Source organism: Vigna radiata, chromosome 2 (genome assembly GCF_000741045.1).
Source record: "Vigna radiata var. radiata cultivar VC1973A chromosome 2, Vradiata_ver6, whole genome shotgun sequence".
NCBI classification, from domain to species: domain Eukaryota; kingdom Viridiplantae; phylum Streptophyta; class Magnoliopsida; order Fabales; family Fabaceae; genus Vigna; species Vigna radiata.
In genome coordinates this window covers 1,664,437-1,717,322 of record NC_028352.1, presented here as the reverse complement: position 1 = coordinate 1,717,322, position 52,886 = coordinate 1,664,437, and the positions used below count along the sequence as shown (strand labels likewise).

Here is a 52,886-nt window from a genome sequence, read left to right as displayed (position 1 = left end):
TAAAATAACTTTCTAACCGAGAAATGGGGTTATTTAAAATAGTTGACTGCTGAAGCGAAAAATAAAAAATTGATCAAAATATTTTTTTAATTTTTTTAATTAATCTATTGTTAGATCTCTGTTTGAAAATCAGTAACTGAAATAGTTTGAATAAACATTATGATCCAACCAGTTGTGATCTCTAACTTAAACTAACTAATTAAACTAACTAATGTTGTATTACAATTTTTAAACTAATTAATAATTAATGGTTATATATATAAGTCTAATTATTTATGAATTATTCATGGACGACTATATTATGCTTTGTGATATATTTATATACAACTCAACATGAGAATGAAAATATGAATAGATAAAATTTATAAAAAAATTGATAAGAGGTTTATCTATTTGGCACATTTTTATTATAATTTATTTAATAAATTTATGGTAACAAAAATTGATTGAAACCTATAACAAAAACATGATATTGTATGATTTAGAGTTTATGATAAATTAAAACTGAGTTGGATCAAACCATATATTTATGTGTCTTTTTTTCATAATATTATGAATTATATTTTCTAAGAAAATTATAGTCTAAATATTATTTTTGGACATATCTAAAAAAGTTTTTGGCTAACTTTTGATATTTTTCAATTTAAAGAAATTAACATAAAAAGTAAAAAAACAATTGTAATGAAATTAAAAAAGAATTATGTCCCAACATTTCAACTCCCATAAAGGAATAAAATTTATTTATATAATTTTTTCAATTAAAAATAATTAACATAGAAGTAATTTTTCTTTAATGAAATTAAAAAAGAAAATCTGTCATGTCAACTCCCGTAAAAGAATAAAAATTATTTATATAATTGTTGTCTTCCTTGGATTATTCAATGGAAATATGTTAAGCGTGATTATTGTCTCAGTGTATATATTTTTTTTCTTTTTAAATTTCTCATTTATAAAATGGTAATCATATGGATTTCATAAATAAAAATGTAAAAGAAATGAGGTTCTCGGCATAGTCCATTTTCTGAGTTACAATTACAGTTGAGGTTGAATAGACTTACCGTCACTGTTTCATAAACCCTGATTCGAGCTGAGTGTGTAGTTGCCGCCGCCGCTGCGTGTTCATCGTCTGCGAAGGGAAGCATGGACGACGTTTGCGAGGGGAAAGACTTCACATTCTCGAAGCAGGAGGAGAAGATTCTAGAACTCTGGTCTCAAATCGACGCATTCCACACTCAGTTAGCTCTCACCAAGGACAAGCCCGAGTACATCTTCTACGATGGCCCTCCCTTCGCCACCGGCCTCCCTCACTACGGCCACATCCTAGCTGGCACAATCAAGGACATTGTCACGCGCTACCACTCCATGACCGGCCATCACGTCACGCGCCGCTTCGGCTGGGACTGCCACGGCCTCCCCGTCGAGAACGAGATCGACAAGAAGCTCGGCATCAAGAAGCGTGAGGACGTCCTCAAACTTGGAATCGACAAGTACAACGAGGAGTGCCGCAGCATCGTCACGCGCTACGTCTCCGAGTGGGAGGCCGTAATCACGCGCACCGGCCGCTGGATCGACTTCAAGAATGATTACAAGACAATGGACCTCAAGTTCATGGAGTCAGTGTGGTGGGTTTTCGCTCAGTTGTTTGCCAAAAACCTTGTTTATAAAGGTTTCAAGGTATTCGTTACACATCGTTTCTGTTTCGATTTGTCTGGTATCGTTTCTGTCTCAACGCATTAGCTGCATTATGTTGTTGTTCTAGGTTATGCCGTATAGCACCGGCTGTAAAACTCCGCTCTCTAATTTCGAGGCTGGGCAGAACTATAAGGTCAGTGGTGATTACATGCAACCAATCTACCTAGCTTGTTTGTTGCTGTTTCTGGTTTCTGTTTTGATAAGAAGATAAAGTGCGTCATCGAGTGTCTCCTATAAGCTGAAATCAGCTTTTAAAACTTAGCTTTGTGAGAAATTAGACGAGCTTAATCTGTTTGGATAATGTTTCGATAAGAAGGTAAGATGCATTATTAAAGTTTATAAGCTGATTTTAGCTTATGAGAGATGCTTAATTTGTTTGCTTTTTTTCTTCCACAATAGCTTTTGGAGAGATTTATCCAAACAGGTATCTGTTCTATATTGTTGCAATTGTATCTGCATCTGATATTCTTTGTTGTTGGCACAGGATGTATCTGATCCTGAAGTATTCATGACGTTTCCTGTTGTGGGTGATCAGCATGGTGCATCTTTTGTAGCATGGACTACAACTCCATGGACTCTTCCTAGCAATCTTGCTCTGTGTATCAATGCCAATTTTACATATGTGAAGGTTGGTTAACTTTGTTGTCAAAATAGCATATATGGAACTTAACATGCTGCTAACTTAACCTTTCAAGCTTGTTTTATTTGAATTGTGGTTAAGTTGGATCATGACTTTACCCATATGCATAGATAAGATAGATATGAAGTAGAGTGAAATTGCTAGCTTGGCAAGTTATGCTGGAACTGGAATATTGATAATAGAGCTGTGATTTATGCTTACAATTATTTACAATTCGTCTTTTTTATCACAAGGAAGATTTTGGTTGCAATTTGACTTTGCCTCTAATGATTACCTGTTGAATCCCTGTAATAAAACTTATGTTCGTATAACAAAAGTATCTTGAAGTTTGAAGAACGTATATGAAAAATAATGGTAGGGAAAATGAAAAATCATTTGAATAGACCAATTGAAACTCTTACATCCTTTGTTAATTTTTAAACACACATATTGTTTAGATTATTGTTTCTTCACTAATTTTTGGAGTTGATGCAATCAGGTTCGCAATAAGTACTCTGGTAAAGTTTATATTGTTGCTGAATCTCGTCTGTCTGCAATCCATAACCCTAAGGAGAAACCCAAAGAAGCTGTTGCTAATAGTTCAAATGACTTTTCTAAGAATAAAAATGCCAAGACCAAGGGAGCTTCAGGCGGAAAAACAGACAATGTTTTAGATTCTTTTGAATTACTTGAGAAATTTTCAGGGGCATCATTAGTAGGGACAAAGTGAGCAGTTCTGCCTTATACTGCATTAATCTTTTATGTTAGTTAACTTCAGTGTATTTTTATATTTTCTATTTTGAGACTTTCTTATAACATTTTGCATATTCATTGAGTGTTGAAACTCATAAGATCACATGTTCTGCAGGTACGAACCATTATTTGATTACTTCAAGGAGTTATCTGATACAGCTTTTAGAGTTGTTGCCGACAATTATGTTACTGATGATAGTGGTACTGGTGTTGTCCATTGTGCCCCTGCTTTTGGAGAAGACGATTTTCGTGTTTGCATTGATAATAAAATCCTCAGCAAGGTTTGTACTTTTAAGAACATAAAGTTATATACCGATTTTTTTTTTTAATTTTCCCTCATGAAATGCCAGAGGAACAATTCTTTGATGTGTAAATGGAATGAATATTCTTAATCATCTATTTGCATGCCTCCACAAGTTTATATTTCCACTTTCTGTGGGGAAGATTTTTCATGTGGATACATTTCTTATTTATCTCCGTCTTTTCCATTTCAATGCTGCATCTTTTATGGCGACTTTCTCTGCTACTTAATTGTACTGGCAAACTAGGTGATAGTACACAACTTTTGAGATTTTCCCTTGTTTTTATATTTATATTTGGATTCTTATCTTCCCTTTATGTTACTGAAGTACTATGTTGGTCTGTAGGATAATCTAACTGTAGCTGTTGATGATGATGGCTGCTTTACTGAAAAAATTACAGACTTTAGTGGGTGCTACATCAAACAAGCTGACAAAGATATCATTGAAGCTGTGAAGGTATTCTCCACATATCTATAATTATGAGAAGCTGCTAGCCCATTATTAATTTTGAATCATTTATGGTGCTTTGGATGATTAACTAAGTTTCTAATATGACTGAGTGGAAGTCACTCTTTTATTTTTCCTAATTTTCTGTCTCTAAAATTTTGAATAAGCCCTAGTTGGGACAAAAATGCCCCTTTTTTAAAAATTCAACTAGAAACTTGTTTGGAGGAGTGCACATAGATAAAACAACAGAAAATTCGTGGTGGTTTTGACTGGGAGTATGTGTGGGAAGTAAAGATAAACCTGATACTGTGTAGAGGACAAGGTATATGCAAAAGTTTTCTTGAACTCCTTCTGCTTGTCTTCTGAAGGAACCCTTTTACCAGATTGTCTAACTTACTATCTAAAGTAGACCTTAAGATGCGAACATTTCATATTGAAGTTAATTTTATTATGTCTTGGAGTGACGCATGTTCATCTTAAAACATTTTTTTAGTTGTATTTGTTTAATTTTTTTTCCATTTCATCTTTCCTTAGGCAAAGGGTAGATTGCTTAAGTCTGGAGCTTTTACACATTCTTATCCGTACTGCTGGAGATCTGATACCCCTCTCATTTACAGAGCTGTACCGAGCTGGTAAACATGTTTGATCAATATTCTGACTTTTGACTGCTTTGTTTAGCTGTAATAGTTAATTTCCTCCCTTCATTTACTCTCACCTGTCCTCATAAAGAGTGGCATATTAGCTATGATTTACTTTTAGTTTTCTGATTCTACCAGTATTCACAATTTTTGATCGTGTTGACTTTCTTTGGTTTTGAGTAGAATGTGATATTGAATATAGATAATTCTTAGTGTATCCAATTGCAAGGTATTAGATTTGAGTTCGCATTGGTAGTTTGGGATTACAGTGTCTTGGGTTTGGGTTCTCCACAAAAACAGCTAGCTTTTATGCCGGGATTTTTCAAGGTTATGTGATATTACTTAGGAGATTGGTAAATGATGCTTTTAATGGACAGAGAATACAGGTCTTTTTGTGACTTTCAGTGGTTTTAGAAACTCTTGTAGAGCTGTAGCATGGGGACTTCCCTTGATGTCTTCATAACTTCCTGTAGTAGTTCAGCATACAGTCTCTGGATTCTGAGAGACAACCAAATTGTAGAGTTTAGCTTATGGAAATAAAGCTTTCCCGAATATACCATCTTTATTATTTGTGTGTGGAATGAGTATAAAGTGTATAGAGAGAAAAATGAGCAACTTTTGATGTCTAGCTTTTAATTTCTGTTTTCAGAACAAATATTGAGGTTGTTATATTCTACACATCCATGTTTCCATGGTTTTAAGTACGAATTTTTTTTTTCTTGGATAAATAATATTAGTCATTTTGTTAATAACAATAGTATGCATTTCTACAGTGGAGAGCCTGGCTTTTCTTTTGATGGATTATTAAAATGTTAAGCTACTCTATCATAGGTTTGTTAGAGTGGAGTTATTGAAAGAGCAATTGCTGGAAAACAATAAGCAGACCTACTGGGTCCCTGATTTTGTCAAGGTACATAGTGTCTTCCTTAACACACTATGAATTTATTTTTAAATTGTTTGTTTCCCTTTTGCTTTTACAGGATTGGCCAATGTGAGCTTATTAGAGAAATAAATTATTTCTGCAAGTACCTTTGTTATTTATTTTCTGTGAGGAATATCTGAATATATTAATTGGGAGTCTTTGTGTTAATGATTGAGAATGGATAAACATGTGCTGTGATTAACATGTTTAAGTAGAAATATTTGTTACTTCGCAAAGGTAAGAATACAATACAAGGGACATCATTGTAATTAGAGAAACTATGAGAAAGTAATGACAATATGATGAGCAAAAACGTAGAAAGGAAACTAAGACATCCCAATTCTGGAAACTTCCTTAAAATATGCAGACACGTGACTAAGAATGACCATGAACACCGATCCTACCTTATTTCATATCTTAGGGTAAAAAATTGCATTGGAAATGGACTTTAAATTGTATGCAGTCTATATTTTTGTAAATCTTTATGTCATTCATATGTCAAACACAACCATATGTTTATGTACCATAACACATCGTAGGGCAAATGGCATTGGAAACAAATTTGAAGTTGATTGCAATCTATGTTCATCTAAATCTTTGTATTGGTCATGTGTTTTTCAGGACAAGCGATTTCACAATTGGCTGGAAAATGCAAGAGATTGGGCAATTAGTCGTAGTAGATTTTGGGGAACCCCTCTCCCTCTATGGATTAGTGAGGACGAGAAGGAAATAGTTGTCATAGATTCTGTTGCAAAACTTGAAAAGCTTTCAGGTGTAAAGGTGAGACATTTCTTTGAAAATACATAGATTTGTATTTTTTGCTGTAATTTGATTTTTTTTTGTGCATGAATTCACGTATATTCTGTGTGGTCATTTTTTTATAGCTTTCTGATATGCACAGACGGGTGTTTTTATCTTTATCCAAATACTTTTATTGCAATGCTACTCAATTAATTACTCATCATATGGGAAAGGGATTGTTGTTAAGAGAAATAGTACTATGTATATTCTGAACTGAATGAATAATGAACACAGAAACAATTTACTGATATCTCAATTTATAATAGAGTTAGTAGGACGGTAGTTGTCACTGAATGTCGGTTACACTAACACACAACAGTGAGGAACCAAACTGAAACTACTCACAGTTTAGGAATTCTTTGAAAGTGGTTTAGGTCTAATTCAATCTTACGAAATTAGTTTGTGAAGTGCAAGCACTTTCTTGTATATGTGTGTGTGTGTGTGTGTGTGTGTGTGTGTGTGTGTGTGTGTGTGTATATATATAGTGGTTATGTATTTACCCATTTTGGCTTAATTCTCAACTGTGTGGTGTGGAAAATATAAATACTAATTTGTTTTCTACTTATACAATAAATATTTTTCTGGTGTGAACCTCTTGGTGGATTTTATATTTGGTTTATAATTTAATGATGCCGAAATTACTTAACCCAAAGCAACCTGACAAAAATAATGGGTTGAACCCATTTTGAGATTGAGTTGAAATATTGAAGGTTAGTCCTCCAGGATATAATGGGTCCTGGATTGGGTTAGGTTCGTCCACCAAAATTTAAGAAAAAAGGTTACAAAAAATAAATGTCTTATAACTGAAATTACCAAATTAATAGAAAAATATAAATGATTCAAATATCATCATTATGTCACAACCACTAAAATTCTATCCAAGTAATTTTCCTCTCACAAATGCCATAAAAGTAGAACATTATCTTGATATTTTAGTGACTGCCAGCGTCTGTATGGTTCAGATTTCTGCCATTTCAGCCCTATAGTCGCTGTATACATTAGTTTTAATTTTGTTTATTGTGATTAGGATGCAGGTTTGTTAATTTTCCTCATTTATATTGTCATATTTCCCCTGGGAAATTAATACAAATAACGGTAGTACAAGATATAATCTTGCATCATGTTTTGGCCTATGGACAACTTACGTGTATGGTCGTTGTAGCTCGGAAGTTTCACTTAAATGCTTGATCTTTTACGTTAATTCTTTGACCATGCATTATAAAAGTGAACATACTATACCTACTATTATGGCTTCTGTTTCCAAAATGAATGTTCTATGTGTTTTCTTAGTCTTTATGGATTTTCTTTTGCTAAATTATAAATGTTTTTTTACAGGTGTTTGATCTTCATCGACACAACATAGATCATATTACAATTAAATCTGACAGCGGTCGTGTACTTCGCCGTGTTGATGATGTAAAAAATGCTTAACTTTTGCTTTTTAGCAATTCTGTTATTCAATTGCATCATAGTCTCACAATCAGGGTTTTGTAGGGTTCATTTATTCTTTTAGTTTGTGAAAATTGAAATGCTGGTCAAATGATAATTGCCAACTTTAACAGAATATAATATTAATAATTTTAGTAAATATAAGTTATTATCACAATCATGTCAACACCATCATTAGCTTGAAACCAAAAGTCCTAAATGAGAAAATGGAGATCTTCATTTTCAGTATTATTAGAATTAAAAACATAACAATAAACAGAGACATTGTACTTTGTTATGGATCCATGGTTATCTTTCAGGTGTTTGACTGCTGGTTTGAGAGTGGATCCATGCCGTATGCGTATATTCATTATCCTTTTGAAAATGTTGAGCTGTTTGAGAAGAATTTTCCTGGCCATTTTGTTGCTGAAGGGTTGGATCAAACACGTGGTTGGTCAGTTTCTTTATTTTAACATCTGGTCTTGTCTTAGGGGCCTTGTTCACCACTTTGGTTGTAGATTCACTTTTAGCTTTTTAAATGTTATATTGAACATCTTCTACGTTTTGTGAGAAGCTTTTTTGGGGTGGTTCTATTTTTGATTTAAACTAGAGCCAGGGAGATGAGAAACCTAACTTATTAAGAAGGCTGTGGTCACTATGCTTCTAATTATGTGTTTGTTTCTTCATGTTGTTACTACTTTTATTAGTTATATCTTTTATCTTGCCAAATAATTTTGTAGTTCCTAGTTATCTTGTGAATTAATATTATCTGTTTCAAATTTTTTTGCTAGATTTTGTCCCTCACTTGTGTTTTTGCTTCAAATATGGTTGTGTATTTTAGTTTTCTGCTTTTCTGTTTTCCAGGTTTTATACCCTTATGGTGCTGGCTACTGCTTTATTTGGCAAGCCTGCCTTTAGGAATCTAATATGCAATGGACTTGTCCTAGCTGAAGATGGGAAAAAGATGAGTAAAAGCTTAAAAAATTATCCTTCACCAATGGATGTTATTAATGATTATGGAGCGGTAAGAACTTTTGAAGTTCATCTTTTGGTTTGAAATTATTTTTACTTGCAACATCAGAATGAATGTTTCGCGTGCCTTTTCAAATTGAGTCTATGGCTTTGATATCAATTAATGTGATTTGTGTTATTAAAATTTGTCTGCTGGATAGGATGCCTTGCGATTGTACCTTATCAACTCTCCTGTGGTGCGTGCTGAGCCACTTCGCTTCAAGAAGGAAGGAGTTTATGGTGTTGTCAGTATCATTTTTCTGGGTTTTATTTTCAATATCTTTCTTAAAATTAATTAATTTCATTTTTCAAAAAGACTATTTATTAATCTTTAACTGAACAACAACTCGTATTTCCATTTTATTGTGGTGTTCTGATTCAGGTCAGGGACGTTTTCCTTCCTTGGTATAATGCATATCGGTTCCTTGTTCAAAATGCTAAGAGGCTGGAAGTTGAAGGTCTAGCACCTTTTGTCCCCTTTGATCAGGCCTCACTTTTGAAGTCATCGAATGTTCTTGATCAATGGATTAACTCAGCCACCCAAAGCCTTATTCATTTTGTCCGGCAGGAAATGGATGGATACCGCCTTTACACGGTCTGTAGTGCTTTTGCTGGTATTTTTTTTTTGTTGGATAGAGATTGGTTTTATTTGTGGAAAGTACAACCCAAAGGAGAATATTTATGCAAAAAAATGTTTATATAGAACTAGGAATGTGTAATATCAAGAGTACAGCAAGGCTGCCAATCATGATCGGGAGATGAGAAGCTGTGTTAGATGTGGCAATTCTATTTATAATAAAAGTGAACGGAAATGCCATAGACAAATCATAAACATAATATTGTAAAAGGACTCGTTGAAAGGCAAGTGACTGCTATGTTGATGAAATTATTCTGCTCCAACCAAATATAATATACCAAAGAATGGCATTAATTGCATGCTTCTAAATTTCAATGTCACTAAAAGCTTGATATCACTAAACTTCTCTTTAAGTAAAAGGACGTCCATTTCTAGCCCAAAACACTCAGATTATAAGAGGAAAGTAGCTTCATACATGGCAAAACGAAGTCTATTGGTGAATTAATTTTGTGCATACACATGGAGAGAAAAAATCCATGAATCTGGCATAATATCTCGAGTCCTTTTATAACATACTCAATTGTTAGATGTAGTTGATTAGCTGTTTAACTTTTTCAAGATATTTTAAGCTAATTTGCATCCAATTTCAAATATATGTTTTCTGTATGTTACCGGATTTAATTAGTGTCCCAAAGTAGTTATATTTTGAACTAGTTGCCTCACCCAATTTAATCTCTTTTGTCATTTATTTAAGTTGTTACTTTTACCTTAGCTTTATTTACTTCTTAAAATCAGTTTTTTCGACTTTGCCTGATCACAATTGTTGCTTATGTTTGTAAGATTTATAACCACTGTTTATGATGTTCAGCTTATTGGTGGTATAATATTGCGTAATACTTACAGTATTTACTAATCTGTTACCACTTACCATTATTAAAATTGTATTATAGGTGGTTCCTTATCTTCTGAAGTTTCTTGATAACCTTACCAATATATATGTAAGGTTCAACCGCAAGAGACTTAAAGGTCGTTCAGGGGAAGAAGACTGTAGGATAGCTCTATCAACTCTTTACAATGTATGCGTGATATCTTTCATGTATACCTTGGTTGGTTGCAATATGACTGGAAAATGATAGTTCCTTGCCTAAAACAGTTGGAGACTTAATCATTTGAATACTTTCAGGTCCTTTTGTTGTCCTGTAAAGTGATGGCGCCTTTTACACCTTTCTTCACTGAGGTCCTTTATCAAAATATGCGAAAAGTTTGTGAGGGTTCAGATGAAAGCATACACTATTGCAGTTTTCCCAAAGAAGAAGGAAAGGTAGACACTTCTTGGTTATTTAATATATTCTCTCAATCCTGTAATTGATACAATTAATTAATTGATTAAAAAGCTAAAACAGTGGTATTAGTAGCCACTTGTGCTTATTGATCAACAATTTATTATTGACTACTACATTGTTAGTATACCTGTGTATTTGTGAAGTTTGTTAAGTTATATTTTCTTTTAATATGCTAATAGAAATACATAATTCAGTTTGTTCCCTTTATTTGTTTGATTATTCTTGAATATGATAAACAAAGTGGAATTTTTTATTATATTTTCTTTTAATGTGCTAATAGAAATACATAATTCACTTTGTTTACTTTATTTTTTATTAGATTTTTTTTATAATGCTTGACTACAGAACAAATGCTAAAGATAGAGAAAATAAAGTCAAAAACTTACTCAGTTACATATCCTTTCTGCATAATAAGGTTGAACACTGGATCTGTGGTTCACATTAATGATCCTGGTCCATGGACAATCCGTGTGCTTGTTACCTTGCTCTAGAATTATTTTCCCCCATTTTATTTGTATTTTATCATTTGCAATCGGAATTCTTCTAAGAAGTATGCTGACAACCCTTTGGACTGGGTATAGTTAGTTGAATTTGTATTCCATATTTTTTATTCTCCCTCTCCAGAAAGCATAATTGGATTTTGTGGTGGAATGTAATTTCATTTCAGTTTAACTTAACAGGTCTTGCTTTGTTTTAATCAATATATATATATATATATATATATATATATATATATATATATATATATATATATATATATATAGTATTCTCCTAATATGCAATATCTTTGTATTTATCTGCATGATTAAAACAGAGGGGAGAACGAATTGAGCAGAGTGTTTCAAGGATGATGACAATAATTGATCTGGCCAGAAACATTCGTGAACGGCACAACAAGCCACTTAAGACTCCACTAAGGTATATTAGCATAAAAAAATGCATAAAAATATGTTTCTCGTGTTCGCAAGATTATTAATTTTTTATTTAATATACGAATTTAATCACTTCTTGCCACTACAGGGAGATGGTTATAGTTCATCCTGATGCAGACTTCCTCGATGACATAAATGGAAAATTGAAGGAGGTATCTGCTTGATGTGACAAGATGTGCAGTTTAGCCTTTGTGCTTTTTAGTTTTTGTTAAGAATATTCTCTAATGTAAATCAATTGATATGATAACTTTTTCCTTGGTGCTTCTGAGCTCGATATACAGCTTCTCAGAGGTCCGATAGACTACCTGTATTTTTTTTATGTTACTAACAATAATATTGTTTGTCCATTTTTTCTCTTAAAGAATGTCTTTCTTGCATGCAATTCCTTTTTATTTTCTTGTCATTGATCTTTCAAATTAAAACTTCGTTTGCTGCACACCCAATAGGGGTGGGAAAAAGAAAAAGTACATGGCACATTATCAGCTTCGTTATATCTTTTTTCAGTTGAAGTTATTTGATCTTTTTTTATTTTTATTTTTTTTTACAAACTCTTTTGCATCTTCTTTATGCTGACTAGGACAATTAGAGTTGATTTTGCTTTTGTCCTTCTTTCCCTTTTTGTTTTTTTCTTTACTTTGGCAATGTGCTTTCCTCATGTTTGTCTATAATCCGATGTGTCACCTTTTCAGTGATTTACTTTGAAAGTATTGTTTGTAGTATTTATTTTGGCTTCTACTCTATGCAATTATATCTGTATTGCATTTGCATTGCAGTATGTCCTGGAAGAACTCAATGTACGATCTCTTGTTCCATGTAATGATACCTTAAAATATGCATCTTTGCGAGCCGAGCCTGAATTTAGGTACGCATTTCATGATTTTTTGAGGTTTGTTCTTCATGCTAGTCACTGTTGTAATATTATTATTTTTTTTATTTGCAGTGTTTTGGGTAAAAGACTAGGAAAATCTATGGGCACTGTTGCGAAAGAAGTTAAAGCAATGTCACAGGAAAATATTTTGGCTTTTGAGAATGCTGGAGAAGTTATCATTGCAAATCACTGTTTGAAGCTGACTGACATTAAGGTGCTGATCTTGCGGAGATGATGACTAAGACCGTTTTTATTGGGCAGAGCCCCTTCCTTTTCTAATTAGTTAGCATTCATCATTACTTATACATAATTATATAGCATGTGTTCTTTATGTTAGTATGGAAATAAGAATTCCTACTAAAGTTTTAGTATTCACGGTGCCAGGAATGTGTGATGTTGGTGTAGTTCCTGTTTAGAGAAGATAGATGAGATAACTTCTTTAAAAAGTGCAAGTGCACAATATTTTAACTTACAAGAGAAGTCTAATTCATTTTAGCTTATTTTCTTCTACTATAAGTACTTATTATTATAGGAAAGCTTATTCAAGTTAATGCTTTCTTGGGTACCTTTAGTTCCAAGTTTTATTTTCTTTAAAACACTGCCAATCTGTTTATCAAATACCCTTGTAAAAGTTGTTCCTTTTGATTTTGGCTGTTCATGGTGACCACAAATAATTTTCTTCAACATTTATCTACATATATGAAGTGACAAGCAAACATAGTTTTGAATTTATTGGCACCTGAATTGGAGATTTGTAGGGGCATTTTACTGTCCTGGCATTTTTACTTGAAGTGTAGATTATGGACTGGTAAACTTGGAATCTTATTCTCTGTTATTATTTTCAGGTTCTCCGTGATTTTAAACGACCTGATGGTTTGACTGAGAATGAGGTTGATGCTGCTGGAGACGGTGAGAATCATTAGTAGCTAATAATAACTCCTTTTTCTGCAATTATAAAAACAACTAATGTTCAAATGAGCTGATTTCTATGTTGTAGCAATTTTCAGTTATGAATTTATCACATTTTTCTCCCTGACTTGTGTTTTCTTTTTTCTTTTAGGTGATGTTCTAGTGATATTGGACTTGCGCCCTGATGAGTCATTGTTTGAGGCTGGCGCTGCCCGGGAGGTAACATAATTACCATTAAAGAAACATCCTAGCTAGTTCTGTAATGTTTGTAAAGTATATGGATACAATGAAAGAAACATCCAATTAACATTACTCTTTCTTCCTACCACTCCTCAATCTTTCTTTGGGAGAACTGGTTCTTTCATATGCAAGTCTTCTGATGTAGAGTCTTCACTCTTCTGTAAATTTGGTGTATTATATATATATTCACTAAAGGTTTTTGCACTTACAGTTAGAGAAGAACTGAGTTTTCAAACGAAAATTTTTGCTATGTCCTCCCGTATGTGATAGGATAGAATTGATTAGGTGGATAGCATTTGAGGAATTTTATTCTGAGTGTGCATGAGTCTTTTTCCTAAGCAGTAGAGTGCATTTATTTCAAAGCAGAAGAATGACAAAGATAATTAATACCAAAAACAATTTACATTAGAACAATTAATGTTTCACTACTACCTAAGAGGCATTTAAACTAGCAGGACCAAGTATCTAGGCTACATAGAAGCAGTTATCACCTAATGTATTTCTATTTCAGTTTTGTATGGCCGCTAGGTTTGTGGTATTAGCAGATGATTTTTACGGGTGTTTCAATAAGTTAGTCCTGAAAATGATGGGATCCTTTATCTTCATTTTTTCTCAATATCTCCTCCCTCTTTGCCTAAAACCTGATAGCATGCTATTTCTTCCAATGATCTCTCTGCATGTTACATTTTACCCTGCTTTGTTTCAATTTAAATTTTCCACTTGCAACTTTTAAGGCCCGGAATAGTGTTTTTCTTTTAAAATGTTATATATCTATGTTATATTCTGTTTTTAAATGCTTTGCTTCAACAAATTTATGTTACATATATTTTCTAAATTTTTCTGTACAGATTGTTAATAGGATTCAGAAGTTACGGAAGAAAGTTGCTCTTGAACCAACTGATACAGTGGAGGTTTACTTTGAATCATTAGACGATGACAAATCAATTTCTCAAAGAGTTTTGCATTCACAGGTAAGAATTGGGAGATCCAATAAATGACTTTGAAATACCACGCTTATACATTTTGCTTAAAGCATTGCTGGACATATACTCTGTTTTGTTCTACCAACATGCAAATTGAGCAAGTGAAAAAACTGAACCACTGAGCTAACATCATTTTTTTTTTAATATAGTCAGCAAATTTAAAAATAAAATAAAATTTGAAGTGCTTCCAAAAATGACATGAAATTTTTTATATTGATTTTGGTTATTTAAAAACCCAATGACTACAATTTTCAAAATACTATTTGATATGGAACAACTAAATGTCAAATGTATAATAGTTGTTGGTAATCTTTTTATAATTTTCTACACAAAAGAAAAGTGATCTGACAAAAAATTCACAATTTTGAAGCATCAAGGTGTATTCAAATATGAAGTTAAGCACCTAAATTTTAAACCCATGATAACCAGACAAAACAAATTCAAATGACTTGCCAAATAACACAATGAAAAATCTGTAGATGTCTTGAAGATTGAAAAGGGCAGATAAGTAGTGATCATGTAGGACCTGATGTCACGACCCATCCTATAGCAAGTCACAATTAGAAAATAGCAAAGGGAGCTACAAAAAATCAACTGTCTGCCTTGTAAACAGGATAATTCATGTATTATTTCACTTGTGAAACCTTGCAAATATATAAATATATTACCATAAGTCCAAATCCAACGATCAAGTTCTTGAACCACACATCACCCTTTGATATATGACATGAGGATACATAAATATAGTCCAGCTGTGAATTATATGGTTCATACATAAATAATTATTGTAATTTCTCAAAACGTCAATTGTGAGACCACCTAAAAAAAAAAAAACCTCTTCATCTCAATCCCTGTCAATATCCCTATAGCTGCAATATACTGAAGTTACCAAAACCGAATACTTTCCGTCATACAATGGAAGCCTACCAACAAGATGAACAGACTCCTGGTTAGACCAACAAATTGGGAATTTTATGTTTAAACTCTTTTATTTCATATTCTTGGTGTATAGATTCATTGCAGGACATTGCAATTACTCCTCCCGACAACAGTGAAAAGGATTGACTTGGTTCTCCATATTAGTGTCTACCTAGTGCCATGTTTAAAAAACATGGAATTTTAAAAATAAGAACTCTTATGGTTTCTATGAGCACTTGAGTATGAAGACGGATTGGGTTTTGCTTATCCATTTTGTAGCTTTGACTAATCTTCATTATTGGTCACCTAAGAATTTACTTTTTCTTATGTGGGAGGAGGTTTACTGCCATAAATACATTATTTACGTGAATAACTTTTATTCTAGTGATTAATACTGTACACATTTATAGATACAAACATGCAAGGAGCCAGTTCACTCAACATTTTGTACTTGACAAACATGCATGTAGTCTTATATGCATGAGTTGCATCATATGTTTTGCGCTGGCTATATTTGAACTATGTTTCTTGTTTGGGACAACTTTGTTCCCTGATTTTCTTTTATCTTGTATGCTTTGCAGGAATCCTACATTAGGGATTCTATTGGTACTCAATTGCTTCGAAATTCTCTGATGCCTGCACATGCAGTAAGTTGTTTAATTTTGACCTTATTGAAAATACTTGCTATAATTGTAGAAATAAGCATTCCCGTATCTTTATTTATATATCATATCTTTATCGTGGAGGATATCATATCTCCTTTTATTTATTTTATTGATTCCATTTGCTCAATATAAATAAAATGTTTTTGTTGCCTTGGTTTGAGCTTAATGTCACTCTCTTTTCTACTGTTTAGCAATACATGTGCAAAAATAATATATGTGCCTTAACTTTATGTAGCTCTGTCGCATACCACCAAACTTTTCCCTTTGTACATTGATCTTGGCAATTAACCCCACTTCGATCGTTGGGAAACCTCTCAATTAGTTTTTAGTCCATGCATTAGCTTTATTTGCTGTCGATGGTTATTAATGTAATTTTTGACAGAACTGTTTATTGGAATATTTCTTAAACTGGGAACAAATTCATTGTGTACTGTATTTTGTTAACCCTTAGTTTAGCTGGCCTATATCATGTTGGTAAGGGCATTGTGATTCTTTACAAATCGGTCATGTGTCTTGGTTTCAAGCCACACCATCTTAATATTCTTTGAACAACTGCAGGTTGTCCTTGGCGAAGAGAGGTTCCATGGGATAGCCAGCATGTCATTTGGTATCACATTGACGAGACCTGCATTGATGTTTAACGAAAAAGCCATTCTTTCACTGTTTGCAGGTTTGTTTCTCAGTCAAGTTAATAAATCCCTTCCAAAACAAACTGTACTTTGATTCCATTTCATCATTTGTGATCCTTGGTTGGTTCGACTTACTGTTCAGGTGATGCAAAAAGTGCACATAATTTGCAAACTTACCTGCTATCAAGAGATCATTCGAAGTTGAAGTCTGAGTTTCAAGATGGAAATAGAAAGGTTTGATCGAATTATAGTCCTTCTTTGATTTAGTTAATGGTGGAAATGCGCACATTCATTATTTTCTCCTGTTGCAGAAAATTATTGATTCAATTGATCAGCTACCTGCTGTGGAAGTGGTTCTTGGTGAACATGTTTTTCTCACTGTGGGGGACTATAACCTTGCTGGAAAATCTTGACTAATTTCGTTCCAAGAGTTCCTTTTTGATCTTTTATGGAGTTAGCATGCTATCTGTTTGCAAGATTAGGAGCACAGAATATGCACAGGCATGCCTAATTGTAATGGGCGAGCAATTGACAATCATTATTCTTTTTCTGTATAGAGGATCTCACGTCTTATTTATAAGATAAAAAACAGGTGTCTTGATGTAATCCTTGATAATTCTATCAAAATGATTTTTGCACACTTAATTTCTTAGATTGGCTTATTTTCACCTGCACAAGAGTAGTTTCGGCAGTTTTCTCAGTTGGATAGGAAGGTGCTCCTTGGTTGTCTTTTGAATATGGTAGCATTAATTTAGCTCATGATGAACTCGTGTTTGTATTAATTTAGCATTATTGTTGAACTTATTTCAATGTCATAAATACAAGATTAGTTCCCATTATTATAAGGTTGGAAGGGGTGGTTGGTTGGTTCAATATTGGATATTGGGGTGGACAAAAACTAGATTGATCTGAATTTGTTGTAAATCAAAAAGTAGTTTTTTTTTTTAATTGAATTTAATTATTTTTGTTTTATCAAATTACATTGCGGTTAAATTATTTTTTAACATCCAATAGTCAAATTCGATTGATTAGACTGAATTTGGCCGAATTCTCAATAGGACTGATTCGTCAAATTTGAACTAATTTTGTGTGGATTAACTCAGCTGAATTTAATTTGGGACGACTTGGCCGATTAGATGACCCAAAAGTATTTCATTTCTCTTTATCAGAAGCAACGATTAGATGAAAAACTTATTTTGCATTGTTGGTCTAACTGAACTTCCTATTTGGTTGAATATTTAATATTGATTGGTAGCCGTCAAATAATTTATTGGTGAGGCAGTCAAATACGATCATAATTAAGGAGCGAGGACACAATAAGAGTATGGGACGAAACCGGTACAGAATGAATTCATGACGTAATTATTAAAAAAAATAGAAATCTTGTTACATACACACCTTTAAAAAAGAAAAAAAAAATTCATTAAATAAAATTAAAAAAGTAAAATTATATTTCAAAATTCCGTCGATTTTCACAAGACTAACCCCTTGAATAGTTTTCAAAATTCACTAATTTTTAACAACTTAAAAATTCCTATTTGAATAAAACTCGGCGTTTCTTGGAATAGTGCTTCTTATGCAAAATTTTTAGATCAAAATCCATACTAAAAATAATGTGACACCTTTATAATAAAAAATAAAACAGATAAAAACAGAAAATGAAAACGAAGGTAAACATCCCTAAAGTTTTTTCAAATTTGAACTACAAATGTTTATCTCAGAGAACAAGATGATAACCCATTTTAGAGGATCTTTTTGTCAAATCTCCAACAACCTACCAACCCAAAAAAGGCAATAATCACAAGAAAAGAGTCACTTTTTAAACTGAGGTTGCCGAAAACTATGTCAACTTTTACTTCACTCATTAATTTTATGCTTGAGAGAGCCTAGTTATGGCAAAAATAAATGTTTTCAACATTTATGTTTAGTTCTAGGGAGTTCATGTTGTCAAATATTAGTATAGACGACGAACTCAATGAAACCTAACATCAAGTACATGCTAATTAGCAGTAACAGAGGCTGAAGGATCGTAGATCTTTTTGAAGGCATTGACCAGCTCAACTAGAAGAAGCTGCTTCCTTATAATCTTCTGTCTCACTAGTTTCACCTTCATGAAAGCTTGGAGCTTTTGGGAGAAGTCCAAGAACTTTGAACATGAGTTGATCAGCATCAAAGTCATTGTTAGGTGTAGTGAGAAGCTTTTCACCAGTGAATATGGAATTTGCACCAGCAAGAAAACACAATGCCTGTTCAGGCATGGAGAACCGGACTCTGCCAGCAGATAGCCTGACCATTGATTTTGGCATTATTATACGTGCTGTGGCTATCATGCGAATCATCTCCCATATTTCAACAGGCTGAAAATATTGCAGATAAGTCATATAGACAATTCAAATCAATGTGACAGCAGTTTGTGTAAAAACTGGTATATGTGACACAAGACTCACTAGGTTTCAAGCAAATCCTGATCATGCATCACTCCTTACAAGATCTAAAAGCAACCCTAATACCTACATACAATAGTACAACTTTGATCTCTGCTTGTTAGTTGATATTATTTATTGCAATTACATCCTACTCAAGGAAACATTTTTTTTATATATATATATAAGCTAAAAATTTTAAAAACGCGCTTTTTGTCCTCCTCACTTATAAACTCAATCTGAAATTAAGGACAATAAGGTGATTGACATTTATTTGCTATCAGTTTAGTTTAATAATTCAACTATTTCATGAAATCACCTTTTGATTCTCAAGTGGGGTTCCCTTCACAGCAACAAGTGCATTAATAGGAACACTCTCAGGATGGGTGGGAAGTGTTGACAATGTATGTAACAAACCTACACGGTCCTCCTCTGCCTCTCCAAGTCCTATAATTCCTCCTGTGAATAATTTTCAGCTGGTCAAACCATTATAAGAAAGATAACCCTCCTCATTGCAATGAGATATTTTACTGCATATAGTGTACCATATATTCATCACTAACAATGGATGACACAATCATTTTCTAATTGATGAGAAAAGATAAAATGTAATTCAGGTTGGTTTTGAATAGATACAAAGCAAAACAATTAGATTTGATAGCTAATGATATCATTGCTAAGTCGTTAAATAAATATTGGTCCCCCTAAGATACTCACTTAAACATAGAAAAAGATAAAAATTGTGACATAAAATCTGTGTAAAAGATAGTTATAGCATTGAAGTCCATTACACATCATTATACTGCTGTGGATCTCTTTTCTCAAGTAACTATAATGTCACCAAAAGTAAACAAAAGAAGGTATTAAGATTCACTCCAAAGTTGAAATACTATCACAAACAAATCCTCAAGCCACTTAGATAGTTCTGATTCGCACGTTACTCAATTAATCTATAAATAAAATACATATAATTGGCTATACATTTTTCAAATTTACAAAGCCAAAGCTAACATTTTGAATTGTTTTTATTCCCAAAAAAGCAATCAATTTGAAAAGCAGTGAAAAAAAAGACTTCATAAAGAATGAGATGTTATGATTCTGGAACAAAGAAAGAACAAATGCTTATAAATAAAATGGTCAAGCTTCAACCAGTCAATATATTATATTCATCTTGATGAACTTAACTATAAGTTATAGCAAACTACTAATAAGTTTCATAACACTTTTAAGTTAATATAATTACCAGAACAGACATTGATCCCTGCATCACGAACAAACTCAAGTGTTTTTAGGCGTTCATCATAAGTCCTTGTTGTGATGATGTTTGGATAATATTCTCTTGAGGTGTCAAGATTGTGATTATAGGCAGTGAGACCTGCCTTCTTGAGTTCAAGAGCCTGCTGTTTCTCCAGCATGCCAAGGGTACAACAAACCTCCATCCCCATTTCCCTGGAATAAGACAGATAGCCTTAGGGTTATCATTTTCACAGAAGAAATAAACTAGATTTCATTTGGACTAATAAGTAAAACATTCAGCATAATTTTCAGTCACCACCAGCCTTTTATTTATGTATTTAACAAACAAATCCACTTAAGACTTATGTGCCAATCATTCTGTAGAAAAACTGACAAATAAAATGATGTTGCATTACCTAATGTCTTTCACATATTCAAGGATCTGGTTGAAGTTGGTCTTTCTTCCCAGTGTATCTCTCCACGCAGCACCCATACAAAAGCGAGTGCTCCCAGCCTCTTTTGCCTGCAGGAAAAGGATTATCCGTTCAAGAAAAAAGAACGGCACCACAAGAACAAGACATACGAAGTAAAGAAATGTTTGAAATGACTACATAACACTTATCCATTCCATGATGTCATTTGAGAGGCAGATTCAAGTTTTACAGAGATCAATAATGACATCACAAGACCAAATACTAGAGATCAATAATGACATATGAGAAAAAGTGTACCCGCTTTGCAGACTCTAGAACAGCTTCCTTGTTCATAAGGCGTTGGCCTTTGATTCCGGTATTATACTTAGATGATTGAGGACAATAAGAACAATCTTCACTGCACCCTCCTGTTTTGATAGACAGAAGAGTACATTGCTGCACTTCCCTGAAGTTATGCGCATGTCTGTGAACTTGAGCCTGACAAACCAAATCACCCCGAAAATAGAAACAAAGTATTGATAAATGTACAACAATTTTGATTATGCATGTATTAAATGTACAACAAGTTTATAAGACGAGACAGCTGAGAATGTTCAAATTACAATCCAATAAAAGGTAAAACAATAGGTCCAACACTATCTTAAACTTTAGACTAGTGCTTATGTCACCCCAAAAATTAGCCCACAGAACAACGGTCGCCCTCAATTATATTCATTATTTCATAATATCAGTATTGAATACGAAATCATCGACACATTATTTTAAAAAAAAAATAACGAACTTCCCCTATCAACGTAACAACTGAAAAAAAAAAGATTTTTTGCAGAAACCCATTAAAAAAAATTAGAAGGAATTACCCCATGGAAGAGAAGATCGAGAATGGGAGAGTCGTAGATGGATTTGACTTCGTCTCGGCTCCAATCGTTTCTTGGCCCATCTTTGATGGTTCTCTCAGCTTGAACTGCAGCCGCTGAGGCAGAGAAACAAGCATGTGAAGAGTGCAACGCCCAGAGGGAGGGTCCTCGGAAAATGGGTCTCACCAAAAACATGTTTTTGCTTTGGAACTCAAAGATGGGCAATACAAATCTCAGTTTTAGCTCCAACGACAACAGAAGAGATAATGTAGATCGAAGAATAGTATAGAGATCTGCGAATATTAAGAGGTCGGAAAGAACAGAGAAGAGGTTTTGGTTTCCTTAAAAATTGGGACTCTGGAGTTTATAGCGTGAGTGATTGTTTGGCGGCCTTACAGTGATGACTTGTTCCTTCTCTCTTCCAACTACAGAGGGAGCAGTAGTTGCCACTGCACCTACCTCACCCTATTATTTTAACTATATATATATTTATTAAATTGGATGCTAAATTAGGAAAAATATAAAAAAAAAAATATGAGAAAACAATTATTTAGATCTATTATTAATTGGATTTTTATATTTTTATGTTAAATTAACATTACCTTCCATTGAAAGATGTTATTTATTAAATTAGTAATATATCTAATATATTATGTATCAAAATATAGAAGAAATAACTTACCAAAACTGAAGTATCTTAAAATAAAATAAGATCTAAGTTTTAAGATAAAACATCTCTCTAATGTTAACAATTTAATGTAATCAAATTAATTAAGATATATTTAATTGAGTAAAAAATGTGACTAAAATAAATTAAATATGAAAACTAAATTATTAATTAAGGAAAAAATATATTGTATAGAAGTATTGAGTCAATTTTTTTACGTGAAAGATATTTTTTTATGTAAAGATTGAATTTAAAAAAAAAAAAAACTATTTAAAGAAAAAAAGTTGTAAAAAACAAAAAAAATATGGACCATATATGCATTTTAATCATAAATAAATTTTGAACAGCGTAGATCTATGTGAGGAGCGAGGTGTGCATTGCAATTTCTAATTTTCTGATAAAAGTAATAATATTATCAAGAAGACAGACACACCTGTGTAATAAGGGGGTGAGTTACGTACGATTAGGTTTTCTTTTCGCTTTCTGATTCGATCGATTTCGATTGTTGTATTCGTCCCATCGCAGAGCCTTTAAATTTGTAGTTGTATGTTGCTTGGACTCGATCTGAAGCTGATCGATCAAATGTATCACGCGATCTAACTTCGATTATGGTTTGAGTTGCAGGAGCAACGATGGTGGTGCCGCTGCTTAGTGTTTTCATTCTTCTTGCTTTTATTCCAAATGGATTGTTAGCAGTTCCTTCAACCGTTCCTGCATTCCTTTGGTCATCACATTATGAACTGTAACTCCTGATTCTTATCTTTTTTTTTTTCGTGTTTGCGTCAGTTCACAATTCTTACTTATTCAATCATGTTTACTTGCTGTGTTCCATGCTGTATGGTTCTTGTGGATGTGGATAATAGCAAACAGCTTAGGTTTAATTTAGTTATTGCAGAGCTTGTTATCGGCTTCTATGATTAGGACAGGGTAGGGCTAATCTGGAAGCTGGAGAATGGGGAATTTGGGTTTTGTTGGAAGGAGTTTGGGTTCTACGGTTGTGTTGTAGGGTGGATAGCTTGTTGAACCCCATGTCCAAAAGGTTCTAGAAGAAGAAAATCAAGGGAGGAATTGAAGTAGTGAAAAAAACCCACTGTTCATTTATAGATTTTTCACTGGCATTACACACGCGCTTTGGTTCGCAAGTAGGAGATAGATTTTCGGGATCGTTCAAGAAAACAGCTGATGCGGTGTACTTTAGGGCTTGAAATTTTGTAGATTTGAAGTCTAGAGTGAGAAATGAAAGCAGTGGATAAGTGAAAAATATGAACAAGGATAAAATATGTAACATTCTCATTTAGTTCTTGTTGATTTTAGTGGCAACTGATATCATCTTTAAATTGCATGATACTTCGTGTGATTTATTACATGTAAGAATGAGTTTGTGTTTTGTTCTTGAATATTCCCTTCTCGTGTTTACATACGTGCTATAGCAAATAATAAAATCGTTTATATCTTATTGGACTGGACCGTTTCAGGGCCTCTGAAACTGGATTGAAGGAATCTGTAAATTACCAAGTCATTTCTCCTTATGATCTGGCAAAGTCTGTTATATCTGAAGCTGGCTGGTCAAATTTTCTGGTATTATCTTTATCTTCGTGATTGGTTTCTGGCTATGTACTCTGCAGTTCTCTCTCCCCTCAACCTTTATGAAGAAGAGGATATATTTTTGTCCCTATTTACGATAGTGTTAATCTTGTTCAATTTATTTCTATTGTTTTTGTTGCTTAGTGTTTTTAATTTTTATATATTTTTTATAGTGCAAAGGAAAGAATTTTGACAAGCCTCTGGATCTGGCACTTTTATTCGTCGGTAGAGAGGTAACATCTTTCAAGCTTCTATATAGATAATAGAGTTCAGATTGCAGCTTATGTATTTATTGTTTACTTTGTATTAGATTCCTGCCAACTAGGCAGCAGCATCTGTTGAGTAAACTATGTTGCATTTTTCTTTTGCAGCTACAATCTTCAGATTTAAGCATGAACAAACATGCAGACTCAGCCCTTTTAGACCTGCTCAAGGTGAGAGAATTGTGACATGCACTATGTGTCAAGTTTTCATGTTGAGTAAATTGATTTGAGATTTCTAAGGCTATGTTTAGATCAGTCGTAGAGAATGGAATGGAATTAATCAAAGTATAATAGGGCGGAATGGAATAGATTAAAAATGTCATTCCATTTTTGAGTATTTTATAATAGAATAGATCAAATGTCCTAGTCTATCATTTGGAAAAAGAATGGAGCAGAATAAGTTATTACTTATATATTCTTATATTAACCCTGTCTTAGAAATATAAATCCTTAGCAGATGAGTTCTGTGAAATTGGATTTTGCAGAATATATTATCTAGTCTTACTGGCATCAAAACTTTTGCCATGCACCTTTGTATTTTGAACCCTCACTTCACTCTATCTCTGTAACAACAGAAGCCCAACCAACCACCATCCCTATTGTGCTACTCACCATAAACCTCTTTCGTGTGCCAGCCTTAGACAACAAAACCCAAATTGAACCCGGTCATCATTAGTAGAGCCTGATCCTTATTTTAGGGTAGGGTCACAATCAAAATTGTAAACTCATCTAACCCGATTGTCACCTGATCTTCATTTCAACACTTTCTCACCAGCAAAGTCAGAACTCATCCACATATTCATTCTGTAATATTTGTATTTAGATAGAAGGGGTAAAGAAATGAATTGTTGCTAAAATAGACAAAGAGAGAACTGTTCCATTGAGTGTACCCTAATAGGAGGGGTGTAACAAGAAAGTCTCACACTGATGGAATTAGATGCATTGAACTCCATCACTTGCCATCCTATTCAATTATATAATTTATAGTCCATATAATGGAGTTTGGGTCTATTCCAGTATATATTTTTACTGTGACACTGTTCCATTTTTATGAACAGAACTCTTTTGCCAGATCCAACACTTCTGTGGCGTTTCCCTATGTTTCTGCATCAGAGGATTTGCTTTTGGAGAACACTTTGGTTTCAGGACTTTCTGAAGCCTGTGGAGATGGTACGGGAATTGCCAATGTTGCTTTTCATGGATCTTGCTCCGTGGGTGGTACAAATCATGAAGAAACCACAGCTTTGCACTCAATACAAGTAATCAACAAGTTAATGTGACAAGGTCCATTATGGAATCTTGGGTTCTGTAACGGTGACCTGATGCCCTTTATTTTCCCATTGACAGGACTATTTAACAAAGAGAATGGAAGATAGTCACAGGGGCAAAACAGATTTGGTTGTGTTCTGTAATGGGGGCTCTCAAGCTCTTAAAAATGTTGACAGGGCACAATCTGAAGGTAGATACACTTTTACCTATGTTATTGGTTTTGCTAGATATGAATTTGGTTAATGTTTGTGTTTGTAGGGGAAGTTTTATCCAAGGTTATCAATTCCGTGGAGGAATCTGGTGCAAAATATGCTGTTCTTTATGTGTCAGATCCCTCCAGGTCAATCCGCTATCCTTCTTACAGAGAACTGCAAAGATTTCTAGAAGAAAGTGCTGAATCAACCAATTCCACAGCTTGTGATAAGGTCTGCCAGCTTAAATCATCTCTTTTGGAAGGAATTTTTGTGGTAAGCTTCTTTGTCCATTTTAAGTTTATATCTATTATTGTCAAATTAGCTTCTCACCTTTTATGCTTCCCCTTGATACGCCCCAAGACAGCAATGATGACTTATCATCATCACTTGTTAGCTGATCTGATAACTGGCCGAGTGGGTTGAGAGTTGGTGGCTGTTGAGTGTGATTTATGTTATTCTGATATGATTGTTATTTGTGATAATCCAGGGTATAGTTTTGCTAATAATTCTGATATCGGGCCTTTGCTGCATGATGGGAATCGACACCCCAACAAGATTTGAGACGCCACAAGAGTAATGATCCGTTTGTCGATGCTAGAAGTTGTTGTGATGCTTGGTCTACTGGATTAAAATATTACGTCGTATTATTTGCGATTTTTACGGAGGCTCTGATAAGTGCTTTGTAGTTGATGACTTATCTCTGGGACTTTTCATATTGAATTTTAAAATAATTTGTATCAGTATATAAAAATAAAACTTCAATGTTAGGTTTAATTTTGATCCCGCTACCACTAGTTGTAAAATTTGAAGAATTTTCAGATTATGTGATGTATTGTTTTTACTGCAAATTTGATCCACAAATGAAGTTTGAAGTTGATATAAAGAATGTTTAGCAAATGGTAAAATCTTGAATTAAATGTTGGGATGAAAATTAAAGAAATTAGAAAGTAGACAAGTGCAGACGAAGGAATTCTGGGTAAGGACCCAGATTGAGAGAAGGTTATTAACAATTAACCTATATTAAGAAAGATATTTTAAGTTTAATTTAAATTTACAAAATCAGTTTATAAAATTTGTATTGATTTACGTACTATAAATTTATCTTTTGAGGGAGTGTTTTACTTTGGGGCTGATATTTGTATTCATAAAACTAAATATTTATAAGATTAGGATAAGTTTTTAAATAATTTTAATATCTTAAGCAGATTTTAAATTTATTTAAATTTTATTATATTGACTTGTAAAATTTGTTTATAAAGTATAAATTTATTTATCTCTATTTATTTAAAATTTATTATATCCACTTAAGAAAAGAAAATGAGACAGATGTTAAAAGTTTTATGGGATTTGTTTGCATGTTTTTTGTTTCCTACTTTTTGGTTGAAACAAATAAAATACTTTGTAACACATGTTTTATAATTCATTCTGCCCTTTCGGTGGTTTTTGGTTCAATAAAGTTGCATATGTTTCTAATAATCTATTTCAATAAAAGTTTGTACATTTTCTATACTTGCACTTCAAATTATATTATGGCAATTTATTTCCTTTCAATGAACATTATTGTTACTTAATTAATCTCATAAAATCAATCTCTTCAGTTTAATTAATTGTTGGCTTATGTTAATTCAAAGTACATTTGATGTAAGTTTTCAAGTTCAAGTACAACTTGAAGCCACAAAAAATCTTACACACAAAATATTACGATTTATAGAGCAATTGAGAAACTACATATTAATAAGACTTTTCGTGATGGATAAAATATTTAAGCTGAAAAAATATCTATAATTAAAAATTACTTTATTTATGTCTTTTAAATACCTATGAAAGTAAAAAAAAAAAATTATTTATGATTGGTTGAAAGTATAAAAGATCTAAAAGAAATATCTCTATGTTTTAGGCTACTTTTCAATTGACAGAATATGCATAAAGACACTCCTTTTCAATTGACAAAAAGAGACTTTTTGTCTGAAGTGAAAAGGATTACCAAAAAAGGTTTTTTCTTTATCATCATACTTTAATAAAATATTAGTCTTCTAAAGCAACATTACTCTTACGATTAAGCTGCTCATTACTAATTTTAGGGTGTGATATATATATATATATATATATATATATATATATAATAATAATAATAATAATAATAATAATAATAATAATAATGTCTTAGAATGTTTGGATAAGGGAGATGAAATTTATATTTTTAAAAATAGCATAACCTAGTGAAGGAATTAGATTTAGGTTGCTTTGCAAATATCTTAGTTATGGCAACGTGTCTATGAAGATACCAAGTCATAAATAACATCTACCACCAAATAGAAGACGAAAGACTGTAGAAATACAAGACATTGAATAATTATCTGTAAATAAATTTGTTTAATGTCGAAATATAAATATTCAAAAAAATAAAAACAAATTATATCAACTTGAGATTTTACCTTACATGTAATGTAAAACAAACTTATTTAAAATTAATTTATCAAAAGAAAATTAAACACCATATTTTTATTGAATCTAGTAAAATTTTACAGGAAAGCATTTATTAGGAGTAGACTGAGTTAATTATAGAAATCAAATTTATATTAGTAATTAGTTGAAAATTATTTTCTATGCACTCTTAATAATTTAAGATATTGAAATTTTATATTTATATATACTCTTAATATTTTTATATTTTAAATCATGTTATATAAATTTCAATTAACTATCATAAAAATAAACCACATGTCAGATTTCACAAGTTCAGAGAATAAGATAACCATTATCCTTTAGCAAAATTTTCAGAATCATCCTTTCACAATTCCGAGAATCAGACAATCCCACATGTAATATGTAACTAGAAGATAGTAAGTTTATTTTTAAGTATCATTTTAAATAAATGAAATAAAGTAAATTTTTTTTTAATATTTATAATTATTTTTATATCACAACTCTTTTGATACTTAATACAAATATGAAAGGTGAAAAAAACTAATTTAATGTTAATAAATAGAAATTATTAAAAAAATTATACTATTAAAAATTGAATTTAATATTTTAACAATATTTTTTTATAATTTTTTCATAACAAAACACGTATAAAAGTTCAACAAAACTTTTTTAATTTTTTAATTTAACATTAGAAATTGAAATGAACCTCTCATGAACTATTCTTAAAAATTGTAAAAAAATTGTTAAAAGAATATTTTTTTTTTCTTAAAAATTTTAGAAGGATGGAGTGTTATAGAGAAGTTTATGAAAAGATGTAACTAAAAGTTAAAGCGATGTTGAAACTGACAGCAGCATTCATGGTGGTGCCATGAGAAAGCATGGTATACATGTAAGCAGCTGTAACTCTCGCATTAATTTCCCTTACTTGCCACCTGTGTGCCTCTGATCTGTGCATCTTCAATCCAATCAATAACTTCTTCTTCTCTCTCTCACAGCATTAATGGTTAGTTGTTTGGTATTTGTTGCCAATCACTCTATCTGTGTTTTCTTTTTCTTCCTATAACACCTATCTATCTATCTTCCTTAACTTCATTTTATGTTAAGTTTCAACCTTTTTAGGTCAATTTTCCATACCTGTAGCTGCATATCACCATGGAGATTGAGGCAGCAGCAGCAGCAGCCACCGATCGGAACAAAGCCTTCAACTGGGGTGCTGCTGCTACTGATCAAACTCAGAGGGATCTTCCATACACAGGCTTTGACAGAGGAAGCTTTTTGGCTTGGCAAGATCTCAGAGTTGTGCTTCCAAACTTTGGAAAAGGACCCACCAAACGATTGCTCAATGGTCTCAATGGCTATGCTGAGCCTGGCAGAATCATGGCCATCATGGGTCCTTCTGGTTCTGGAAAATCTACTCTTCTTGATGCACTTGCAGGTACTTTTATATATGTATATACTTGCTTATCAATTATATCTAACAGTATTAATTATATCTAATAGTATTACACGTAGCTTAGAAACTTCATGTCAAACCTTTTTCTTGTGCTAACATCGTGTGTTCAAGTGCATGGTTCACCTTCACTGTTTCTCAAAAACAAAGTTATCTTTTTGAGGAAAAGAAAGACCTTTAGTTTCTGTCTGCTCACTGCTTCTGGGGTGAAAATTCTTTTGATCAAATGGGGTAGCTCGATGTTGGGAGTTACATCTTTCCATATTGAGATTCACTTTTGGGATCGTTGAATTTGCTAAGTTGAATTTTTGTTTCATGACTTAAAAATCATGTGGCAAGATGGGCCACTGTTTTAATGGTTTGGTCGGTGGTGGGGTACGCTGTTATCTCCAACTACTCACTTAACATGAATATGCTACAGACCATCTAATTTGCTGTGAAGAAATCTCAAGTATTGCTGTTCTTATACTGATATATAAATAATCATGTTTGCTGTTCAAATAATGACAAAGAAAAGAGAAAGTTTGAAGGTTCTTGTTTTGACAGAATGATAGAAAAGTCTTTCAATCATAGCAGCTTATTATTTAATTCTTCATTCATTAAGTTTGGAACTTTGTGATAGTTGACACTGAAAAGGACAATAGTTGATGGCTCCCTATGCATTATGGTAGGCGAGTCTTCAATTTTGGTGGTTGGAAGGATGAGATTGAAATTGCATATTAAAGAGTATAACCACCACTATAAGTCTATAACCTACCTCACTGATTGATTTTGAAGGCTTATTTAAAGAATATGGCATTTTAGTTTGGTTATGATATAGTATTCCACATGAAAAAACTTTCACTAAAAGAGGAAAAGTAGATGATTATACCACTTTAGCAATTACAAACTTCCATGAATATTAACATAACACAGTTTAAGCCCTGTGACCCATAGAAAGTTTTCTGTTCATTGCAGGCTTTTTCTACTGTCATTTTCACTTCTTAGCAATGAGAATGGTCTCAGTTTTCGTCTCTGCATTTCTTCCAACATTCATAACCTTTAATTCAATACAAATATTCTTTCAGACATCTAACTTTTTTTTAAGATCATGTCGTATTATTCTTTTTTTAAAAAAGAAAAATATAAAATTTTACATTTTTATCATCATTTTATCTTTATACTATGTATAAAATAGATGATACTACTATTATTCTTGATTCAATTACCTCACTTGAAAATTTACCCATGATTACATGAACACAAGAAATTAATATTTCGCCTTCCAGTTCCAAATTAATTAATTGCTTTCCTATAATTACTGATTAAAATATAAGTTGGTTTGATTAATTTAACTTCATATACACATATATAATTAGTAACTATAAAAATAACATTTCTATTATTTCATTTACAAAATAACATAAATATATGATAAAATTTTAAGTTGTCAAGTAGTCTGATAATGACTTCTAGGTTAATTATTATAAAGATCAATAAATTAGTGCTTGTGTGTATATATAATAATAGTACTAAATAACAATTTTTTTAAGAGATGATAACGTATTTTATGTACTTATTTTTATATTTCTGCAAAATTTCATCCACTACAAAATAAAATCAAGCACTTTTTAATTAAAAAAATATTATTTGTATTTTTATTTTTCTTTGAAAGGAAGACGAGTATTTTTTTTGTTTGTAGTATGATAATATTAATATCCTGAGAAAAATAAAATTAATAGTTATATTTCCGCTCTTATGATATACAATACCTCACTTTATGTCACCTATTTATATTTAATATCAAAAAGTATTTAATATATAAAATAATAATACTTTTATGATAATAATAATAATAATTTATAATTTTTCATTATGATAATATTTAACATATTTGATTTTAATTTTAATTTACACAATAACAATCATATGTATTATATTTTTAAGTATTTTTTATATATTTTTTAATCTACATATATTATATATTGTATCACATTATTTTCAAAATCAACTTATCGGTGGTATTGGTGTATTAGATACATTGGATTGTATGTATCTATGCACATACTCAGTTTCTTCCAGATCATTCAATTCAACAGTTAACAAATTATTTCTGGATACAGTCATCCCTTAGAGAAAACTGATGAATTTTGGATTAATTTTTGGGTCAAGAAGCTATAGTTGTACTATGTGATGCCATGTGCTTCATAATTTTTCAGCATTGTTTATAATTAATGTCTTGATATTGTTGCAGGTAGACTCTCAAAAAATGTGGTTATGACAGGAAATGTTCTTCTAAATGGGAAGAAAAAAAGCCTAGGTTACGGCGGTGTTGTAAGTAAAGTAGCACTTTTACTTAATACTGATATTCTGTGAAGAGATCTGATAGAAACACACTACACTCTCTAGCCCATTATTCTCAGTACATTACAAAATTATAAGAAGTCAAACTCACATTGTTTTATGTTTTCTTAACTTTTGAAAATGTATTATGTCATTGTCTCATTCATTTATCATTGGAATTTATTGCAACATATAAATGCTTAACTAAGATTGTTTTTAGCAACAACCATTTTAGACTAAAAAATGTTAACCTGCATATAAGAAAACACTGATGTTATATAATCCGCAGAAAAAAAAAAGAAGACACTTTTCTTTCTATCTTTGTCTGTCATATGATTCACTTATCATGTTATCTGAAACTCTTAAATATTTCTTCTCATATTGTTGCTTAGCTGATAAAGTATTATATTGTCTCTTGGTTTTGACAAAAAAGTTAATAAAATGATATGATATATGTCAGACTTTATAATGAAGAGAAAAGTGAAGTAGTCAATCTTGAGTGCAATTTTCAGAAATGTATGGTAATTCTGCATGGACATGCGTGTTTTTGTAATGATTTTTTGTGGTTGAAATTTGTTCAGGCGTACGTAACTCAAGAGGATGTGCTTCTGGGAACTCTTACTGTGAAGGAAACTGTATCCTACTCGGCCCATCTACGTCTTCCAACATCAATGAGCAAAGAAGAAGTTAACAGCTTGGTGGATGGAACAATCATAGAAATGGGTCTCCAAGATTGTGCTGATAGGTTGATTGGTAACTGGCACTTGAGAGGTATAAGTGGAGGGGAGAAGAAGAGGCTTAGCATTGCACTTGAGATCCTTACAATGCCTCGTTTACTGTTCCTTGATGAACCCACCAGTGGCCTTGACAGTGCCTCTGCATTTTTTGTCGTTCAAACTCTCAGAAATGTTGCTCGTGATGGAAGAACTGTTATCTCTTCCATTCACCAGCCCAGCAGTGAAGTCTTTACACTCTTTGATGACCTTTTCTTGCTATCTGGCGGTGAAACAGTATATTTTGGAGAAGCAAAATCTGCAATTGAGGTACACTTTTACTGTTACCATATATATTTCATCAAACTACAGTATCTAAAATTTTCTTTCTTCAATAATGTAAGATGGTTATTTCACAGTTTATTCATCCCTTTGATTATGATTAATTGATTTCGTGTTTGTTGTAAGCACCAAAGTATGGTCACAATTTGGTCTCTATTTGGTTACTTCAATATTTTGAGGTCTGAAACTAAGCTGCAATGCCTTTTTTATTCTCAATTTCTCTTACAGTTTTTTGCTGAAGCTGGTTTCCCTTGTCCACGCAAAAGAAATCCTTCTGATCACTTCCTACGGTGCATCAATTCTGATTTCGACATTGTTACAGCTACGTTGAAGGGATCTCAGAGAATTCATGTATGTTTTGGTTACTAATTCTAATAAAATATGATTTGTGGTTTATATTTGAGTACTTATCCGCCCGGAACTACTTTTTGTCTCTGATGCTTGACAGATTTAAAGTATGGAAATTGTTGAAAGTAGTGAAAATTAGGGTTAGGGCAAATTCCCTTTTGTAGAAAATAATACGCATATTGTTAAGAAATGGATTTTAAATCTAATTCTTTGATACCATGTTAAGAACTAGATTTAAATCTAATTCAATCCCACACAATCGGTTTGTAAAGTGAGATTTATACTCGTATATATTCTAAATTGATATTATTTCTAGTCATTTTGAAACTTCTAACACTTATGATAATATTTTTGTAATGAATAATAAGAAAGGAAAATATAGAACAAGCCCAAATACATAGGATATTGTAAAACAACATCTAACAGAAACATAGATGTTGATAAAAATTTGAGCTTCCCTTTGAAATTTTAGTTTTAATGCCTATACTAATGCATGGAGTTGCTCTCTCTATTTTCCCCTTATCAGGATGTTCCAAACTCAGCAGATCCTTTCATGAATTTGGCTACAGCAGAGATTAAGTCAATGCTAGTTGAGAAATATAGGCGTTCGGCATATGCCAGAAGGGCAAAGACCAGAATTCAAGAACTATCTACAGACGTATGCCTTTTCATGCACATTTAATCGGTTCAATACTGAAATTCATAGGACACTGTGTTGTCTTAACAGAAAAGCAAAATATAGTGTATAATACTTGATAGCATTATCATAAATATTGATTGTGTTACAGGAAGGGCTTCAACCTCAGACACAAAATGGAAGTCAAGCTAGTTGGTGGAAGCAACTCTCAACTTTGACAAAGAGATCATTTGTGAACATGTGCAGAGATGTGGGGTACTACTGGTTGAGGATCATAATTTACATCATTGTGTCCATATGTGTGGGAACAGTTTATTTTGACATTGGCTACAGCTACACTTCCATTCTGGCCCGAGGTGCCTGTGGTGCATTCATATCAGGATTTATGACATTCATGTCAATCGGGGGCTTTCCATCATTCATTGAAGAAATGAAGGTAATCTAAAAGGTTTTGTGTGAATGTGCAATTTGTAGTTTTCAAACTTTTATAGGCTTACCTTGTGAGGTTTAGAAATTGATTTGCTTACATGAAACAGGTATTTTATCGAGAAAGGCTCAATGGATACTATGGAGTTGCAGCATATATTTTAGCCAATTTCCTTTCTTCTTTCCCATTCTTGGTTGCTATTGCTCTTACTTCTAGCACCATCACCTATAACATGGTGAAATTCAGGCCAGGGATAAGTCACTTTGTGTTCTTCACCTTCAACATCTACAGCTGCATCTCCGTAATAGAGAGCCTCATGATGGTTGTGGCTTCACTTGTTCCAAATTTCCTCATGGGAATAATTACAGGAGCTGGAATAATAGTAAGATCAATTAATCAAACACTTACGCCTTTGATACAAAGGAGATTAATTTGTTCTTGAAAAATGAGGCACCTATGTTAACTAGTAATTAAAACTTTGAATCATTTGCAGGGAATCATGATGATGACCTCAGGATTCTTCAGGTTGCTGTCTGATCTTCCAAAACCAGTTTGGCGCTACCCAATTTCATATATCAGTTATGGTTCATGGGCAATTCAGGTAAGATCTTAATTGTGCCTTCCATTTGTCTAATCTGAACTGTGTCTATTTCTTTGGATCAATGAGAAGAAGTAATATATAATGTTAACTTCATTCATAACTTTAAAAAATCATTGATTTGATTGATTGAAACACAATGTAGGGTGCATACAAGAATGACTTGCTTGGGCTTGAGTTTGAGCCTCTGATACCTGGTGACAATAAACTGACTGGAGAATACGTGATCACACACATGTTAGGCATTGAATTAAACCATTCAAAGTGGTGGGATTTGGCAGCTCTATTTGTGATTCTGTTGGCTTACAGACTTCTGTTCTTCACTGTTCTGAAATTCAAGGAGAGAGCATCACCACTGTTTCAGACACTTTACGCCAAGAGAACAATCCAACAGCTTGAAAAGAGACCCTCTTTCAGGAAGATGCCATCTTTCCCTTCTCAGAGGCATCAACCCCTCCATTCACTTTCTTCTCAAGATGGTCTTGATTCTCCACTCAACTAAAATCCATCACCAACAAATAAAACTATTGCATCTGGGTTTTCCAATTATTTTGCTTCATTAACATACAAAATTGTACTTGTTATCTGTTATAATCAGCATATGTATAGAGAAAAATGTTTCACAACCGTTTAAGCTACAAAACAGACAAATGGGACATGGCTAAGTCCTTCAATTACATTTTTTTTTTTGTTACTTTCAATTAAAATCTCTAAATTGGGATATATATATATATAATTACTTTGTACAAAATGCAGTGCAGGTATCTGCAGATCATGGACATTTTTCAGGTTTAAACTTTGGTTAGATGAATACCTGCATGAACGAAGCCCAGATCCCTGAACGTATTTTCTATCAAAACTAGATCAACAAACATACTGTTAATCACGATAATTAAGAATAGAAGCACAACATTTTATGTTTTAAAATATATTATAAAAAACTCTATACAAGTCAAGTATATATAAATTGATTAATTAATTAAGTGGCTTAAATTGAAAGAGTGATTATGTTAAAGAACACGGTTATGCCTTCACTGTGGATATATTGACATACAATTGCAGGACCTCGCCAACTCTCCATTCTTAATGAATGCGATAATGATCATCGTGCACGCGCAAATTTTATATATATATATATATATATATATATATATATATATATATATATATATATATATATATATATATATATATATATATATATGAGTGTGTGTGGCATGAATATGATATAATAATTAAGAAATGAGAACTTAAGAAATAATAATGGATTACTATGCAAATTATAGAAAAATATAAAAGAAAAAGTTTAAGATAGAAGTATTTCAATATGTAAATTCTAAAATATTGTAGAAAAACTTAAGGGAAAAAAGTTAAAAACATTTTACATTGATAGAAAACTTAGAATATTTTATCTAGGTTTTAGTTATAATTTTTTAAAATAATCATCTAAGTGAGATGGATTTTGTAAATATCCATGATACTATCATTTGATGAAAAAAACATTTAATACAACTAAAACATCTAAAAAATATACTTTTTCTAATTACTACTTTCACACATTATTATTTTCTTATTTTTTTTCTATACAGTAAATTTTTTTTTTTCACAACCTCACAATATGATTTATAGTAATTGAAAGTTTATTTAAAGGTTAAATATGTTTTTAAATAATTCCTTTATCTCCTAAATTTTGATAGATTCTAATTCAAACTTTTAACAGTCGTGTGAACTTGGTTGGACTGAGTACCTCGGCGACCAGAGATGGCAACCACGGCGAAGAGGCTCTTGGCTGGGCTGGGAGCTTGAGAAATTGAAGACGGTGGCGGAGTGGCCAAAACCTCCACCGACGACAGGAGCCGGAGATGAAGAAAGCACAAGAGATTATGAAGATAGTGATAAAGTTAAATACTAGAACTATTACATGGTCTGCGTGAATTCACATGAAGAACACCATGAAAATGCACACAAGGCAAGATATATTAGAGAAGATGAGCAGCAAAGTGAATGAATTTGATAAAGCAGGAGTTATAAAGGTGAATGTACATGGTAAGACAAGTCTCGTTCCTTTGTCGAGTGCTTCTTCCAGTGTTGTGAACTGTGATAATGAGTCTGCAGTTGTAAAGACTGAGACCATTTCTGTTGTAACAACGTTGTACAGTGTTTTGATTTCAAGTAACTTACAGCCAAAGTTGTTCCACATGTTCCACCCTAACTTTAGCTCATTAATTCTTCAATTTCATACTGTTCTGGGAAGAGATTTTTATACGTACCAATTCAACCCTCATCACATGCACATCCATAAAAGTTATCTTGATGCAATGAATTGCAATAAATTTCGTTGAAAATTTTTCATAAAAATTTAGTCAGACATTGTTATAAGAATGACTTCGTCAGAGAGGTTGGGAAAATAAATGGAGTTTTCCCCGACCATGACTAACATTCTCTATATAAAAAGAATGATTTATTCGCACTAGGAAAAAAATATATTTATTACGGTACACATTATGCATCAGTTCATAAAAAACCGAAACATAATATTATACAGTGACATTTTTTAAAATTATATCAATAGTATAAATATCGATTATCATAGAATCATAATAATATATATCTTTCGGTAATAGTTCTCCATAGAACCGCGATCTATAATCCCTGCAAAATTCTAACATTATCGTGAAGTCAAGTTACAGAAGTGTGATATTTTTGTGATAAACTGACATTTATCACAAAATCACTTTAAATACTATTTTTGAAATGATTATTTTTTAAAAAAATAATAATACACATCATTTACATTCATTTTAAATGTTATAAGATTCATTTGATACATGTTATAAAAATAAAATAATTATAAAAAATTGTAATTTAAAAAAAAGTTTATAAAATATCAAATAAATGTAATATATATATATATTATTCTAAAACAAATTATCCAAACGAAAGAAGAGAAAGGGGCGGGAGAGAGACAAAGAGAATATTAATAAATTTTTTTAAATATTCTTTCTCTACTGGTTTTAAGAAAAAGAAAAAGAAAATTACCCTTTATAAAAATTAAGACGAAATAGTTTTTTAAATAAAGTTTTTGAATGCTTTTTTAATAAAATTATCCTCTTATTATCGATTAGTAAATCTCAAATAATAAAATACTAAAATATACCACACTACATACACTCTAATCCGCATACATGTTAAAATTTTATATAAAGTATAGTTATCTTGTATTTATATAGAATAAGAAAAACAAATACTAAATAAGCAAAACATTACAAAATCCTAACATTACATATGAGAGTTTAAAAAGACATAGAATCTCAAGTCTATCATCTACCATAAAAAAATCCTAACAATATGAAAAACATACTTGACATATATCTTAATAATTTTTTGACAATATTATATTATTGATTTGCATATTTAAAATAAATTAATTATAAACTATCACATAAATCATTTAAAAAAAATGTAAAAAAAATTATTAAAAAAATATTTTTCTTTATAAAATTAAGCATAGTGTGGCATTGCCCTAACTAGTAGTAATGTATTGCTGTTGTTTCACCTCAGTAAAAGGAGAAGGATGAAGAAGATGAAATATTTGATTGATCTGAGGATTTAATTGGCAGTTGGAGTTTGGTACCACGTGCCTAGGAATAGTAAATAGCTACTAATATGATACCCACCTACCCAAATACTATCATTTTCTTGTCTCCTTAATCATAAATATGAGACAATTATTTATTTTTAATTTCAAATTTGGGTTAAATATGTTTTTAGTTCCTATACTTTGAGAGGTGATTTTGGTTTTAGTTCATTTTCAAACTATGGTACAATTTAGTCCTTCAATTTTAGAAAACTCTGGTTTTAGTCTTTTTTACCAAATTTTTTTAACTTTATTTGTTGTTTCAAGCAGGTTTCTCAGTTAACATTGAAGCAAAAATGTGTCAAACAGTGTAAACAATCCAAATACTATAATGAAACGTGCTTGAAACAACAAATAAAGTTAAAAAAATTTGGTAAAAAAGACTAAAACCAGAGTGAATGACTAAATTGTACCATTTAAAAATGGACTAAAATCAAAATCGTCTCAAAATATAGAAACTAAAAACATATTTAATCCTTCAAATTCTAAGATAATAAGCTTAGAAATCACTTTTACATATTGTTTAATTTTATAAATATTTTATAAAAAAATTAAGAAAAGAATTTTCAGTATAATTCAATTTTATATAATTGTTTTATTGGTAAAATTTGTATATCTGAATTTGTTTTATCTTAATCGATATAAGATCTTCAATACAAAGTGAAACTAAACATTAATCAATGAATAATATAATAGATTCAATAAATCATAAATCTTTTTAAAAAAGTGAGAGTACGACATATTTTTATATTTATTTGATATAAAATAACAATAAAATAATCATAAAAATTTATTTTTCATAAAAAATAAAAATAATGTCAAATGAATATAAAATATTTAAATATTGGCGAAGATAGCAACATGCAAAATTGAATGAAGTTGGGTTTGTTCTGATATCACAGCAGCTTCATTATGGAATTTATTGTAAAGCAGGTTGGATATGGTTTGAAAACAACAACCCCAATCAGTTTTAATTTTCTTACTGTTATAGTACTAATCACTTCCAATTTTCAGGCTATGTACTATCGTAGCTACTATATAGCTTTATTTTTATATAACTTAAACTATTTACAAATTTTCAAATATTAAAATTTAATTTATTATAAAGATAAATAATTAAAAGTCAAACATAAGAATCAATATTTTTAGTTTGAGATCATTCACATTATTTTTTTTTTAAGTGTAAGAATAACGTAGGAACGAACTACCACGGGCGAATAATTGAGAAAAAAATATTAAAAAAATATTTGAGAATTCACTTATTCATATTATATAGTCTATATCACAGTTTAAGCGAATTATTCAGTGATATTTTACTCTTAAATACATTCCATTTACTGAAATTCAAGCAATTTCGTAAGTGTTACAGTATTTTTTATTTAATAAATCTCATTCCCAGTGGTATTAGTTTTAATAATAAATTTAAAATTTGAAATACTTTGAATTAATTTAGTAATTTTTTAACTTAATTTTATCAAATTTATTTAAAGTTTTAAATATATTTTTTTTAACTAATATTAAAAAAAATATATTAAACAAATAAATAATCTAAATATTATAATAAAATGGATTTAAAACATTAAATAAATTCATCAAAATTTGATTAAAATGATAAAATTTATATATTTCTAAAATTAAGAAATAAAAATATATTTAATTTTTTAAAGACGACATTCCACGTGTTACCAACATTCTTTATAATTTATACACTCATTAAATACTCTGTAGTAACATTAAACACCATCTTTTGGATTGCAGATAATAGTTTCTACTAAATAAAGACTCAATGCAACTAATTTTAATTCTAAATTATATGTAATGAAAGTATTTTTTTTTTCTAACAAAGTCACTTCGTGTTGGTCTTAATCTCCTATTAATATAAGTGTTCATAATTTTTTTTTTATGAAAAATTGAATAATTCAAAGAAAAGTTACAATTCCAAAAGATTATACACATTTTTTTCTTGAATTAATTTTTAAGTCTCACTCTTCGTAAATTATTACAATTTGTTCAGACTATGATTTGGACTCTGAAAATAGATAGGCATGAAAATTTGATGTATATATATTGTTGGTGGATATATAACATTTGATATTTAACATTTTGATGATATTTAAGATTTGATATTTGAGAAAAAGAAAAAATTCTTTTAATAATAATTTTTTAACAATTTTTTCATAATATATACGTAGTAGTTTGTGATTGGTCCGTTTTAAATATTTTTTTAAACATAAATTTAAATAGATCAATAAAATAATGACACATATTCTATTATAAAAAATTATTAAAAAAAATTATCAAAATATCATCATCTTTAATAAAAAAGAATTTTTGATTTGAAAACGTTGATCACAATAGAGTTCCTTTATTATTAAACCTGAGAGATGTCGCTCTCCTTCACATGCATGTCCTTAACTCAACAACGAGGTCTGCATCACTATTACTTCTCTTCTGTGGAAGTTGAAACACACTAATTACTACAAGCATATTACCAACTACCAAAGCTATCATTCTCATTTCAGATACATTAACATTCATTTAACATATTTAATAAAAATAAAATAGTTTTAAAAGAGTAAATTTTTGTAACTTTTTTAAAAAGAAGAAGTAAAAAGTAAGAAACGATATGCCAACCGAATAAAAAAAATTATGATAATGATATATAGACAACATTTTTTGACAACATTTGAACATCAATTATACATGTCATTGTGTGATTGGTCTAAATGACACAATGACATCACCATGAACCAATCATACAATGACACGTATAATGATATTCAAATGTTGTCAAAAAATTTTATCTACTATCTTTATCCAAAAAATTATGGATGTCAAAATATCATTTTTCCTGGCTTCTAAATTCCATATTAAATTATTCAAAATCATCTTAATAAAGTTGTTTATTAAACTTTTTTTAATCAATGATTATTAAGTAAGAGTATTATGATATACTTTTACACTCATTTGACACACAACACAAAGATAAAATAGTTATAAAAATGTAAAATTTTGTATTTTTTCAAGAAAAAATAAATAAAAATAGTGTCAAATAATATAAAAAATTTAAACTTGTCAAAGAATATTTCTTTTATAGATATTGAATCACTTTAGTCTAGATGTATATATTTTGATATAAAAAATATATTTGAAGATCATATATCAATTATAAATACAGTTATATTTAAAAGTATATAATGTAAGTAAATATAAGTCTTATTTTATGAATTAATTTTTTAAAATTCAGCTATACTTAAAATTAACTCATTAAAACTCTTTTTATACATTTTATTACATACATATGTATATGTTTCGGCCTAAAGGATGCTCTGAAAATCCCACATTGATGGATTTACTTTACATAAGTGTTTAGAAACCTAATTTTATAAGTCAGTAAAATTAATTTAGATTTAAATTTATCTTTTAAAATAAAATCTAACAATATTGGTTATTCATTAATTTATTTGTTTTATGGGTTGAAAATTGAGGATTGATTTTAAATAAAATTAGATTTACCATATAAGAGGATACAGAAATCGTAAGGTTTTATAAAGTTAACTTAAAATCACCTAAAAATATTCTTTCATACCTTCCATCACGTACATATATATCTATTTGTATGTAAGCAAGCTGGCTACTTTCCGATTATTTTCTGCTTCCCTCTTTCATCTCTTTCAAACCAAACCATCTTTTCGTCTTTGGAAGAATGGAGATAGAAGCAGCCATTGCAAAGCAAAAGGGTGTTGCAGAGTGTAGAGAAGCCATGGAAGTTTCAGAAAAGAGAGGAATGTACCTTGTGTGGGAAGATTTAACTGTTGTGGTTCCAAATTTTGGAGATGGACACACTAAGAGATTGCTTAACGGGTTGAGTGGATATGCTGAACCTAACAAAATCATTGCTATAATGGGTCCTTCTGGCTCTGGAAAATCTACTCTTCTTGATGCTCTAGCAGGTTCATTTCAACTTCCTTCTTTCTGTTCATCATTAGTGTTTCTCTCTCTGTTGTACACGTCGCTTTTCTTGTACTTTTCAATATGATTCTCACCTTTGATAACATATATACCTTATATATGATGTACTTTCACCCACCCTTTTGCTTTGCTTCCTGTGATCTGCACAATTAATGGAACCTCATGTTTGTTCTTCCCATTCCACTTTTTTTTATTATCATTCACAGATTTTAATATTCATTTATGGAAGTGTTTTTGTGTCATTCTTTTTTTCATATATGTGTGTGTGTGTTATATAATACAAATATAGAATCTGTGAACTGAGTTAGAAGTTTGTTTCTTAAGATGCCAGCTGAAGAGATGAATCAGAAGAAAAGCAAGAAACTTTAATTTATCTGGATGGATTTTCCTTTCATCTTAATTTTTTATTGGTAAAAGAACACTAAGAAAGTTTGATTTTTTAGATGAACTTTCATGTGGGGGAATGTTTGTGTGTGGTCTCTTTCTATGTTATATATGTATATAATAAATAGAATTTGTGAGGTTAATCAGAAGACAAGCAAGAAAACTTAATTTATTTAGATCAACTCACAGAAGATTTCGGGAGAGAAAACTTATTTTTTTCTAGCTTGGAAGCAGAAATGAACAGTGAGAAAAAATGGAAGAAAAAATGAACAGTAAGAAAAGACAGAAGATTTCGTATGTTGTCTGCATTTACCTTTCTTGAAACAAGGCTTAAAATTTCTGAGTTAACTTTAGTACTATTTTTTTTTTTGTTGTCCTTTGATGATCTAAACGATTGAGCAAATGATATGCACATAGTGTTCCTGTTTTTGTTTTGATCTGAGTTTTTGTTTATGATTACATGATGTGTCGATTCCAATCTCAAAGGAACAGTGTCATCTTCCCTACTAAATAAATGACTTGCAAACATAGAAAAACAAAGAAGCAGGATAACATTAATATGAGACCTTTATTCATGGAAACATTTTCACTGTGTAAGTGTTGACTGCAGATTTATGCTTAGCCAGAAAATGAGCAATGGAACCATTAAATTGTTCCATTATTTCCTGTTCTATTAGCTTTTTATTTATTACTACTCTTTAAGAAAACAACTTCTGTCCCTCTTTGATTCAAAAAAAATAGACTGAGAATCTTTTATGACGTTGTCAGCTATTTTTAGTATCCTTGTTTAATTTTTTTTCTTTTTTTTAATAAAATGTTCTTAATTTTTATTTTACTTTTTAATTATTTTTATATATTTTCTCACTCTCTTTCTCCAGTGTCTGATAACTTGATTGACATCTAAATGACCAAACAGGGAGGTTTTACTTCCCATGACTCTTTCCTCGTTTCAAAAACCTCAGTTCATTTATTGGCTTTTAAGTAACTATATCTACCTCTTGCATGGAGATTCAACCTTTCATTATTTTCCATGTACTTCACCACAATAATCTCAATTATTTTTCTATTTTATTTAACTTTACTAAATAATTTTAAATATTCCCTTACTTCATGTTTTCATTTTCTTTATAATTTTTTTATATATCATTTAAATTTTTTTTTCACTTCTATTCAATATTTCTTCTAATCATACAGAGATATTTATGAAAAGAAAACACTGTCTGAGATCGGTTCTGAAAAAGAAAAAATAACTGTAATAATGTTGTATCATCCAAACGGAACCCTCAGCCAAACAGGCTTTTATATAAGCATAATTAAAAAAAAAAAAAAAAAAAAAGTCGGTGCAATAGACAGAGCTACCTGGTTTGGAAATTAGGTAGGAATAAATGAATCTGTATTTACATAAATTCATTCTATTCTTTTGTACTTTAGTTAGCTGTTTTGTTCTACAGCAATCTAGATTGTTTGGTCGACTTTATATATTTTCCGTCTTCATTAAGTTGACGTAATTTTATTTATTAATATGATATCAGAGTAATAGATTAATTTATGTAACAAAGATTATAATTTATTGAATTTATTATACTATATATTATTGAATTACTGTGAAATCAATTTTTAATATTGCATCAGAATTATAAATTAGTTTATCTTAATAAAAATAGTTGTTGTTAAGTTTATTATTTCACATGAACTATAAGATCATTTCATTTATCAATGGTTAGTTTTGTTTGTGGTTTGAATTACACTTCTTAATTACTTAACTTTATATCAGAATTTTTTGCAGCTAGTTTAGTGGTATTATTGAGTTTCTTAATTATGATGACAAAAGCTATATATATTAACATCAGATAACTGGCAATGGTTGCAGGAAGACTCTCCAGAAACGTTATCATGTCTGGAAATGTGTTTCTAAATGGAAAGAAGAGGAGATTGGACTATGGCGGTGCTGTAAGTATGCGTGTAAATGTTGAAAGAAAAATCCATTTTTTATATTTCACTGCTAATTAACGAGATATGTTTACACATGAGACAGGCTTACGTGACCCAAGAAGAGACAATGCTGGGAACTCTGACAGTGAGAGAGACGATATATTACTCAGCGAATCTAAGGCTTCCAGGGAGCATGAGAAGAGAAGAGGTGAATGAGATAATAGAAGGAACGATTATGGAAATGGGTCTTCAAGAATGTGCAGATCGGATAATAGGGAATTGGCATTTGAGAGGTATAAGCGGTGGAGAAAAGAGAAGACTGAGCATTGCTCTTGAAATCCTCACAAGGCCAACTCTCTTGTTCCTTGATGAACCCACCACTGGTCTTGACAGTGCCTCAGCATATTTTGTTGCTCAAACTCTCAGAAATTTAGCTCATGATGCAAAGACTGTTATCTCTTCTATACACCAACCAAGTAGTGAGGTTTTTGCACTCTTTGATCATCTCTTTCTTCTCTCTGGGGGTCAAACAATATACTTTGGACCTGCACAAAAGGCAACTCAGGTATTCATATTTTATACCAAACTCTCCTGTTTTCATGCATGTCACAACTAAAATCATGTTTTTAGAACATTAACAGGTTAAAAGCTGACATAGTTTCTCCATATATATTGTATTTGCTCATGCAGTTCTTTGCCAAAGCTGGATTCCCGTGTCCAAGTAGAAGAAACCCTGCTGATCATTTCCTCCATTGTATCAACTCAGACTTCGACGCTGTCACAACCATAATCACGGCCTCCCAAACAAGACAGGTTTATATCTCTCACCATTGCTTTTTTTTTTTTTTTTCTATATATCTATCTTTATGCATGTCTGGATTTGTTAATAATGAGATTGAAGGACAGTCATACTTTTATACTCAAAAAGTTTTTACTCCCATTTGATATGTTATTTTTCACTGTCCTTCACTCTATCTTTTTGTTTATAGAATAGCTATATTTGATAACTTTTTATAGGGATAAAATGGTACTTACTGAGTGATTTTTTTTGTATTTGTAAAGAAAAAGGTTGGGTGATGTAATATTTTTCTTCCATCCCCCTTGAAATCTTGTCTTTCAAATTTGTTACTTTCTTACTGTCTTACCTGTTTTCTTTCTGATGCAGGAAGGAGTACCATTATCAACTGCAGAAACCAAAGCAATACTTGTAGAAAAATACCGATGGTCAGAGCACGCAACCATTGCAAGAGCAAGAATCAAGGAAATCTCAAACATTGTAAGCAACCCTTAGCTCAGAAAATGCTATTGATAACGATAGGCTATGGAAGAACAAGCATGTTAATGTATTCTTTGATTTCTTAACTTCTGCAAATACAATGGTAATATATAGAACAATACGATGTTTACACACTAATTTTTTTCAAATACTTATCACTTTTCTCTATCTTTATCTTCTTCATATATATAAGTTTATAATATCTATATATGCTAATGAATCATTGAAATCTAAGGACTAATCTATAAGAGCAATATCAAAACACGGGGAATTAATGGTATTGTTGCAGGGAGGGATTGATTTTGAAAGTAAAAGCAAATGCAAAGCAAAATGGTGGAAGCAACTGCTAGTGCTGACTCAGAGATCTTTCGTGAACATGTCCAGAGATGTGGGATACTACTGGATTAGGATAACCATCTATATTGCCTTATCTTTGTGTGTTGGAACAATCTTCTATGAAGTTGGATCGAGTTACGGAGCCATTTTTGCTAGAGGAGCATGTGGTGCTTTTATCTCAGGTTTCATGACATTCATGTCCATAGGGGGCTTTCCTTCTTTTATAGAAGAAATGAAGGTGTGCAATATAATATCTCTCTGATGAACATTCTTATGAAAAAACTCATCCATAATAAAAGTTTAAACCATTTGAAGAAAAGGGCTATGTTATGTATGGCCTTTAGGGTTTTTTTTATCAGTGCTTAATTCCTTTTTTCCCTTTGGATACAGGTCTTCAATAAAGAAAGAATGAATGGGTATTATGGGGTTGGAGTCTACATTCTCTCAAATTTTCTCTCTTCCTTACCCTTTGTGACAGTGATGTCCACTGCCACAGGGACAATAACCTATTACATGGTTAAGTTTCGGTCAGAATTTTCACATTTTGTGTATATCTGTCTGGATCTCATTGGGTGCATTGCGGTTGTGGAAAGCTCCATGATGATTATAGCTTCACTAGTTCCCAACTTCCTCATGGGATTGATAATTGGAGCAGGATATATTGTAAGTGTACTATATAAGAAAACAAGAAATATAAGCTTGTTTTTCATTGAAAATTGCTGAAATTATGTATGTTAATGCAGGGTGTTATGATGATGACTGCTGGCTATTTCCGTCGGATCCCTGATCTTCCCAAGTTTTTCTGGCGTTATCCAATATCATACATCAATTATGGTGCATGGGGATTGCAGGTAATTTTGGAGCATCAATATGTTCTCATAAGAGAGAAAATCTTGTTTTATGAAACTGACGACCAAACCAGTGTTTTTCTCAATATGCCATAATTCAAAAACATACAAAAGGTAGCAAAATATTTCAATATGCCACACGCTCCTTCATCTTATAATTTCATAGATACCAGAAATACTTGCTGCATAATCCAGAGGAATGACTGCACAATGCAGAAACACTGATAAGTATATTGTTACTGCATAATCCAGAGGAATGAATTACTGCACAAACCAGAAACACTGATATAACATAGTTTCAATATATCAGCATTAACCTATACTGGTTTTTGATATATGCAGGGAGCTTACAAGAATGACATGATTGGGATGGAGTTTGAACCCTTAGAACCTGGAGCTCCAAAACTGAAAGGAGAATTCATCCTGAAAAGTGTGCTTGGAATTGAAATTGATAATTCAAAGTGGTGGGACTTAGGTGCAGTGATGATGATTCTGATAATGTTAAAGGTTCTTTTCTTTTTCATTCTGAAATTTAAGGAGACAGTTGGACCTTTGTTTTATAGCATCTACGCCAGGCAAACTCTTCACCGTATAAAGAAGAGAGCTTCATTCAGAAAAGGACCATCTTTCCCTTCCAAAAGACACCAATCACTGCATCCTTTGTCTGCTCAAGAGGGTCTCAACTCCCCTATTCATTAGAACCATCAAAATTATTTGCTCATACAAACACACAACATTATTCATCACACAATTCATACCCCCAATATTATATAAATATTGTATAATTCTTATGCTTTGTCTAGATTACTACATGAATTAGATGGAATATATCAATAAGGAAGAGCACCCCTGATACTATGATTTCAGGTATGGTGAACCATTCAGTGTGTTTGGAGGAATATATAAGAAATTGGTTTACTATATAAATTGATTTTGAAGGCTTGCAATTCATGTTTAAATGTTTTTATTGTGAGAAATGATGCTCTTTGGAAGTCACTGGCATGAATTATAGAAATTACAATGCTAATTAAATGTAATGTCTAGGGCAGAAATTTAAAAATAATTGTTGAAAATTTTATAAATAAGAGAAATTTATAGCATATAATTAGTTGCAAACTTTAATTTATAATGTAAGGTATTTGACACCAATCTTGATGATATTTGATGTATTGTCAATCACTGTCGGTCAGACAAAAATCTACACTTCTGTGCTATTGTAAGGAAATAAGTTTGTACTAGTAACTTGAGGTGAAATGCAATTAACCCAACAGAACATAAATACTGCAAAATAAGCAGCAGTTTTGTTTTTTCCTGCTGTTCTTGTTTGAAAATAAGGTTTGGTGAAACACATGAAAGCTTAAGTGGTGTGGGGTAGTCACAATAAATAAACACCGACTCTGCTTTTTTTCAATTCAAAGACTACCAAAATTTGTAGAACACAACCTGTGATGTTATGACTTGCTGTTGTAAGAGGGAACTGAAAAGGCAACTAGCCCAGTAGTACTTGGTACGTAGTTGGATACAAAAAACCAGATATTAATTGACACTTTTCTGCTTGATCTTCCCATTGCCACTTCTTGTGTCTATAAAAGTACTTTTTGACAGAATCAGTTTCCATTTTATAGTCATATACAACAAAATAGTTTCTATTTTGTTTACCAAATAGTTCTTCAAAAACTTCAGATACTTATTTAAAGGAAGAAATTGCATGTGTTAATGTGTGAACTGGATACAAGATAATTGAATTTTAAGATATTGAGTTTAAGGGTTTTTTACTCAACTTTTTTATTTTTGTTGAAGTTAAACTTATACTTAGATTTCTGAAAAAAAAAAAGAGAATGAACACAAGTTAGGTGTGGCTACTCAAATTCGCATGCAAGATGCATATGTTACAATGTTTGGAGTACAAGCTGACAAGTAAAAAAACATAAGTACAAAAAACCACATAATATGTCCCACAAAACCATACAACAAGAACATAAATGGTCACCAGCACATTGACAATGACAACTGCAGTAGATTTGTGACTCTCAAACTTTGATTATGAGTATACAAATTTTCAAAAATAACACAGTTATGTATGTTGGCATCAAAGAGTTACTGCAGTCACTCACAAGAGCTTGAATTGTGGTAAAGAAAGCATCTGCTATAAATGTCTATCCTCCTTCATAAATCCAGTTATTGATGAGATACCCTTTCGTTCATGGTCATCTGTACCTTTAGCGGAGAAAAGTCTAAATTTTGTAGAACCCCTCTTTGAAAAAATTTTAAAAGACAATCAAAATGTTGTAAAAGCATACAAGAACACGAATTAATAAGATTTTTTTAGATAATTAACTTATCTGTGGTATATTGCACAAGTTCTTCATGATACATCAGGAATTAGGAATAATGGAATCCGTCTTTTTTTACTTCTCTTTCTAAGTTTTTCTACGTTGATTGTACATAAATCACATTGCAATACAAACTGGTACGCAAACCAACAGAACTTTTGAATTGTTCACTTCAACCACCGTACGGCCATAGCCTCCAAGAGTTGTCACTGTTCTATCTGTGGTAGTTGGATGACATTAGTTCCTATGCATAGTTCACTAATGACAAAAAATTACATTGAGTGTTCCCATGATGAGCAATATATAACAAGAAACATTCATAAACCTATTTTCTTAAAATTTTGTGTTAGAGTTGATCTTGCTTAAGACTCACTGGAACCAAGCCCAAGTTAATATGATTTCTATGTCAAATTAAGAGGAAGAAATAGTGATATGCACAAAGTATATGTAAGAAAAAGAGTGCATTTTATATGAGATGCTACTTAATTAGTTTAAGCATGTGTCTGATCACTTCCATATTTTATATCAAAGATAGAATTTGTGAGGTGCATTTTTGGATCAGAAGGCCAAGAACTCAGCTGTGTCAACATAGTTTTAAAACATGTACAGCCTCAAGAACAGAGAAAGAAGAATTTTAGCTCAGATGAAAGGTTCTCTTCCCTGCCACTAACAATCTTGGCATGTTGCTTATATGAGTTTTTCCAGCTAACCACGATAAGTTAATCATCAAGATGAAAATTCCACCCTGAAACTACTGATAGATCTTTTAATAGAGGATTCATTAGAAAGACTTAATAATAATGAGATAACAGTCCAGTCAACATAAGAATTGCTATCATCTTAGTTCAAAATATCGACTAGAAATAAGACAACTTTATAATATATAAATACACACAAATCTCAAGATTTTGTTAAGTTGAATTAGACTTAAAATTCATTTCTTGTATCATTAAGTGTCATGCACTGCGCAAACCTCTATGGATCTCTTTAACTCCAACGTATAGCAGATTGACTCAGTGGAATAATTTTCCCAACTATGTCTCCTTTTCACTACTTTCTAAAACCTCCTAAAAAGTTCATGTTGTTTTCCATATGTATATGAGTCACCAGTTTTCAACTCAATATAACAAAATGGCTACAGCTGCAGCAAAACAGCACACACCATGGCAGCAACTCTGACAGAGCTGCAAGAGGTTTTTTATATCTGTTTACTCAAAAGAAAAGGTTTCAAAGCACAGATGAAATCAAAGGAAAAATACAAGTAAATACTTAACTATGAATCTCTGACCAAATTTATCTTTTTCGTAAAAAAAGTTATTCATATAGTAGTTTAAACCTTGTTAACAATATGAAAGGAGAATTGAATTTTTGACACCGCAATCTTGACAACTTACTTTTATGAGCAAAATAATCATTAAAAAGTGAGTTTTTGTAGTGGTAAAGAAAAAGAGAGATTAAAGGATATAATAATGAATATAAAGTGCGTTTAAAAACTTTTTGAGTATCAAAGTAACATGGTCCATATGAAAGTGTACCTTCTTATTATTTCTCCATTATGTATAGCAGTTTTGCCTATTTTTTCTGCATTTTCTCCAAATAAAAAGTCTAGAGACATAGCCTGAGGTTTTTGACTTCACATCGAGAAAGAAACTTCAAGAGAATATTTAACATGCACTATTTTTTTTCTTTATGTTTTTCTTTCCACTCATACACTCCAAAAGTAGATTACGTTTCTCAGAAAATTAAGTTCAGAAAAATGCAAATAGTTAGGAATAGTTGTTTTTCGAAAATCAGACAAAAGCAACAAACATATCTCATGTGTTTTGTACTAATTTGAGTTTCTCTAATGTGTACTTTTCTATTACTTTCTCACTCTATAAATTGATATTAAGTACTTGAGGTTATACCAAAAATAGACATTATTAAATTTTGTTTTAGAAAGGCCTTCAAATTATCGATGAAAAGGGAGTATATGAATGAAAAACAAGTTGCATGTGCCTACTATGCAAAAAGGACATAAGCTGATGAAAAAGATAAGACCAAAACCATGTAATAACAAGAATGTCCCACAAAGAGTAGAGTAGGAATGATATTGATTACATAGAATAAGAGAGAATGAAAGAGACTATTTATAATAGGTGGTCACCACACCAAACACTATATTCTTGTGACTATCAAACTTTGATATAAAAAAATCGTATACATATCAAAATGTCTATGGCCTTCAATGCCAGATTCACATGAAAACACCTGAAGTTCATCACCATGAAAAAAGAAGCAAACTGCATGAGTCACTGAAATAGGCATGAACTGTTATCAACACCTTCTGAACATTGTTATCTACTCTTGTTCATTGATTCAGCTCTTGAGACACTCCTTTGTTCATGATCATCCACCATAGAGAAAACTTTCAAAGTATTGTAAGATCAAAACAAAAATTGAATATTTTTTCTTTTACTGTAAAATTGTGAGGGATAGAGCTTATATCAATTCAATCTTTAATTTGAATCCCCAAGCCGTACAGTCTCAGACTTGTCTTTTTCCTCCACATGCATGGCCTTTACTGATACAAGGTACGTGGCTGCCTCACTGTTATTTTTCTATCTGTGGGAGTTGAATGAAATTAATACACCAAATATCTCACCAGCCTAATTGGAATATGAGAGTGAAAAAATAAAAGTGGTAAAAATTTGATAAGATGAAAACTAAGTCTAAATCCCAAGATGAGTAAGAATAAGAAAGTGAAACACTATATAAAAAAAAAAAATCATAAACTCATTGTTTCAAAGTTTTAAATTAAAAATAATATCAATTCTTATGTAATTGACTCATGTCAGATACATATAATCTCATCAATGATATCAGAGTCACTGGTGTTACCAGCTTAGGCTATTGTGATAATAACAAAACATCAACACCTTATAACCATATGAAAGGATGTAAAAATTGAATGGTTTTTACTGATATTCACTTTATATCTTTCTTTTCTGTCAACCACATACATTTATATCTATACATTTAAGCTGGCAGGTTGCTCAACAATGATATTTGTTACCCTCTTGTTTTGATCATCCAAAGCCTGTTTTGGAGTTCAGAGAAATGGAGATAGAAGCAGCCACTGCTAAAGAAAAGGATGTTGCTGAGTGTGGAGAAACGATGGAAGTTTCAGAAAAGAGAGGAATGTACCTTGTGTGGGAAGATTTAACTGTTGTGGTTCCAAATTTCGGAGATGGACACACTAAGAGATTGCTTAACGGGCTGAGTGGATATGCTGAACCTAACAAAATCATGGCTATCATGGGT

The 52,886-nt window shown here is 31.5% G+C and overlaps 6 protein-coding genes across 9 annotated transcripts in view; 5 read left to right on the top strand and 1 right to left on the bottom strand.

The window, feature by feature from the left end:
- Nucleotides 1–984: 984 nt before the first annotated feature.
- LOC106756140 (isoleucine--tRNA ligase, cytoplasmic) lies at nt 985–17,322 on the top strand. Its single transcript, XM_014638424.2, has 27 exons — nt 985–1,674; nt 1,760–1,825; nt 2,177–2,320; nt 2,811–3,037; nt 3,180–3,345; nt 3,712–3,822; nt 4,348–4,445; nt 5,283–5,361; nt 5,995–6,153; nt 7,510–7,590; nt 7,923–8,056; nt 8,467–8,626; nt 8,775–8,858; nt 8,996–9,208; nt 10,141–10,266; nt 10,374–10,511; nt 11,348–11,451; nt 11,554–11,617; nt 12,239–12,327; nt 12,406–12,547; nt 13,179–13,242; nt 13,394–13,461; nt 14,331–14,453; nt 15,965–16,030; nt 16,607–16,718; nt 16,820–16,911; nt 16,989–17,322. The coding sequence occupies exons 1-27, from the start codon at nt 1,141–1,143 to the stop codon at nt 17,088–17,090; spliced, it is 3,546 nt and encodes a 1,181-aa protein (XP_014493910.1). The 5' UTR covers nt 985–1,140; the 3' UTR covers nt 17,091–17,322.
- A 1,180-nt stretch (nt 17,323–18,502) lies between these two features.
- LOC106775897 (biotin synthase, mitochondrial) lies at nt 18,503–22,090 on the bottom strand. The gene is made up of 6 exons (XM_014663138.2): nt 21,628–22,090; nt 21,068–21,247; nt 20,753–20,859; nt 20,344–20,549; nt 19,420–19,559; nt 18,503–19,034 (listed from the first exon to the last, which is right to left on the bottom strand). The coding sequence occupies exons 1-6, from the start codon at nt 21,817–21,819 to the stop codon at nt 18,735–18,737; spliced, it is 1,125 nt and encodes a 374-aa protein (XP_014518624.1). The 5' UTR covers nt 21,820–22,090; the 3' UTR covers nt 18,503–18,734.
- A 514-nt stretch (nt 22,091–22,604) lies between these two features.
- Nucleotides 22,605–26,449, top strand: LOC106777069. Of its 2 annotated transcripts, none has more exons than XM_014664582.2 (9): nt 22,605–22,739; nt 22,916–23,033; nt 23,767–23,869; nt 24,049–24,108; nt 24,247–24,309; nt 25,197–25,397; nt 25,486–25,597; nt 25,666–25,874; nt 26,089–26,449. In XM_014664582.2, the coding sequence occupies exons 2-9, from the start codon at nt 22,924–22,926 to the stop codon at nt 26,176–26,178; spliced, it is 948 nt and encodes a 315-aa protein (XP_014520068.1). In that variant the 5' UTR covers nt 22,605–22,739; nt 22,916–22,923; the 3' UTR covers nt 26,179–26,449. The 2 variants fall into 2 exon arrangements, with proteins under 2 accessions (XP_014520068.1, XP_014520076.1); XM_014664590.2 differs by having other exon boundaries at nt 22,701–22,835.
- Nucleotides 26,450–28,910: 2,461 nt separating this feature from the next.
- LOC106756403 (ABC transporter G family member 15-like) lies at nt 28,911–35,610 on the top strand. Of its 2 annotated transcripts, none has more exons than XM_014638819.2 (10): nt 28,911–29,031; nt 29,148–29,463; nt 31,712–31,791; nt 32,382–32,843; nt 33,084–33,206; nt 33,730–33,861; nt 33,992–34,276; nt 34,377–34,649; nt 34,761–34,868; nt 35,011–35,610. In XM_014638819.2, exons 2-10 carry the CDS (start codon nt 29,181–29,183, stop codon nt 35,365–35,367), a joined length of 2,103 nt encoding a protein of 700 aa, XP_014494305.1. In that variant the 5' UTR covers nt 28,911–29,031; nt 29,148–29,180; the 3' UTR covers nt 35,368–35,610. The 2 variants fall into 2 exon arrangements, with proteins under 2 accessions (XP_014494305.1, XP_014494304.1); XM_014638818.2 differs by having other exon boundaries at nt 28,916–29,031; nt 29,133–29,463.
- A 6,543-nt stretch (nt 35,611–42,153) lies between these two features.
- On the top strand, nt 42,154–48,161 carry LOC106755968 (ABC transporter G family member 15-like). The gene is made up of 9 exons (XM_014638204.2): nt 42,154–42,455; nt 44,729–44,808; nt 44,894–45,355; nt 45,481–45,603; nt 45,956–46,066; nt 46,356–46,640; nt 46,793–47,065; nt 47,146–47,253; nt 47,593–48,161. Exons 1-9 carry the CDS (start codon nt 42,209–42,211, stop codon nt 47,947–47,949), a joined length of 2,046 nt encoding a protein of 681 aa, XP_014493690.2. The 5' UTR covers nt 42,154–42,208; the 3' UTR covers nt 47,950–48,161.
- A 4,425-nt stretch (nt 48,162–52,586) lies between these two features.
- Nucleotides 52,587–52,886, top strand: part of LOC106755681 (ABC transporter G family member 15) — a 7,010-nt gene continuing 6,710 nt past the window's right edge. For both annotated transcript variants that reach the window (XM_014637877.2, XM_014637878.2), the window contains exon 1: nt 52,587–52,886. This exon is cut by the window's right edge and continues 43 nt beyond it. In XM_014637877.2, coding sequence (XP_014493363.1) covers nt 52,683–52,886 — 204 coding nt within the window. In that variant the 5' untranslated portion in view covers nt 52,587–52,682.

Excerpts from the sequence above, each read along its gene's own strand:
- LOC106756140 (XM_014638424.2), top strand. The coding sequence starts at position 1,141 with ATGGACGACGTTTGCGAGGGGAAAGACTTCACATTCTCGAAGCAGGAG. Across the intron at positions 11,452-11,553 it reads CCACTTAAGACTCCACTAAG|GGAGATGGTTATAGTTCATC; the intron begins GTATATTAGCAT and ends TTGCCACTACAG. Across the intron at positions 16,031-16,606 it reads CTCTGATGCCTGCACATGCA|GTTGTCCTTGGCGAAGAGAG; the intron begins GTAAGTTGTTTA and ends GAACAACTGCAG.
- LOC106775897 (XM_014663138.2), bottom strand. The coding sequence starts at position 21,819 with ATGTTTTTGGTGAGACCCATTTTCCGAGGACCCTCCCTCTGGGCGTTG. Across the intron at positions 21,248-21,627 it reads TCGATCTTCTCTTCCATGGG|GCTCAAGTTCACAGACATGC; the intron begins GTAATTCCTTCT and ends TTGGTTTGTCAG. Across the intron at positions 20,550-20,752 it reads GAATATGTGAAAGACATTAG|GGAAATGGGGATGGAGGTTT; the intron begins GTAATGCAACAT and ends GTCTTATTCCAG.
- LOC106777069 (XM_014664582.2), top strand. The coding sequence starts at position 22,924 with ATGGTGGTGCCGCTGCTTAGTGTTTTCATTCTTCTTGCTTTTATTCCA. Across the intron at positions 23,870-24,048 it reads CTGGCTGGTCAAATTTTCTG|TGCAAAGGAAAGAATTTTGA; the intron begins GTATTATCTTTA and ends TATTTTTTATAG. Across the intron at positions 24,109-24,246 it reads TTTTATTCGTCGGTAGAGAG|CTACAATCTTCAGATTTAAG; the intron begins GTAACATCTTTC and ends TTTCTTTTGCAG.
- LOC106756403 (XM_014638819.2), top strand. The coding sequence starts at position 29,181 with ATGGAGATTGAGGCAGCAGCAGCAGCAGCCACCGATCGGAACAAAGCC. Across the intron at positions 31,792-32,381 it reads GCCTAGGTTACGGCGGTGTT|GCGTACGTAACTCAAGAGGA; the intron begins GTAAGTAAAGTA and ends AAATTTGTTCAG. Across the intron at positions 34,869-35,010 it reads ATGGTTCATGGGCAATTCAG|GGTGCATACAAGAATGACTT; the intron begins GTAAGATCTTAA and ends AACACAATGTAG.
- LOC106755968 (XM_014638204.2), top strand. The coding sequence starts at position 42,209 with ATGGAGATAGAAGCAGCCATTGCAAAGCAAAAGGGTGTTGCAGAGTGT. Across the intron at positions 46,067-46,355 it reads TCAAGGAAATCTCAAACATT|GGAGGGATTGATTTTGAAAG; the intron begins GTAAGCAACCCT and ends GTATTGTTGCAG. Across the intron at positions 47,066-47,145 it reads TAATTGGAGCAGGATATATT|GGTGTTATGATGATGACTGC; the intron begins GTAAGTGTACTA and ends ATGTTAATGCAG.